This window comes from Pseudochaenichthys georgianus, chromosome 8, assembly GCF_902827115.2.
Source record: "Pseudochaenichthys georgianus chromosome 8, fPseGeo1.2, whole genome shotgun sequence".
Lineage (NCBI taxonomy): Eukaryota > Metazoa > Chordata > Actinopteri > Perciformes > Channichthyidae > Pseudochaenichthys > Pseudochaenichthys georgianus.
Window position 1 is genome coordinate 12913912 of NC_047510.2, and position 57804 is coordinate 12971715.

The 57804-nt window shown below is 41.1% G+C and overlaps 5 protein-coding genes and 12 non-coding genes across 19 annotated transcripts; 1 reads left to right on the top strand and 16 right to left on the bottom strand.

Annotated features, from left to right (window-relative positions):
• Window positions 1-11249: 11249 nt before the first annotated feature.
• LOC117450785 (uncharacterized) lies at window positions 11250-20096 on the bottom strand. The gene is made up of 7 exons (XM_071203884.1): window positions 20073-20096; window positions 19914-19989; window positions 15968-16074; window positions 15366-15505; window positions 15092-15165; window positions 11883-12012; window positions 11250-11443 (listed from the first exon to the last, which is right to left on the bottom strand). Exons 1-7 carry the CDS (start codon window positions 20094-20096, stop codon window positions 11320-11322), a joined length of 675 nt encoding a protein of 224 aa, XP_071059985.1. The 3' UTR covers window positions 11250-11319.
• LOC117451787 (small nucleolar RNA SNORD35) lies at window positions 11554-11639 on the bottom strand. The gene has a single exon (XR_004552707.1). It is a non-coding gene; the product is annotated as a small nucleolar RNA SNORD35 (small nucleolar RNA).
• LOC117451783 (small nucleolar RNA SNORD35) lies at window positions 13721-13803 on the bottom strand. The gene has a single exon (XR_004552703.1). It is a non-coding gene; the product is annotated as a small nucleolar RNA SNORD35 (small nucleolar RNA).
• LOC117451809 (small nucleolar RNA SNORD35) lies at window positions 15244-15328 on the bottom strand. The gene has a single exon (XR_004552728.1). It is a non-coding gene; the product is annotated as a small nucleolar RNA SNORD35 (small nucleolar RNA).
• On the bottom strand, window positions 15616-15701 carry LOC117451789 (small nucleolar RNA SNORD35). The gene has a single exon (XR_004552708.1). It is a non-coding gene; the product is annotated as a small nucleolar RNA SNORD35 (small nucleolar RNA).
• On the bottom strand, window positions 16168-16250 carry LOC117451784 (small nucleolar RNA SNORD35). The gene has a single exon (XR_004552704.1). It is a non-coding gene; the product is annotated as a small nucleolar RNA SNORD35 (small nucleolar RNA).
• Window positions 19912-21769, bottom strand: LOC139434239 (small ribosomal subunit protein uS17-like). The gene is made up of 5 exons (XM_071203980.1): window positions 21752-21769; window positions 21458-21531; window positions 20770-20899; window positions 20206-20329; window positions 19912-19989 (listed from the first exon to the last, which is right to left on the bottom strand). The coding sequence occupies exons 2-4, from the start codon at window positions 21483-21485 to the stop codon at window positions 20206-20208; spliced, it is 282 nt and encodes a 93-aa protein (XP_071060081.1). The 5' UTR covers window positions 21486-21531; window positions 21752-21769; the 3' UTR covers window positions 19912-19989.
• LOC117451781 (small nucleolar RNA SNORD35) lies at window positions 20068-20152 on the bottom strand. Its single transcript, XR_004552701.1, has one exon. It is a non-coding gene; the product is annotated as a small nucleolar RNA SNORD35 (small nucleolar RNA).
• LOC117451790 (small nucleolar RNA SNORD35) lies at window positions 20440-20525 on the bottom strand. The gene has a single exon (XR_004552709.1). It is a non-coding gene; the product is annotated as a small nucleolar RNA SNORD35 (small nucleolar RNA).
• Window positions 20993-21075, bottom strand: LOC117451785 (small nucleolar RNA SNORD35). The gene has a single exon (XR_004552705.1). It is a non-coding gene; the product is annotated as a small nucleolar RNA SNORD35 (small nucleolar RNA).
• LOC117451808 (small nucleolar RNA SNORD35) lies at window positions 21609-21693 on the bottom strand. The gene has a single exon (XR_004552727.1). It is a non-coding gene; the product is annotated as a small nucleolar RNA SNORD35 (small nucleolar RNA).
• Window positions 21770-26619: 4850 nt separating the features above from the next.
• LOC117450784 (small ribosomal subunit protein uS17) lies at window positions 26620-28922 on the bottom strand. The gene is made up of 5 exons (XM_034088752.1): window positions 28843-28922; window positions 28225-28365; window positions 27927-28002; window positions 27238-27367; window positions 26620-26816 (listed from the first exon to the last, which is right to left on the bottom strand). The coding sequence occupies exons 1-5, from the start codon at window positions 28855-28857 to the stop codon at window positions 26693-26695; spliced, it is 486 nt and encodes a 161-aa protein (XP_033944643.1). The 5' UTR covers window positions 28858-28922; the 3' UTR covers window positions 26620-26692.
• On the bottom strand, window positions 26927-27012 carry LOC117451791 (small nucleolar RNA SNORD35). The gene has a single exon (XR_004552710.1). It is a non-coding gene; the product is annotated as a small nucleolar RNA SNORD35 (small nucleolar RNA).
• LOC117451786 (small nucleolar RNA SNORD35) lies at window positions 27459-27541 on the bottom strand. Its single transcript, XR_004552706.1, has one exon. It is a non-coding gene; the product is annotated as a small nucleolar RNA SNORD35 (small nucleolar RNA).
• On the bottom strand, window positions 28081-28164 carry LOC117451782 (small nucleolar RNA SNORD35). Its single transcript, XR_004552702.1, has one exon. It is a non-coding gene; the product is annotated as a small nucleolar RNA SNORD35 (small nucleolar RNA).
• Window positions 28923-29579: 657 nt separating the features above from the next.
• Window positions 29580-35991, top strand: LOC117451402 (apoptosis regulator BAX-like). The gene is made up of 6 exons (XM_034089684.2): window positions 29580-29660; window positions 30393-30441; window positions 30538-30693; window positions 34287-34422; window positions 34537-34641; window positions 34769-35991. Exons 1-6 carry the CDS (start codon window positions 29630-29632, stop codon window positions 34865-34867), a joined length of 576 nt encoding a protein of 191 aa, XP_033945575.1. The 5' UTR covers window positions 29580-29629; the 3' UTR covers window positions 34868-35991.
• A 1951-nt stretch (window positions 35992-37942) lies between these two features.
• On the bottom strand, window positions 37943-54849 carry map3k14a (mitogen-activated protein kinase kinase kinase 14a). 3 transcript variants are annotated; one of them, XM_034089290.1, is made up of 16 exons: window positions 54794-54849; window positions 48780-49049; window positions 48621-48702; window positions 48286-48499; window positions 46534-46893; window positions 46239-46373; window positions 45874-46003; window positions 45325-45453; window positions 41209-41313; window positions 40964-41121; window positions 40707-40857; window positions 39797-40075; window positions 39602-39711; window positions 38729-38867; window positions 38533-38633; window positions 37943-38435 (listed from the first exon to the last, which is right to left on the bottom strand). In XM_034089290.1, exons 2-16 carry the CDS (start codon window positions 49033-49035, stop codon window positions 38274-38276), a joined length of 2511 nt encoding a protein of 836 aa, XP_033945181.1. In that variant the 5' UTR covers window positions 49036-49049; window positions 54794-54849; the 3' UTR covers window positions 37943-38273. The 3 variants fall into 3 exon arrangements, with proteins under 3 accessions (XP_033945181.1, XP_033945182.1, XP_033945180.1); XM_034089291.2 differs by lacking the exon at window positions 54794-54849 and adding an exon at window positions 50927-51068; XM_034089289.2 differs by lacking the exon at window positions 54794-54849 and adding an exon at window positions 50753-51068.
• Between the last annotated feature and the right edge of the window lie 2955 nt (window positions 54850-57804).

Consider the following 57804-nt stretch of genomic DNA (forward strand, 5'->3'; position numbering starts at 1 on the left):
TATACATTACAGTAAAGAATCAAAATGTGTGGGGTTTCCGAAGGGTTATCTGTATGTATTATTGTCAGTGAAAAAGCTTTTGCGTAGAATATGACAAAATAAATGCTATGTTACAATCCTGGTTACATTTATGCTGAACATTTAATAAAAGTTTGACAGCAATAAATGCACTATTGTTATAAAGATTTCTTTAGCTTCATTGCCCATTTTAAAACATTTGTAGAAGAGTGATACAAAGGTAATCAGACGTTATAAGTAACATAACTTAGATTATGTAATTAATATATTTACATTCCTACATTTTGAACAGGATAACTAGTTACTTAAGGGGTAAAGACCACCTAATTATTTATTTTTTAAACCCAGCTACTCATGCACCTCTAAGAATAGCTGCCCTGAAATCAAAGCAATCTGTTCCTCAAACATAAACACCACAGTAGCAGTGTGCAGTTCAACAAGAATGGAGAAATTAGATCCAGCGGAGGATGCGAGGAGGAGAGATCGATTACTCAGAGGTTTCCCATGATCCTGCCTCTCTCCAGGGAGAGCCAGCCTCTGCTGCTGCGCTGCGTTGGTCTCATACTGTCATTATCACCGATGGGAGCCACAATAGGTCAGGGAGATGAGATAACATTGTGAGCGGCAGAGCAGCAGGTGAGAGGCTCAACAGGACGCGATTAGGTATCCGGGTCCCAGGGTGTAGCATTGCCCGGGGCCTCAGGGGCCTCGGCCCTGCCATCTGCCAGGGTGAATTCCTCCTGCAGCACAGGAACTGCTCGATATCAACACAAACTGTTGCTGTGGGGCGTAGCTTTGAGTTTCTCCTGTTACCTTTAAAGTGTTACACTTTACAGTACCTTTGCTAGAGTCTCAAAGACAGGCTCAAAGAATGCCTGCAAATAAAGGACTGAAACTTCTGGTATTCATTCTGGTCTTTAACATTTAAAGTTCTGCTTTTTAAAGCTGTGTGTGTGTGTGTGTGTGTGTGTGTGTGTGTGTGTGTGTGTAAGTGTGTGTGTGTGTGTGAGTGTGTGTATGTGTGTCTGCGTGTGTGTGTGTGTTTGGGTGTGTGTGTGTGTGTGTGTGTGTGTGTGTGTGTGTGTGTGTGTGTGTGTGTGTGTGTGTGTGTGTGTGTGTGTGTGTGTGTGTGTGTGTGTGTGTGTGTGTGTGTGTGTGTGTGTGTGTGTGTGTGTGTGTGTGCACAGATGAGGACAGTAACAGTACATTTACCCAAGTACTGACATTTAGGTATTGGGGTACTTTACTGTCCTTTATTTCTACTTCATTACACTTTGGGGGCCAATATTGTATGTTTACTACATTTATTTGGTAGCTTTAGTCATTTGGAATACTCAAATTAATAAAACAAAAAAATCAACAAAAGATCTATCCAATATTAATACAGGTAAAGATCACCAGTATTGATTACTTGGTGAAATTGACAAGCTATTCTTGGCAGTCATAAGAAAAATAAATCTTCTAGTGATTCCATCCATCCATCTTCTCCCGCTTATCCGTGGTCGGGTCGCGGGGTAGCAGTTCCAGCAGAGAGCCCCAAACTTTCTTTTCCCTGGCGACATCAACCAGCTCTGACTGGGGGATCCCAAGGCGCTCCCAGGCCAGCGAAGAGATATAATCCCTCCACCTGGTCCTAGGTCTACCCCTTGGTCTCTTCCCAGCTGGACGTGCCTGGAACACCTCCCTAGGGAGGCGCCCAGGTGGCATCCTAACTAGGTGCCCGAACCACCTCAACTGGCTTCTTTCGACGCGAAGGAGGAGCGGCTCAACTCCGAGTCCCTCCCTGATGACCGAACTTCTCACCTTATCTCTAAGGGAGACACCAGCCACCCGGCGGAGGAAACCCATCTCGGCCGCTTGTATCCGCAATCTCGTTCTTTCGGTCATGACCCATCCTTCATGACCATAGGTGAGGGTAGGAACGAAAATGGCCCCGTAGACAGAGAGCTTTGCCTTCCGGCTCAGCTCCCTTTTCGTCACAACGGTGCGGTAAAGCGACTGCAATACCGCTCCCGCTGCTCCGATTCTCCGGCCCATCTCACGCTCCATTGATCCCTCACTCGAGAACAAGACCCCGAGATACTTGAACTCCTTCACTTGGGGTAAGGACTCATTCCCTACTTGGAGTGGACAGTCCATCGGTTTCCTGCTGAGAACCATGGCCTCAGATTTGGAGGTGCTGATCCTCATCCCAGCCGCTTCACACTCGGTTGCGAACCGATCCAGTGAGTGCTGAAGGTCGCAGACCGATGAAGCCATCAGAACCACATCATCTGCAAAAAGCAGTGGTGCAATCCTTAGTCCACCGAACTGCAGACCCCCCCCCCCACGACTACGCCTCGAAATCCGATCCATGTATATTACAAACAGGATTGGTGACAAAGCGCAGCCCTGGCGGAGGCCAACCCTCACCGGAAATGGGTCCGACTTACTGCCGAGGACCCGGACACAGCTCTCGCTTTGGGAGTACAGAGATTGGATGGCCCTGAGTAGAGACCCCCTCACCCCATACTCCCGCAGCACCTCCCACAGTAACTCCCTGGGAACCCGGTCATACGCCTTCTCCAAGTCTACAAAACACATGTAGACCGGATAAGCGTACTCCCAGGCCCCCTCCAGGATCCTTGCGAGAGTAAAAAGCTGATCCGTCGTTCCACGACCAGGACGGAATCCGCATTGTTCCTCCTCAATCTGAGGTTCGACAATCGGCCTGACCCTCCTTTCGAGTACCTTGGAGTAAACTTTCCCGGGGAGGCTGAGTAGTGTGATGCCTCTGTAATTGGCACACACCCTCTGATCCCCCTTTTTGAAAAGGGGGACCACCACCCCGGTCTGCCACTCCTTCGGTACCGTTTCCGACTTCCACGCAACGTTGATGAGACGTGTCAACCATGACAGTCCCTCAACACCCAGAGCCTTCAGCATTTCTGGGCGGATCTCATCCACCCCCGGGGCTTTGCCACTGTGGAGTTGTTTGACGACCTCAGTGACCTCCCCCCGGGAGATTGGTGTTGATCCCCCGTCATACTCCAGCTCTGCCTCTAACATAGAGGGCGGAGTTGTCGGGTTCAGGAGTTCCTCAAAGTGTTCCTTCCAACGTCCCAACACTCCATCAGTTGAGGTCAACAACGTCCCATCCTTACTGTACACAGCTTGGATGGTCCCCTGCTTCCCCCTCCTGAGGTGTCGGACAGTTTTCCAGAACAACTTTGGTGCCGCCCGAAAGTCCTTCTCCATGTCTTCTCCGAACTTCTCCCACACCCGCTGCTTTGCCTCGGCCACGGATGAGGCTGCTGCCCTTCGGGCCTGTCGGTACCTTGCAACTGCTTCGGGAGTCCCCCGGGATAACAAATCCCTGAAGGCCTCCTTCTTCAGTCGGACGGCTTCCCTGACCACCGGTGACCACAGCTCCCCACCGCGGCTTCGGCAATAGAGGCTTTGAACACCGACCACTCTGGTTCAATGTCCCCAACCTCCACAGGAATGCCCGAAAAGCTCCGCCGGAGGTGTGAGTTGAAGGCCTCCTGAACTTGGGCCTCCTCCAGACGTTCCCAGTTCACCCGAACTACACGTTTGGGCTTACCAGGTCTATCCAGAGGCTTCCCCCGCCACTCGACCCAACTCACCACCAGATGGTGATCAGTTGACAACTCCGCCCCTCTCTTTACCCGAGTGTCCAAAACATACGGCCTCAGGTCCGATGATACGATAACGAAATCGATCATGGACCTTCTGCCTAGGGTGCTCTGGTACCACGTACACTTATGAGCATCCTTATGTTCGAACATGGTGTTTGTTATGGCCAATCCATGACTAGCACAGAAGTCCAGTAACAAACCACCACTCCGGTTCAGATCAGGGGGGCCGTTCCTCCCAATCACGCCCCTCCAAGTGTCTCCATCATTGCCCACATGTGCGTTGAAGTCTCCCAGCAAGACTAAGGAGTCCCCTTCAGGAGCCCCATACAGGACTCTTTCCAGGGTCTCCAAGAAGGCCGAATACTCTGAACTGCTGTTGGGTGCATAAGCACACACAACAGTCAGAGTTTTCTCCCCCATAACCCGCAGGCGTAGGGAGGCGACCCTCTCGTCCACTGGGGTAAACTCCAACAACGAAGCACCTAACCGGGGACTTGTGAGTATCCCCACACCCGCCCGGCGCCTCACACCTTGAGCAACTCCGGAGAAGAATAGAGTCCAACCCCTATCCAGAAGTAAGGTTCCAGAGCCGACGCTGTGCGTAGAGGTGAGCCCAACCAGATCCAACTGGTACCGCTCCACCTCCCGCACAAGCTCCGGCTCCTTCCCCCCCAGAGAGGTGACGTTCCACGTCCCCAAAGCCAGCTTCTGCCGCCCGGGTCTGGTCCGTCGAGACCCTCCGCTTTCACTGCCACCCGTCTGGCAGCGCACCCGACCCCATCGATGTTTCCCGTAGGTGGTGGGCCCGCGGGACAATCTTCTAGTGATTGACATATGATAATGAAAAATGCATCATTAATTATAATCCATCAGACGATAGATTCCCTCAAATGTTTAGGTTTTGGTCATTTAAGTATATTTTAAGGATAATACCTTTGTACTTTTTCTTCAGTAAAATGTAAACTGCAAGATGGTTTACTTGTAACAAAATATTCAATACAATGTGCCATAACTACTCAAGTGAAAGATTACTTTGAGTACTTTGTCCACCTCTGGTTATAAATGTCTTCCATCTGCAGACCAGAGTCACCTGGCATCATGCATGAAGCACTGAAACAGCACTTGTTAGATATGCAGTCCAGATCCAGCCTGGTTTCTGGATATGGAACGGCTCCGTGGCTCCAGTGTGAGGCCATCACTCAGCGAGAGCACACCCTGGGGATGCCCTGATCCGTCCTGTGACCCGCCAGCGCCAGCCCCCCCTTTGATCTGACAACATGGTGTAAAACTGGAGATGCCCAGCACACTCACACATGCCAGACACGCAGTCTGTCTGACGGACAGGCGAGAACACGGCTGAACATGAGAATATTGAATTAGGAGCCGTCGTGCAAATCTGGGATGTGTTGCAGGGCTCTCCGCTTACCTCCTCGTCAGGCCAGGTGAGCGCCAATCAATCAAGAAACTGTAATCAATAGTTTGGGGTATCTGGAATCAAACAGCCGCTTCAGAACTTTACACTTCTGATTTTCCGCCATGTGTGTGAATCACAACATCATAACCAATGTTTTCATAGCAGACACAACTCGCAACTGATGTGTGAGCGAAGAGTGGGAGCCACATCTGTTGAATCACTTCAAATCAGTTAAGAGGCTAAGGGTGCTGCTGCGGATATCAGACACTGATAACTGTGACCGCGACCTCTAACCTGAGAGTAATAGATCTTGACATGCTCATTAACCTCCAGATCTACTTTCACTGACTTTGAGAAATCCCGACACCAAACCCGGGCAGTAAGCCATACCAAACCCCAACTAATATGTGTACGTACAGTTTGCAGCACATACACACATGACCATTTGTTTGTGACTGAATGCAATGGAAGATGTTTTTTAATATGATGTTTTCAGACACCAGTCCATCTCCAGTGCAGGAACATTGGCCGTCTTTGTGCAGATCGTGAGGGCTGATGACATGTCCAGATGTGGAGAGTGACCCTGCACTGACCCTCATGCAGCCCACAGTCTTCCTGTTGTGCATCCCTAGCAGTGAAGATGCTGGACAGTGATGAGTCATGGTTACGTATTCAAATCAAACTGGAAAGATAGAAAGAAGTCTGTGGCCACAACAGCATAAAAGTCACATGTTAGCGTTATCCACGTCTTCCAACATTTTATTTATTGTGTCACTTAGAAAATGTCAATTAGTAATACAAAAGATAATAAAACCATTTATAAATATGTATTATTATACTTAAAGCTGACCAGTGATACATACAGTTTTAAAACTAGCCCAACCTTTAAGTGAAGATGATCCCCTATCCTTGAACAATGGATAGATATAGTAAATCTAATCTTTGGAGATTACAAGAAGCACAGATGGAGGAAAAGTGGGAGAATTGACCCAGGAAAACAACATGGTTTATTTGTTTTGTGATATGTTGAAATGATCTGAGAAAGGAACTCAAACTTAAGCCCTACCTTTACCAGCTACATGAACATGATAAATATAATCCAATAAAGTAGTATATTATATCATTCTGAAGTGGGCCATTCTACATAATGAGAACTAGTTTTGCTACTACATTTGTATTTTGATGCCAATAGCTATACTTTTACTAAAGTTAAATTCTTACTGCATTTATTTTATTTTTTTATTTACTACACTTGTTTACTTAAATGTCAAAATTATGCAAAACCTACCTCCATATTTATCCCAGCCTAGGATGAGGCCTGTTGTGCAGACAGGGCTTTATCTGTTACAGCCCAGGCGTCTCTGCACATAACAGGTCTCCATCTGTTGAGCCCATCAGGTCTGCTGCTGCTGTGTCTCTGCTGCTCGCTGCAGACAGCCTCCACACAACCCAGAACGAGGGTCCAGGGACTATACGACCCCCCGCCGCCCACACCTCCTGCTGGGACACCAGAAGGCCTCTGTTTTGATAGTGGCTATTACCCTCATAAGGCTGACCCTCTGAGCTAACATCCCTGCCATTAGATACACAAGTAAGCACGGCGGCAAGTACGCTGTGTGACACTGGGTAAACATGTTGGCAAACTGCAGGAATGTAAAGGGAGACAGTTCAGAAGAGTGTGTGTCTGCCACAGACAGAGGAGAGACGTCCATCCAGAGTTATGAAACATGACATATGAGTGTTAAAAAACATGGTTTGTCCATATTTTACTCCTTGACGGGATAGATGTATTGTGTATATACAGAGGGCCATCTCTGAGCTCTCTGGCCTGTTGGGGTTGTTGGACTGTGACGAATGGAGCACTAAATCTAAATCTACACCGTTCACCCTCACCTTTTGGCGAAGACTCCAGATGGAAAATTGGGAGAATCAAGCAGAGCCATGAAGAGGCGGAGAGAGGCTGGCTTCTCCATCACTAAAAACCAACATCCCCACCTGGAGAAGAGCATTGGCTCGTCTTTCAATGTGATGAAGGAGGACGTGCTGACTGAATAGTGTAAATTATAATCTTAAATAACAGGCAATTAAATCAAAAATCATTCCGGCCATAAAGAAGAGTAGGACCAACGGTGCTGTAAAATGAATTAATATCCTACAATAACAAGGAAACTAAACTAGACCATGCGAGCAGCACTATGAGTCTGCGCATATGGTAAATGGTAAAATAATGATAGCATGGGGAACTTATCTATGTTCCAGGGTCCTATATCCCCAGCTTCATATGTCGTAATATAATACATTTACAAGCCATTCAAAGGGTTTTATCCAGGTCAAAGTTTCTCCAGGTCAAATGTGGAACATTCCCACCTACACACTACTGATGTTACATTCCTTGAAACCTACGAACCTTAATTTGCAGGCTAGACATTTTTTTCTTTTTACCTTTGACATTGATATCTCAATGGGGCTGAACAGATTTTCAGATTTCAAACTGCATTTCCCTCAAGCACATAATACCCTGGGGAAATTGCAAAAGCATGCTAAAATGCCCCCTGCTTCAGATGTTGACATTGTTTATCATGCTAGTGTGGCAGTAGCCGCAGAGGGGAGGATAGGTGAATGTATTTGTTAAAGTTGGCTTGATTACACCATTCACAATTCCGACAACGCCACCTTGGGAGTTTCACCCAAGGAAATATTAACACTTCTTTCAGTTATAGAGAGGACACATAGGTTCGAATACTAATGGAGCAGGAGACGCGGTTTCAAGTTATCAAAAATATACAGTTTTATTTGGCACAAGTCACTAGTTAAAATGCAGTTAAATACAGTCACACAGGACTGTAGCACAAAGGGGGGAAATGAATTAGGGGCTGAGGCTTACCAGTGGGGGGATAGGGTCGACGAATGAGTGGAACGATCCCCAAACAAACCAAACTTAAATCACCCCAGTCATACGTGCAGGAAATCAAATCCCGGGGGAGCACATCACACACAAAAGAGAGGAAAACCACCACCTTGGACACCAGCACCACCACCTTCAGCTCTCAGTAACTAAGTAGGGAAACAAGAGGGGAACACAGTAAATGGGGGCTAAATGGTGTAATCAAACCAACTTTAACAAATACATTCACCTATCCTCCCCTCTGCGGCTACTGCCACACTAGCATGACTAAAAAGTATATAACCTAGCTTTCAAATGTCACGATATATGAAGACAACACAGTGATAAATCTAGGATACATATACAGAATCAAAGAAACACACAGAACATTATAAGTAACTTTTGTATACAACTAAACAAAAATGTGTCTTGCCAAAAAGAAGGCAAATAATCCAGTAACCATACATTGGTTGCTTTAACATGCATATGAATTACATGATGAACATTTTTGTAGCCATTATGCTTTTTGGTGAGAACAAGGGACTATACGATACAATACGATAATACTTTATTGTCCGATGGAGTCTGTTCTTGAATCACAGCAGCTCCATTTGCAACATCAACAAGGACAATATTTAGAAACAAGGAAACATATATTTAACATAACATCACGATCACTAAAGAGAAACATGCTCAAGACCCTCTAACGTACATTTGATCTGTATTTAATTTGAGGATTGACAAAAGAGTGCTTCAGTATAACCTTATTAAATCACGGGACCCTGTATCTACGATTTGATCGATATGCCTCAATATGTTATTTCCGAAGGTTGACTCATAGAGTATCTCAAAAGGTTGAACTTGTTGTGGGAAGGCTTTCTGCAGCCGGAGAGAAAGACCTCCAGGAAAATAATCAATGATGGGTTGTCAAATGTCCCAAAGGAAAATCATTAAATGTGACTGAGAGAGGTCTCTCCTTGATTCACTAGGACAGAATGCATCGCCTCGCTAGAAGCATTAGCTTCTCCATAAAGTCAGCTACTGACAGGCTTCCCTATCAGCACAAATGATCACAGTTGAACACTGTCAGCTTGAGTTTATTATAGTTGCTCAGACTTTTTGAGGGATCAGACCTCTGCCCTCTAACAAACACTCTGTGGGAGTAGTATGTGCTCATGTGGGCTGGGTGGCCTGCTGGGCTGTCCTGCTCCCTGGGGTGTCTGCTGTAGAGAAGGCCTGTTATTCAGAGAATATCCTGGGGCCCTCCCACCCTCCCGTAGTGTCTGCGCCTATGGAGAGAAGGAGCTGGGAAAGCCCCAGTACAAAAGAGGACAATTTGTGGTTAGAAGACTGCTGTTTAGGTAAATATTGTAGCATGGGCGGGGAGCTGGGATCTTTGTTAGTACAACAAAAACACAAGTGAAAACTGTAATTGAGGGAAAATGCTTGTTTTTCGCAAAGCAAGGTTTTATGTGGTGTCTGCTTACCCTCATTATCTTTAAATGATGGGACTGCTTACACGGTTGAGCTCACATTAACCACTTTCTCCTCCTCACATCATCATCAACATATGGGCCCCATTCACTGGAGCATTAGGGGGAAACATGTACAGCATCATTATGGTAATGGATTCCTCTGCCATGGCACTCAACAGACAGAAGGACATGGATTAAAGGAGGATGGATCATAGGGATGGATGAGAGGAGGGGGGGGCTTACCGATTCCCATACAGTAAAGATGTCATCTTCTCAGGCTGAAATAAGGACACATGCAAATGACTCAGCTGATGCAGACAGGCTGTGTGTATTTGCATGTGTTTATTTGGATATCAGACACTACTGAGCATCATCATGGCTACAATGGTACAAAGGAAGGAGGTCATATATTTTTGTAGATACATCGTCATATATGCTGAGGTCATTGATCCTGTCTTGTTCTGGTAGTAATCCCTCGTATTGTTCACTTAACTGTCTGAAAATGCCTAGTGTCAATTAAAATGTATTTAAAGGTGCTGTAACTAAGTGATTGGATGTAACAAAGTATATGTATTTAAGTATTGCACTTTTTTGACATACTTGACTAACTTGAGTACGCCTATTTCCTGCTAATCTCTATTCCACTACATCTCAGAGGATATATTGTACTTTTTATTAGTCTTTATTTATTTGTAAAGCTTCAGAGACTATCTACTTTGCAGATTGAAATCATCAATACATACAACATATAATCAAATAATGAATTAGGTAGGCCTTTTATAATATATAAAACTACTCAGCAGTTCAAATGAGCTCAACCTTTAGCAACTTAAATTTCGAAGCAACTAACACAAATCTTGCATAAATGATTGTGCTTATTATTCAGACCTCTACTGCTGTATCACGTAGCCCTACAGTATGTATTGGATTCGAGTTATGGTTCCTTAACATAAAGTAGTTATATGTCGCCATCTGCTGGATATTTCATTCAGGGGAAAACGTGTGGTGACATAATGAAACACTAGGGGCGTCGTGGGTCCGGAGCACGCTACTAACATAGATTCTCATTGTTGTATAATAAGAACGTTGTAACGGTTGTAATACGTTATGAAATTGCATCTCGCATCTTTGCTCCCAATTTAGCAAATGATGTCACATGGTGAAACTAATGATTTCATTATGCAATCACTTTAGTGTTATTCTGCAATGATCTTACTTTATTTTAACATCCCAGTTGTCAGATTTCCTTAAGAGTTCACTTAAAAACTGAAGTTTATAAGGGTGTAAGGTGAATGGGAAAATGTCAGTTCCTTGCAAATTCTGCATTTCATATTGGTTTTGTAACTTTAATACTTCATTCTGTGAAACGGTGTTTGGGAGCTTGATACAGTTTAATAAGCCATACAAATTGTTTAACAGAGTTTACCAAATGTTAGGAAATATTGCACCACTACAAAGGGGAAAAAAGTAGCTTTTTTGTTTTCCATAAGATCAATGTAAAGATTTTGATATCCTTAATTCTGATTTAGTGTCCACAATTATATTTCACCTTAAATTATATTCCCAGTTTATCAATTAAACTTCTAATGATCCAAGCCTTCAAACATTCCCAATTCCCTCCCATTTTTTTAACAATTATTTTTGAATTATTCAATGTTACCCCTCATCACACACCAACTTATAAGTGTACCACAACACTAGTTTATTAATTAAAACCAGAAACCTAATGAGGGGAAAAAAACAGTAGATGTGAACATATGATTGTGTCACGTAACCTTAGCTTAGTAGATTCAAAACCAAAGAAAATGATGAGACAAATCGAAAAGGCAATTTTTTTTAATTTGACAGTGAAACAGGTAACAACAGCTGCCGTCCTGTTCACAGCCACACCTAAAACATCTGGAACTGCTTCTTGGCGCCTGCAGCCTTCATCACTTTGAGGACGTTGAACCTCACGGTCTTGCTGAGTGGTCGGCACTCTCCAACGGTGACGTTGTCTCCAACTGAGACGTCTCTGTAGAAAAGCACCAACATAAAGATATTAACAGGTGGTTGGGTTACCTTTTTCCACGAACAAGTCAATAAAGATGTATACATTTTTAAATAGGATGTTCCAATTAAAGTCAGACTGCATCAGTGTTTGCCATAAGGCATTATCGTCACAGCTTCTTGAGCTAGGAAGACCATCGTGAGAAAAATCATCATTTGCAGCAGTTTGTGTTCCACTTTTGGCTGTTGCAGGGACTGACCATTTAACAGACGTTGAATAGGACAAGTATATTGTGGGTAAAAAACACTTATAACTTGAGCCCAATAAGGAAACAATTACTGCACTATTTTCCAGACATTTAAAAATGTGTTTTTTTTTATAATTGTTTACATTTCTGGGTGCTCCATGTTTTCTACAACTGTAGAAACTGTTCATTATAAGCATAATATGGGCAGTGTTGTACCTGAAGCAAGGTGACAGATGGACAGAGATGTTCTTGTGCCTCTTCTCAAAACGGTTGTACTTGCGGATGTAATGCAGGTAGTCACGTCTGATAACAATGGTCCTCTGCATCTTCATTTTGGTCACCACACCTGTTTGAGCACAAAAGGAAATATGGTTAGGATCGAATTTTATGTATAATGCAATTAAGAATCCAATCAATGCCCATTTAATAGGATTGTCACTATTACAGGGGTACTCAAATACAAATCTTAAAAAGGTCCAACATTTTTTTTTCAATAAGACAAAGGTCCGTTTATTACGGTCATTCAAACTTTTAAACAATTGCAACAAGATTCTTAACACGAGGTTGCAAAAACAAAAATAATCTGTATGCAGCCGTTTTCATTGTTATTGTGTCTGTGCTTGACCCCTCAGAGTCGCAGTGTAAGAGCTGCACAGTTATGAATAAAGGCAGCTGCACCCTCTTTCATTCAGCATTCCCATTATTGCTTTATAAATGTCTTGCCCCTTGTGTGTCCACTGAGGTTCGTCAGGCCCAACACATCTTCAACAAACTCCCCCTTTGCCTCATCATAAAAACTCACAAACACCAGCAACTGAGCATTGTCAGCGGTGTCAGTGGACTCACCCACAGCTAAGGAAATGCACTGTGCATGTTTTATTCCATCACAAAGCTGATTAATCAAATCACCAGCCAGTATTTATGTTCTTCTGGTTGCTGTGGAATCTGAGAGGGGGATTTGCTTGATCTGACCTGTTATTTCCTCTTTTTGCTTGCCTTCAACATGGTCTCCATCACTTCAGTCATGCATTCTTTTATACTTTGTTATCCAGTGGAGAGTCCTTACCTACTGGCCTAGTTCAATCAAAGTGGTTACTTTCTGTTGGCTGGGCAGTGTAGTTTTACACACCGTCTTATTTGACTTTCTCAGGACTTAAAACTGTTTTTTGGGGGCAGACCCCGCTCAAAGAAAAAAATATATTTACACACGTGAGGTCATCATCTTAACAGTTTTGTATGCTCATCCGTGAGCAGAGCATCAAGTTGACATGTCTGCTGAATGTGGCAATTACCATTTTGTTCAGCAAAACTCCTCACAAACGTAGTAAGATCAACAGCTTTAGTGCGTTTTGATTCAATGCTGAGTACAGCCAAACTTGACAGTCATTGTAGACCACAAATACCTCATTCCTTCAGTACTTGGGTCCGAATGCTTCTCGTTTTGCGCCGTTCAAATGAAAGCGCCACCAATCATATTTCCACGCTCGCGCCAGGGGAGGGGTTACAAGACGTGCGCCTTATGCTGCATTCACTTGCACTCGGACATTAGAGACTTTCTCTCATAAATGTCCGATGAGCCACAACTTTTCTTTCACAACAAAGCTGCCAACTGGGGTGGCAGCTGGGGTGGCAAGGCCTATTTTTAGGATGGCAGTTGCCACCCCGGTAGGTGAAACTAGGCTACTAGCTACAGTACAGATGCAACTAGATGAGCTGTTAACTCTCGCTCTGACTTATTTTTTTTTAACACACGCATTCCGCGAAGACCCGCCCTACTGTGCCTCTGATTCGCAGACTGTTGGTAGGGGGAAAAAACGCTGACGGGATGCTGAATGTGATTGGACTAAAGCGTTGACAGACACACACAGACAGTGGAACAGTCGTACATGCAGAGCGCTGTTTGCAGTGGACATAGCGGAGAATTTTGACTCGTTGCATTGTGGAGATGTCTCTCAGATAACACAGATAATACATATGAAAAGTATAATTTGCTCAGAGTCCAGAGACAGTTGTGGTTCGGTCCGGACCGGAGTCCGGACTTTGAGAATGCCTGCTCTACTACATCAGTGTTGCCATAAGGCATTATCGTCAGCGCCTAGAAGGCTTGGAAGACCATCGTGAGAAAACATCATTTGTAGTAGTGACAGGAAAATTCAATATACGGTTTGTGGCAAGTTGCCCTGTATAGACTGGTTCTTGCTTGGGTTGCTTCACCTGTATAAGGGCATGTTGATTTGCAGTCAGTGTAATACGCACTAGGGCTGTCCCGAATACCATTTTTCGGGCTCCGGATATTCGGTAGTAATCAGCAGCGAATTTTCGGCCCGCGCGTAGTAATCAGCAGCGAACTGCTTCAGCACGTGTATTTCGGTGTATTCACGGCATTCATTTTGTTATTCTACAGCAGGGGTGCCCAACCAGTCCATCGGGAGATGTGTCTAAAAATAGAACAATATTCAGTTTTATCGTTAATGTCCTATAACATAATCTCCCTGTGCCAGAATAATGCACTTGAACGCATCAAAGCTTTGTGATTGGCCAGCGTGACCCCATGTGTCGGGGCGTGGCTGGTGGGCAGTGGGCACTATTTCGCTGACGTTGTCCGTGTCAACAGGAGTGACAGTCCGTTCACACACAAGACAGCAATTATGGCAGAAGCAAAAAAGCCCAAAATATATAATTTTCACTCCGAGTGGGAGGATGATTATTTTTGTATCTATTCCAATTCAAAGTCCATCTGTCTCATCTGCAATGCGAGCGTGGCTTTATCGAAGAAGGGTAATTTAGGAGTGGCATTTCAAAACAGTGCACAAACGCTACGAGACGGAATTCCCTCCCAATTCTGCCCTACGCTCCCAAAAGGGGAGGGGCCTGAAAGGACAGCTAAATGCACAGCAGTCCATTTTTGTTGTTGCTTTGGAAACAACGTGACGGAGATTAACGGAGCAAAGTAATATCTACATATAAAGACAGAGAAAGTAAACAATAACGTTTATGGTTAAGTGTTAGCACCCCCCGAAGAGGCACAAGCTCTTACGTTGATATTGGAGATTTCAATAAATTCAATTTGGAAGAAAAAAACGGGGAAAAAACAAACAAAACGAATAACGAAATTGAAACCCGAATAGTACTCCAAAGAACGAATATAGCCCTAATACACACAGTATCAGGCTGAACATTGTAACCTGTGTATCACTGGATTTAAACTACATTCGCTAACATTAAATGTGCAATGTGTTCCTGGTTGTACATCACATCTCCAGATTGAGTGCATGACACTGTAAAATACATTTTCTAGGACTCTGTATGTTCAGTTGTATATTGTATTGGGCGGTGATGTTTAATTGACAGCAAGTGATATGTTGCAGCACCCAAAGCCATTGCCAATTGACTTGTGCAAGTAGAGTGTCAAATGTTAAATTTACCAGAGGATGCGGCCACGGATGGACACATTTCCAGTGAAGGGGCATTTCTTGTCAATGAAGGTACCGTCAATAGCCTGATGGGGAAACAAGGGAACAGTCAATACCATGTATCACTATACATATTCCTTGGCTCAATTAAATCATTTTATCTTGAGACTGCATCAGCATTGCCATAAGGCATTATCGTCAGAACCCCAAAGGGCTAGGAAGACCATCGTGAGAAAATCATCATTTGCAGCTACCTAAGAAGTTACGTTTAAAACTAGTTTTACACCTGTTCACAGTCACACCTAAAACTTCTGGAACTGCTTCTTGGCGCCTGCAGCCTTCATCACTTTGAGGACGTTGAACCTCACGGTCTTGCTGAGTGGTCGGCACTCTCCAACGGTGACGTTGTCTCCAACTGAGACGTCTCTGTGGAAAAGCACCAACATAAAGATATTAACAGGTGGTTGGGTTACCTTTTTCCATGAACAAGTCAATTAAGATGTATACATTTTTAAATAGGATGTTCCAATTAAAGTCAGACTGCATCAGTGTTTGCCATAAGGCATTATCGTCACAGCTTCTTGAGCTAGGAAGACCATCGTGAGAAAAATCATCATTTGCAGCAGTTTGTGTTCTACTTTTGGCTGTTGCAGGGACTGACCATTGAACAGACGTTGAATAGGACAAGTATATTGTGGGTAAAAAACACTTATAACTTGAGCCCAATAAGGAAACAATTACGGCACTATTTTCCAGACATTTGAAAATGTGTTTTTTTAAATAATTGTTTACATTTCTGGGTGCTCCATGTTTTCTATAACTGTAGAAACTGTTCATTATAAGCATAATATGGGCAGTGTTGTACCTGAAGCAAGGTGACAGATGGACAGAGATGTTCTTGTGCCTCTTCTCAAAACGGTTGTACTTGCGGATGTAATGCAGGTAGTCACGTCTGATAACAATGGTCCTCTGCATCTTCATTTTGGTCACCACACCTGTTTGAGCACAAAAGGAAATATGGTTAGGATTGAATTTTATGTATAATGCAATTAAGAATCCAATCAATGCCCATTTAATAGGATTGTCACTCTACTACATCAGTGTTGCCATAAGGCATTATCGTCAGCGCCTAGAAGGCTTGGAAGACCATCGTGAGAAAACATCATTTGTAGTAGTGACAGCAAAATTCAATATACGGTTTGTGGCAAGTTGCCCTGTATAGACTGGTTCTTGCTTGGGTTGCTTCACCTGTACAAGGGCATGTTGATTTGCAGTCAGTGTAATACGCACTAGGGCTGTCCCGAATACCATTTTTCGGACTCCGGATATTCGGTAGTAATCAGCAGCGAATTTTCGGCCCGCGCGTAGTAATCAGCAGCGAACTGCTTCAACACGTGTATTTCGGTGTATTCACGGCATTCATTTTGTTATTCTACAGCAGGGGTGCCCAACCAGTCCATCGGGAGATGTGTCTAAAAATAGAACAACAATATTCAGTTTTATCGTTAATGTCCTAGAACATAATCTTCCTGTGCCAGAATAATGCACTTGAACGTATCAAAGCTTTGTGATTGGCCAGCGTGACCCCATGTGTCGGGGCGTGGCTGGTGGGCAGTGGGCACTATTTCGCTGACGTTGTCCGTGTCAACAGGAGTGACAGTCCGCTCACACACAAGACTGCAATTATGGCAGAAGCAAAAAAGCCCAAAATATATAATTTTCACTCCGAGTGGGAGGATGATTATTTTTGTATCTATTCCAATTCAAAGTCCATCTGTCTCATCTGCAATGCGAGCGTGGCTTTATTGAAGAAGGGTAATTTAGGAGCGGCATTTCAAAACAGTGCACAAACGCTACGAGACGGAATTCGCTCCTAATTCTGCCCTACGCTCCCAAAAGGGGAGGGGCCTGAAAGGACAGCTAAATGCACAGCAGTCCATTTCCACCAGGCCCAACAACAAGAGCAAGGCTGCTACCATAGCATCTTATCGTGTCAGTCACGTTCTTGCGAAACACATGAAGTCTTTCAAAGACGGCGAAGTTGTGAAAGAAGCATTCCTGGAGGCTGCAGACGCGCTTTTTGGGGACAGTAAAAATAACAGTAGCATTTCAACAGGTTTTTGATATAATAAAAACTCAAGTTAGATACCGTTATTAATCAGCTGTAAGTTTTAGTTTGTTTGAACTTATTCATTATAATTATTGTACAAAATGGTATAATAATGCAAACTTAAATTGATTATAGTCTATTATCAATTCAGGTTAAGAAACTAGTGTTGCTTGCATCCTATTTTAAAAAAGGCATCTATTTTTATACTCTAATAAAATGCAACAAAAAAAGGGTTTGATTCTATTAATGTTGTCTTTTTTATTGTACTTTGGCTGCAGATTCCTGTGTAGCTTCAGATCTGAGTTGTCTTATTAGTAAGCCTAATTTTAATGGCAAAGAAAGGGTTCAGAGTCTTTTCTTTTGTTCCTGTGTCATATGTGGCAGCACTGTTCAATGTTTCTTGAAAACATTACCCACTGTAGTGACGTGTGAATAAACTCCAACTCTGTATCAACAACTGTTGTGTAACTTCAGTTAAATACTTGTATGTGTGTAGATTAGAAAGAGGTAAGATAAAGGATCTGCAGTATTTTATGAAGTATTAATCGTACAAAGGTCAGTTTTATAGAAGTAGAAGTGTGTATTTTCCTGGTAGTAGGCTGTCAGTAATGGCTACGCCTCTCTATTTGGACTGGTAGATCTCAGAAGACTGGCAACTTTAAAAGTAGCTCTCGGTTCAAAAAAGGTTGGGCACCCCTGTGCTACAGTATTGTTGTTTTATAGTTATTTGTTAATGTAACCCAATTTGTGTTCTTTGATGTTGAAAAGGATATCGCATTGTGTTTGATACTTTCGTTGCAGTTGTATATGTCTTTTAACTGTAATTTGGCTTGGCTTCCTATTTATGGACATGCTTTTATTTTGAAGGAGAGGTAGCGCTGTTGACAGAAAGTTGTTGTTGCTTTGGAAACAACGTGATGGAGATTAAAGGAGCAAAGTAATATCTACATATAAAGACAGAGAAAGTAAACGATAACGTTTATGGTTAAGTGTTAGCACCCCCCGAAGAGGCACAAGCTCTTACGTTGATATTGGAGATTTCAATAAATTCAATTTGGAAGAAAAAAACGGGGAAAAAACAAACAAAACGAATAACGAAATTGAAACCCGAATAGTACTCCAAAGAACGAATATAGCCCTAATACACACAGTATCAAGCTGGACATTGTAACCTGTGTATCACTGGATTTAAACTACATTCGCTAACATTAAATGTGCAATGTGTTCCTGGTTGTACATAGGGCTGTGCAATTTAATCGATCTTGCGATATATATCGATATTTAGTTTTCCGAGAAAGTATCGATATTTCAGCCGCGGGTATCGATACATTAAGTCTGATAACTGTGTTCGTTATACTCGCGTCCAGGAGAGAAGCTTTAAAAAAGGAGACTAATTGAGTCTCTGAGAATGTTCAAATGTATACTTTAATTAATAAAAAGCGCGGTAATGTTACAAGAAGAAGATGATTTAGTCAGAAAAACAGCTGTGTTCTGGCTCTCGTGAGCGAAGGGAAGAGAGCGAGCTCCACCTTTCCAGCTGTTAAATATCCTCTGCTGAATCCTCCCTGTGGGCCGGTTGGCGCTGCTGGGGCCGGCCCTCCACGTCTCCAATGTTCGTTGTTGCGCATTACAGAGGATTCAGACATTGCACATTAAATATATAACTAAACACGCCTTTTCTCCTCCTTATCTCTTTCATGACTTTTCATTTAATACATTTTAAACGCTGTAATCAATACTCCAAAATACCTCACGGCTGGTATCATTTCCGGTAGTTCCGAATGTTGTCTCATGCTACCCACGTCTGTAAACAAACGTATTCAAATAAACTGAACCTTCATTTAATATTCAGCAATAATAATATCTCTACGTCTATAGTTGTAGTGTTGAAATCAGTAGGTTTCGGTGTGCAACACTCCGTGTCATATCGCTACTAAATTCACCTCTATAGGAAATTGTATATTAGCCACATGCTAAATGCTAACCGGAGATGAAGGATTTTCAGAATAAAAGCTCAACAACTGGTTGTGCAACTTCTGGTTTTTCAGTATAAAACAGCATTTAAACTGACAGTATGTTTATGGTACTTTATGCCATCAAAACATTGATTTTAATTTCTAACAAGTCCCATTCAAATCCCCCGTGTTCCGCCACCTGCTGCACCTTTTCATTCTTCATTGTGATACTGCACTTTACAGCTACAATTTGCACTGTTTCAATAAATGAAACTAATTTTCTCACCACATCTTTTGATTCATTTTGTCCAGCATTTGCAAGCTGGAGACTCTCTGTCAGAGCCATATATTGTATAATTGATGTTTTCAGTTGAATTAATTCAATCCAAGTCATTGGAACACTCACAAGATGTCACCAAAATCCCACTGTCCCTTTAAAATCTTTCAGAAAATGATATAAGTGTATCGAATTATATCGAATCGTATCGAATCGTATCGTTGGCTGAATATCGTGATATATATCGTATCGTTGGCTGAATATCGTGTATCGTATCGTATCGTGAGATTAGTGTATCGCCACAGCCCTAGTTGTACATCACATCTCCAGATTGAGTGCATGACACTGTAAAATACATTTTCTAGGACTCTGTATGTTCAGTTGTATATTGTATTGGGCTGCTGTGTTTAATTGACAGCAAGTGATATGTTGCAGCACCCAAAGCCATTGCCAATTGACTTGTGCAAGTAGAGTGTCAAATGTTAAATTTACCAGAGAGGATGCGGCCACGGATGGACACATTTCCAGTGAAGGGGCATTTCTTGTCAATGAAGGTACCGTCAATAGCCTGATGGAGAAACAAGGGAACAGTCAATACCATGTATCACTATACATATTCCTTGGCTCAATTAAATCATTTTATCTTGAGACTGCATCAGCATTGCCATAAGGCATTATCGTCAGAACCCCAAAGGGCTAGGAAGACCATCGTGAGAAAATCATCATTTGCAGCTACCTAAGAAGCTAAGCTTAAAACTAGATTTACACCTGTTGACAGTCACACCTAAAACTTCTGGAACTGCTTCTTGGCGCCTGCAGCCTTCATCACTTTGAGGACGTTGAATCTCACGGTCTTGCTGAGTGGTCGGCACTCTCCAACGGTGACGTTGTCTCCAACTGAGACGTCTCTGTAGAAAAGCACCAACATAAAGATATTAACAGGTGGTTGGGTTACCTTTTTCCATGAACAAGTCAATAAAGATGTATACATTTTTAAATAGGATGTTCCAATTAAAGTCAGACTGCATCAGTGTTTGCCATAAGGCATTATCGTCACAGCTTCTTGAGCTAGGAAGACCATCGTGAGAAAAATCATCATTTGCAGCAGTTTGTGTTCTACTTTTGGCTGTTGCAGGGACTGACCATTGAACAGACGTTGAATAGGACAAGTATATTGTGGGTAAAAAACACTTATAACTTGAGCCCAATAAGGAAACAATTACGGCACTATTTTCCAGACATTTGAAAATGTGTTTTTTTTAAATAATTGTTTACATTTCTGGGTGCTCCATGTTTTCTATAACTGTAGAAACTGTTCATTATAAGCATAATATGGGCAGTGTTGTACCTGAAGCAAGGTGACAGATGGACAGAGATGTTCTTGTGCCTCTTCTCAAAACGGTTGTACTTGCGGATGTAATGCAGGTAGTCACGTCTGATAACAATGGTCCTCTGCATCTTCATTTTGGTCACCACACCTGTTTGAGCACAAAAGGAAATATGGTTAGGATTGAATTTTATGTATAATGCAATTAAGAATCCAATCAATGCCCATTTAATAGGATTGTCACTCTACTACATCAGTGTTGCCATAAGGCATTATCGTCAGCGCCTAGAAGGCTTGGAAGACCATCGTGAGAAAACATCATTTGTAGTAGTGACAGGAAAATTCAATATACGGTTTGTGGCAAGTTACCCTGTATAGACTGGTTCTTGCTTGGGTTTCTTCACCTGTACAAGGGCATGTTGATTTGCAGTCAGTGTAATACGCACAGTATCAGGCTGGACATTGTAACCTGTGTATCACTGGATCTAAACTACATTCGCTAGCATTACATGTGCAATGTGTTCCTGGTTGTACATCACATCTCCAGATTGAGTGCATGACACTGTAAAATACATTTTCTAGGACTCTGTATGTTCAGTTGTATATTGTATTGGGCGGTGATGTTTAATTGACAGCAAGTGATATATTGCAGCACGCAAAGCCATTGCCAATTGACGTGTGCAAGTAGAGTGTCAAATGTTAAATTTACCAGAGGATGCGGCCACGGATGGACACATTTCCAGTGAAAGGGCATTTCTTGTCAATGTAAGTGCCGTCGATAGCCTGATGGAAAAAAATGGAAGAGTCAATACCATTTATCACTATACATATTCCTTGGCTCAATTAAATAATGTTATCTTGAGACTGCATCAGCATTGCCATAAGGCATTATCGTCAGAACCCCAAAGGGCTAGGAAGACCATCGTGAGAAAAACATCATTTGCAGCTACGAGAAGTTAAGTTTAAAACTAGTTTTCATATTTTTCTGGACAATTCAATTTACCTCTCTTGGTGTTTTGAAGCCCAGCCCCACACTTTTGCGGTAGCGGGGGAGCTTCTCCTTGGCCTCCTTGTCACCCTCAGCGACCAGAACACGCTTCTTGTTCTTGAAGATAGTGAGCTGTTTCTGATAAGCCCTCTCAGTCTGTGGAACAAGGAGAACAACAAGTTAAAAACTGCAATAAGCAAGAACAGGGAAGCATTGAGACGATACATTCAGACGCCACCACCCGGCCTCGCTAAGTAGCCGACACAAGTTCAAGATGTACTTCCTCCTAAGGAATAAAAGTCCCGTAACCTTAAATACATATTATTAACGTAATGAGTAAAAACGGTTCCATATGGCAGTTTACACTTTAAACAAAGCAATCCGTCGTTCATAAAGAATGTTAAGTTGTAGCAGGCTAAGCTAACCGAGTAGCATAGCGGCACACTTTTGCTGATATCTTTCACGAGAGATTTAAACGTGGCTCCTTCTTTTCACAGCGATGTTTCGATCTAACTGAGCACGTGCAGAGTGAGTGTCATCACTCTAGCTTCTTCTTCTTCTTCTTCAACAGCTTTTAGTTGCATACCGCCACCTACTGTACATGAGTGTGTATCATGTCATTCCATCACTCAACTCATGGACGTATATCTAGCTTGTTTGCGATTGGAGATATTGAAGGCGTTACAACAGTCCCGTGTTACAACTGTCCCTGGTCTACCTCCCCTATAATAAGAACGTTGTAACACGTTATGAAATTTCATCTTGTTTACTTTTGTTAGCTTTGTTCCCAATTTAGCAAATGATGTCACATGGTAAAACTAATGATTTCATTATGCATTCACTTTAGTGTTAGGCTGCAATGATCTTACTTTATCTTAATTAACATCCCAGTTGTCAGATTTCTTTAAAAACTGAATTTTATCAGGGTGTAAGGTGAGTGGGAACATTTCAGTTCCTTGCAAATTCTGCATTTCATATTGGTTTTGAAACTTCGATACTGCTTTATTCTGTAAAAAGGTTTTGTTGGAAGGTTATCAAAGACTAAAGATACTGAGACCAGTGGCGGTTCTAGACCAATTTGACTGGGGGGGGCATTTATTTTCTGAGGGGGGCACAATAAATGCAGGACGAAAAAGACAAAGACAGTATGAAGTAATTGCGCATAAGAAAACAATGCAATACAGTTATTGGTATTTGTTTCAGTACACATTTATTTCAGATACTTATAGTTACAGTGTGTACGCTCTAATGCAGGGGTCTCCAACCTTTTTTAGGATGAGAGCTACTTTCAAAAAATAAAACAAGTCGTGAGCTACTTTTACTCCTTTTTTTTGTTTTTTGCAGTGTATATATTTAGCATATTTTAACATTATATGCTGACCTTTAACCTTTGTGTGCTGTTTGGGTCTGTCATAGCCTCGGGAAGTAGGGGTGCTGCAGCACCCCCTGTTGTCGAGTGGTGTACATTTGAAAAACCACCTAAATAAAAATGATTAAACTACATAAAATAGTTATGATTTTACTTAAAATAAAATTAGCTGTATACAGTAATAGTCATAGTATATATTTGTATCAGTCAGGTGGCTTGAATTTATTTTCCAAATAAAATCCGAGTCATCTAGGTCGTAGGTCGTGGGAGAGTGACGTAATTTTGCGACACACACACTGCAGTGTGACATGAATGGCGCAAAAAAGGATTTTGGATTTTTTTATCCAACAAACAACCCAATAAAAAGAGTGGACCACCAGCTACTCCTCAGCCCACCACCTCTACAACTAGAGTAATATGACACAGAAGAGACTGACACATCTGATTTTGATGCATGTCCACAGTAACATTTTGGACAATGTAGATGTATCTGCTCTAATGAGGGTCTTCATTAGTGCCACCCCAGGCTACATTTGGAGTTTTGTGAAGCCCCTACACAAGGTAAAACGATATTTTTCCTTTAATGCTGCTGCCGCATGCAGTGTTTTGCCTTGTCAATCAGTTAAAATTGAATTCATAGTTTTATTAATATTTTCTGACTATTTGTAATGTTATGTAGGTTTGTAAGACCCATAGTTAGCATGTAGGCATGTGCAGCTGTTGCTAAGTGATGTAGGTCTATAATGGTTTATTAAGCCTAACAGTTAAGGCGGGACACCCCAGGTGAATAGGGTAATTTTTTTTTAACTTAAAGATATCAGCTATAAATGTCTCCAGTTAATTACCTACAATAAGGCAATTGTTTCTTGTATTACAAGTTTTCTGAATATGCAAATTATTCATTATTTCATTACATTTGCGCATATTTTAACAAATTTCAGGAACCGAAATCTGAACTTTGGATAAAGCCAGGTTCAAAATTCTCGTTTCATTTTGTAGTCATATTAGCATCTAAGGCTTTTGGATATCTCTCTTTATCACTCCATAAATCAGAAAATACTGTCAACAGCCCTAAAATATCAATTTTCGCCATGTTTCTAGGTAAAATATCTTATATAATTCAGGCTATGAATGACATACGAACAAACCCTTCTGTAAAAGCCTTCATAATATTGATAGGAATATAACTGGAAGGTGTGGTGTATCTACATGCTACTGAAGTTGAAATGTCGAACTCGGAGTAGGAGAAAAAACTCATTTTGAGAAAACGACCTTTAAAGATAGCTGTGAGGCGCTAGCTAAACCCTCCTGTTCTTTGGATGATAGCTTGCGCCTCGACGCACTCCGTGAAGGTATTTCATGTTCGGGTCATGGTTCGGGGTAATTTTTTTTTTGTATAATCTTGCTTCGTGCAAGTGACAATTGTGGTCGTCTTCTCTGTGAACGTTTTTATCGCCATTCTTTTGCCATTTTGAGATTTCAATTTCTAGCGGAAAGCTAACCAGGAAGTGTTTTAGCACACCACGTGACGCTTCTGAACGAATCACGTTGTCAGAAATTGACACCAGCCAATGAGATTTCGTTTATTGTTTCCAGCGATATCTCTGTTGACATGGTGCACACAGCGGTCGCGGTACTTTATGTTACGTTAGAATGCTAACTTTTGGTGAATTTAGGAGAAATATACAGACGCAAATAGACAAACTATAGTAAAATAAACACTTAAATGTGTATTTTGTACGTTTTCCTTCCAAAAGCCTGAAAGAAAACATGTTATGGAATCAAAATAGCACATCTCAAAATTGACCAGTGCATGAAAAACGATGTTTTTGCCTGCGGTGTGTCTCGCCTTTAACAAACAATTTATGCGGCTCGTATCGCTGACAGCCGGGCCCGGCCCAGCCTTTTTTTTGTTTTTAAGCGGCCTCCTCCCCACTTTTGGCAGCACCCCCCACTTCTCGCGGCTATGGGGTCTGTGGGACCCGTTTTCAGTGTTTACTAAAATAACATGTAGGCTATGCAATTTAATTATTTTAGCCTGCTTTATTTGGGGGTCGACCTCACCTCCTCTAGGGGGGTCCAGGGGCATGTTGAAGTTACATGCATCAATCTGGTGCACTTTGAGCACACAACGATTTATGGATACAGCTCTCAATACTCATATGAAAGAGAGCAGTATACTTTTCCCTGACTGGGACAATTCAAGAAATAACTTTGGTAAATTATTGTTGCCAAATCATGCTTGGTAGCTTGTTAAAAATCTAATAATCCATGAAAATATGGGGGTTATTCCCTATCTTTATTCAAGAGCGTGGTATTTAAATGTGAGGGCATACTTTATGTATTTATTTCCCTCAAACCCTGTCCTCGCACTCAAATAGTGCCTGCTTGCACTTAGATTTGCTACGCTTGCACTCAGATATATTGCTGTTTACAGCTTTTTTCTGCTCTCAGATTTATTCTGTGCGCGCTCGAAGTTTTTGTGCAACAATCCTGTCAAAATCCCTCAACCAATAGGAGGCCTGGTGTCCTTGCGGGTGCGTTGGCTTTACTTATTACAGCGTCCCGTAAGGGCGGTTACTCTTTGGTTTTTGTGGGGGGGGTAAGCACAGTTAGTATATGTTTATAAAACGGACAAGTCAAATCAACAACAATTTACTAGCGACAACGAGGGCCGGTCGAGATTCCCGGGCTGATTTGTAGTCCCAGTACGCCATGCACTGAACGTAGCTATTATGTAAGGTGCTGGTATATAAATACTAGCTGTGCTCCACCCCTCCCCCCCAAAAAGTTGTAAATCAAACAAGCGAAGTACATGCTGTTATATAGCCGTGGAGGGCGGGAGTTTATAAACCAAAGAGTAACCGCCCTTATGGGACGCTGTAATAATTAAAGCGAACGCACCCGCAAGGACACCTGGCCTCCTATTGGTTGAGGGATTTTTGCACAAAATAAATCTGAGCAGAAAAAAAAATCTGTTAAAAGCAATATATTTGAGTGCAAGCGTACAGTTTGAGAACAAGCAGAGCAAATCTAAGTGCAAGCAGGCACTATTTGAGTGCGAGGACAGGGTTTGAGGGAAATAAATACATAAAGTATGCCCTCACATTTAAATACCACACTCTTGAATAAAGCTGAAAAGGGTTTAATAAAGTTTACCACATTTTAGGAAATATTGCACAAGTGGGGAAAATGTAGTTTACTTCCATAAAAAAAATATCAATGTACAGACTTTGATATTCTTAATTGTGATTTAGTGTCCAAAATTATATTCCCAGTTTATCAATTCAACTTCTAATTATCCAAGCCTTCAAACCTTCCAAATTCCCTCCCATTTTTTTTAACAATTATTCATTGTTACCCCTCATCACACACCAACTTATAAGTGTACCAAAAAACTAGTTTATTAATTCAAACCAGAAAACTAATGAGGGGAAAAAAACAGTAGATGTGAACATATGATTGTAGCATCACCTTTAGTTTCAAACCCAAAGAAAATGACAAATCGAAAAGGCAATTTAAACAAGATTTTTTTTATTTGACAGTGAAACAGGCAGCACAAGCTGCCGTCCTGTTCACAGTCACACCTAAAACTTCTGGAACTGCTTCTTGGCGCCTGCAGCCTTCATCACTTTGAGGACGTTGAATCTCACGGTCTTGCTGAGTGGTCGGCACTCTCCAACGGTGACGTTGTCTCCAACTGAGACGTCTCTGTAGAAAAGCACCAACATAAAGATATTAACAGGTGGTTGGGTTACCTTTTTCCATGAACAAGTCAATTAAGATGTATACATTTTTAAATAGGATGTTCCAATTAAAGTCAGACTGCATCAGTGTTTGCCATAAGGCATTATCGTCACAGCTTCTTGAGCTAGGAAGACCATCGTGAGAAAAATCATCATTTGCAGCAGTTTGTGTTCCACTTTTGGCTGTTACAGGGACTGATCATTTAACAGACGTTGAATAGGAAAAAAACACTTATATATAACTTGAGCCGAAATAAGGAAAGAATTACTGCACTATTTTCCAGACATTTTTTTTTTTTAAATAATTGTTTACATTTCTGGGTGCTCCATGTTTTCTATAACTGTAGAAACTGTTTATTATAAGCATAATATGGGCAGTGTTGTACCTGAAGCAAGGTGACAGATGGACAGAGATGTTCTTGTGCCTCTTCTCAAAACGGTTGTACTTGCGGATGTAATGCAGGTAGTCACGTCTGATAACGATGGTCCTCTGCATCTTCATTTTGGTCACCACACCTGTTTGAGCACAAGGAAATATGGTTAGGGTTGAATTTTATGTATAATGCAATTAAGAATTCAATCAATGCCCATTTAATAGGATTGTCACTCTACTACATCAGTGTTGCCATAAGGCATTATCGTCAGCGCCTAGAAGGCTTGGAAGACCATCGTGAGAAAACATCATTTGTAGTAGTGACAGGAAAATTCAATATACGGTTTGTGGCAAGTTACCCTGTATAGACTGGTTCTTGCTTGGGTTTCTTCACCTGTACAAGGGCATGTTGATTTGCAGTCAGTGTAATACGCACAGTATCAGGCTGGACATTGTAACCTGTGTATCACTGGATTTAAACTACATTCGCTAGCATTAAATGTGCAATGTGTTCCTGGTTGTACATCACATCTCCAGATTGAGTGCATGACACTGTAAAATACATTTTCTAGGACTCTGTATGTTCAGTTGTATATTGTATTGGGCTGCTGTGTTTAATTGACAGCAAGTGATATATTGCAGCACCCAAAGCCATTGCCAATTCATGACTTGTGCAAGTAGAGTGTCAAATGTTAAATTTACCAGAGAGGATGCGGCCACGGATGGACACATTTCCAGTGAAGGGGCATTTCTTGTCAATGTAAGTGCCGTCAATAGCCTGATGGGGAAACAAGGGAACAGTCAATACCATGTATCACTATACATATTCCTTGGCTCAATTAAATCATTTTATCTTGAGACTGCATCAGCATTGCCATAAGGCATTATCGTCAGAACCCTAAAGGGCTAGGAAGACCATCGTGAGAAAACATCATTTGCAGCTACCTAAGAAGCTAAGCTTAAAAATAGATTTTATATATGTTTTGACAATTCAAGTTACCTCTCTTGGTGTTTTGAAGCCCAGACCCACACTTTTGTGGTAGCGGGGGAGCTTCTCCTTGACTTCCTTGGCACCCTCAGCTACCAGAACACGCTTCTTGTTCTGGAAGATAGTGGGCTGTTTCTGATAAGCCCTCTCGGTCTGCGGAACAAGGAGAAGAACAACTTAAAACTGGGATAAGCAGGAACAGGGAAGCAATGAGACAACACATTCAAACGCCACCACCCGGCCTTGCTAAGTAGCCGACACAAGTTCAAGATGTACTTCCTCCTAAGGGATAACAGTCCCTTAACATTTAATATATTATTAACGTTATGAGTAAAAACGGTTCCATATGGTCGTTTGCACTATATACAAAGCAATCCGTCGTTCATAAAGAATGTTAAGATGTAGCAGGCTAAGCTAACCGAGTAGCATCGCGGCTAGTCCAACGTTGCACGAGGGTATGAAGAACAGCAACAACAAATGGCATTTCTTAAAGTCTAATTGTGGTTTAAAACGGCTCAAAACGTGTTTAACGGACTTGTAAATGCACATACTTAATGTAAACCGGTAAATGTGTTTAGTAAAACGTAAAAATATCGTTTTAAAGTCACCACGCCGTTTTCCTGAACGTACTTGTGCATCCGCCATCTTTGCCTGCCGAGTCGTAAAGAGGCCTAAAGATGCGCGCGACGGCCTAAAGACCGCGACACACAGGAAGTGACGTTCGAAAAGGCGAGGCTAACATTTTTTTCGTATTGATCATACTTTAAAAATCACACTACAATCCATAGATAATTATATATTGCGTATGAACATATTGAAGAACTTAATTTCAACAAATTAGACCTACCATTTAAATGATAATATCATGAGTACAAACAAAAAAATACACTGTATGAGAGAGATTTAGGCTACGTTTAAACATACATTTTTCCTTTAAACGTTATTCATTTATTTTTAAGTATTCTTTAATTTATCGAGATGTCTTCTCAGACTTTTTGCTATTTAAGAAACCGAGTCAAATAGATAGTTAAGTAATCAAAGAACACAAACACTTAACCTGTCTTCGCTGTCAAGAGTGACAACTTCATCTGCCTGGACTGGTAAGATTCCCAGCTCTGCATATCACCCATAGATATCACCACATAAAGACTGCACTGATTCACAATGGAAACATATATTTATACCAAACGTTACACCTTAATAAAAAACACTAGTTCACAATAACATGTAATATTAATAATTATTTAGTTGGATCTATCTCCTTTGACATTTTTCCATTTAACTTGGGGATGAAGTGAATATTAAATATCTATTTCTTATTTTCGATCTCCAAAATACCCTGACAACCGCTGACAACATAACAATACGTCACATGATTGTACGTAAGCGCCAGCGGTTGAAGTAAACACACAACAAGATGGCATCGCACCGGGGAGGAGGCGATAAAGGTAGCAGCTGGAAACAGCGATATTTTGTAGAGAAACCTACTCTGACAGCGTCACCAACACCTTGGTAGACAAAGATAATCTCACATTTGAACAACTATCTATTAATTTGTTCTTGTAGTTTGTTTGCTTGTTATCAGAAACATTAGCTGAACTGAGGTTAGCAAGTCAGCTAACCTAACCGTTAGCAGTGCGTTAGCTTATGCTATCTACTATGCGTTGTATAGATACCGTTAGCTTGGTTAGCTGATAGCTGTTCTAGAGTGAGTTAGCAAATATGTTTAAACAAAACCGAAACAAAGCTTTCAGAAGACACCGACAAAGTCCACGTTTATTGGTTTCATCGGTTCGTAGACTTAGTAGACCTCCAGTATTTCTTAGCCATAACATTGACTAACTTATTGACTTAACGTTAGCCTAATCAACTTAGCTAACAACTAAAAGACTGTGGACATGTATTGCTGGCTTTGTTTACCGAACTCACAAGCTTAATAAAAGGCACAGGTGTATACATTACTAACAAATGATTAACACAAAATATATTTTCAAGTTTTGCTAATCTAAATAAACTCACAGTAAAGGGTGGCAGCAGATTCAGGTTCAATTGATTACAAAAGTACTGTTTTACTAGCAAATGTTCTTCAATTTCTAGAATTTCTTTATAATATATGAGAGAACTGGTTGTAAAACACTATCAGCATTTGGATGATTTAACATTGACCTTTGTCTTTTCAGGCAATACTGCAGACCAGATAGTGGAAGTAGGAACTGTTTTGTTACAAGAGTAAGTATATACTTTACAGTTGGGCGTCTCATTATTAAACAAGGCACATTATAATTTCATACTTTATTTCTATCCGCTCTGTCTCTCCCTGTGTAGTTTCATCTACGAGCGAGTTCAGCGGCATGGAAATGGAAACACTGCAGTGACCAGGGCACAGCTGGGTGGAGGAGAGCTCGACCCTAAACACAAGAAGCTTGCCAAGTGCCTGCAGCAGATTGGCGATGAGCTGGATGGAAATGTAGAGCTTCAAAGGTGAGCTATCTTGTTGTGCTATTTGGAACTGATGAACAGAAATCATCAGAAAAGCGTTTGTTAACTAAAATGAATAATGATCTGTCTGACTTAGAGTAAACACCATCAAAAGAACTTTGTCACTAACACATGCACAGAGGTCTGTCTGTGCCCAGTTGAGATGTTGTATCTTGCCTCTTGCTTCCACTACATTTCAGAGGAGAAAGTGAGAAAGTAGCAGATGTCCAAAAATAAAATACACTCTTTGCTATATTGTCCATTACACAATATTAGCTTTCCCTAAAAAAAGTCTGCAGAGTCTCTTCATTAGTTTCCTGTCTAATGCACTTGACTTCAGCACTTGTTTGCTCAGTGTGGATTAAATGCATACAAACAGCGTAGCAGGGTGCTTTATGTTTGATGTGTTAAAGGAACATTATGTGTCTTAAAAGTATCTCTGATGTCTTAAAATTGTAATGTTTAAGGCAGGGGTGTCAAACTCACTTTCATCGTGGGCCACATTAGCACTATGGTTGCACTCAAAGGGCCGGTTGTAACTTTAAGACTATATAAAAATATACATATATAATATATATAAAATAATGTTTTATTTTACATTATTGCCTCTGCCTTGGATTATTATCGGATAGGGTAATAACTTCATAATTAACTACGTCTGAAAGCAGAAGTCTGGGGCAAATAATTGCAAGTCTCTTCAGTGTGCATGTCACAAAACTAGATGCATTGTGGGACATGTAGTTTATGGACAATGTGCTCCTGTAAAGCGGCATGTAACCTTATAATAAACATATTTTATTCTTTCATAGCTCTTGTGGGCCACATAAAATGAAGTCGAGGGCCGGATTTGGCCCACGGGCCTTGAGTTTGACACCCCTGGTCTAAGGAGATGGACTGTGTTCGTATTTGCTTTGACAGAGTTTATTAGGGCCCGATCACGGAGCGCTAGGACCCAACGGCGTCCTAGCACGAAGTGCGAGGAACCTATTGTTATCCTAGGAATTCTTATTATTATACTGCTGGCGTTTCCTGTTTTTGAGGGCTTTAGGACGCTTCAAAAGTTGTACAATTTTGCACGGATTCCAGGATCGGTGAAAAATTCAACATTATGGAGTCAATATGTTCAAATTGTCCAGCATGCTCTCTAGCGCCACCTATGGCCATTTCCATTTTTGGAAAGATGTACAAAGTCGCACCGTAACTCTGAATGACCTGAAATTGTGCACACTTATTCGGGTAGACCTGCTCTACTATTATCTCCTTGAACCCCTAAGCCCCCCTTTTTTAATTAGCACAATGTTAAAAACAGTGAAATATTAACTTACATTTACAACACACACATACACTCTACAAAACACACCTACACATTGTACTACAAACACAAACGGCTCCTAAAGCATATAATAAAGATCAGGCTACAACCCTTGTATATTTTATTATGTGAAGCACTATATGGTTTCATGACAAATCTCTACTTGGATGTCTCCTAAAGCCTACAAATAAAGTGTGTAATGTAGGCCTGTTACATATATTATTGAGCGATATATATTATACACACTTTTCTGCACTAACCTCAGCAGCTGTTCTCACTGTAAACATCGCCTCACAATGAAAGGGCAGAAAGTCTGACATTTATTTGATCATCTTAAATAACTTATCACAACGGGAACAGTTTGCAGAGCTTTGCTTCGTTGACATAAGTCAAGCCATGCGTCACGCCTCTTTTAAACATGTTGGCTGAAATCGACTCCGGAGAATACATCCGTGTACCCAGTACTCAAGTTGTAAAAAAAAAATCAGGGGGGGATGGTGGATTTTATCATATGGGGACATAATGTGTGCTGATAACCTGCCGAGGGTGGGAGACCAACCAGCATAAAGATAATTATTATACTCCTAAAACAACATGCATGTTATGGATGTTCAGATACTCCTTTCATTGCTCTTGACCAAGGCACCTCTAGAATATTGAATTATAGTGTATTTTTTCAAAAAAGCAGTTACTGGTATATACGATCAAAACTGGTATCTAAAGGGTTACATTTGTATCGTAATTAATTAAATCATTATGTAAATTCTTTATGAAAAATTTGAGGAAAAATATTGATCCGTCATAATTTTATTGCAGTTCAAATACAAATATTTTATGTTAACATTCCCAATGTTACTTTTTTTAACAGAGCTTTAAGTGCAAATTGAAATTGTTTACAAAATATGAAAATATATTAAAAGATTATACAGATAATACAAAATAGGACCAATGTTGTCAATGGCTGCCTACTCCACTCTCCCCCATCTCATAGAAGTTTCCAAAGATTTCCATAATCATGCTTTTTGGTCTCAATTTTTCTGGCTCTTGCTTTCGGATTTTTAGCTAAGCAATGGCTTTGAAGCCAAGTCTTGCCATATACCTCTGGTCTGAACTTGTTCAGTGGAGGGCCAACACACTTGATGAAAAGCAAGGCTGACATGCTTTTTACCTCTTGGGAGCTTCTAGTTGTGGTTAAAATGTTCATCTGGACTAAACCCACGTTCACACTCAGCTGTGGAGATGACCAGATTGTTCACTCCATGAAGGAGGGGTTTCAGCTCTTCTGGTGCTGGTGGTATCATTTCATCAACAATTTTGAGTCTTACCAGCTAGCTAACACGAGAGAAAAACGTATAACTCCAAACTAAGTTGTTATTGCTGCTTATGTCCATAGATTCCACCTTTGGTGACTAAAGTAGTGAGTAATGACTAAGATTACTGACTCTTGACTTACCTGAAATGTAATTTTTAGTATTTTTAATTTTATGAAGTCCCTCAGATCGCGTTGTCCTCCTGGTTGCTTTGCCATTGTGATGACCGTTACCTGCGCTTCTGGCGTCGATCAATCATGGCGCTCTGGCGCCCTCTAGGGCACTCGCATAGTATAGCGTCAGTGCCTTGGTAAAAATGTCATTGCGTGTGTGCGTGCTCCCTTTGAGTATTTTACTCAAAATGCGCAAAATTAATGTTGAAATAGCACTAATACCAGTGCCACGTTCATTGATAAAATTACATAAGGGATGGAAAGGGGGAATGGCAGGTTTAGAAGGGGGATGATTTCGAGTACTGAGTGTACCCTCGGTTATAGCTCCTCCAGAGAGACTCCTCTCTCCTCTAAATCAGTGTATCCTCGGTTACGGCTACTCCAGACAGCCTCCTCGATAATCGATCCTCGACGAGCCTTTAGAGAAATTTGTTTTCCTTCGAGACGGCGTGCCGACATCCGTTTCCGGGTCGCTGCCGGAGGACCTGGGAGTCTGGGACGCGAAAATTATAGAAATGAGAAACGGCTCATTTCGGAGGACTCGCAAGCGTCTGCTTGACGCCGGGACGACCGGCCGCCCTCCCCGACAGGCACACGGACGCGAGGGCCCGCTCATCACTGCGCGCACTTCTGTGACTGCAGTTTTAATTAAATGTTTTCTTTCACTCTCAATTTATTATTTCCAGAGCGGACTGGGCACCTTTTGGTGTGGCCGTGATGTTTAGAAATATAAACAAGTTGTTTATCAGTAATAATTGTATAATAAGCCTCTTCATAATTGCTAAATGTTGTTCTCCACAGGATGATAGATGACTCCCAGCTCAGTCCCTCAAAAGATATTTTTATGAAAGTTGCCATTGAGATCTTTGCAGATGGAAAATTCAACTGGGGCAGGGTGGTTGCACTGTTCTACTTTGCCTGTCGACTCGTCATCAAAGTGAGTTAAGCAGCTCTTTTGTACCTCACTTCATAAAAACTAAAGTTAGACATCTATTTGATAGATTAACAACAACTCTAATATTAAAGTATTTAACATTCCCACCGTTCTCAGGCTCTGGTGACCAAACTTCCTGACATCATCAGAACAATAATCAGCTGGACTATGGACTACCTTCAGGAAAATGTGATCAACTGGATCAGGGAGCAAGGTGGCTGGGTAAGAAGCTAGCTAACAAATGCCACCCAAAAAAATAAACATTCATAATTTTGTTGTCTTTTTGTAATTGATCTCCTGATTGTTTGAACATGTGATAATATTTGTGTCTAATTTTCATGATTTTTAGGAGGGTATTCGGTCCCACTTTGGCACACCCACATGGCAGACATTGGGAGTTTTCTTGGCCGGTGTTCTCGCCACTGTTCTAGTGATTCGCAAATTGTGAGGGATATGTGAAGAGAAGAATGGAAAGAATCGCCCGTGAGGAATGGGGACGGGAACACGAAAGAACGTCTGAAAGCATACAGAAAGAAGTTATGGCAGTGAACAAGTCGAACAGGACGAGCTTGTATTTAGACACGAAGGGCATCTCTTTGTTTCTGCCCCCTTTCATTTCCAAGGATTTGGAGTAAGACAGTAAGAACTTTCTCACCCGTAATCCTAATGCCATTGAGGAAGTGAGCGGAGCATGATGCACACAATGGGGACGTGAAAATGTTGTCAGGACTTAAACAGGGAATGCATTTTATGTAATTTATTTTTTATTCGGTACAGACAAGAAATGTGACTGCTTCTGTTTTTTGCTGCCTTTAAAGATATATGGACTAAAAATGTTATTTTACGTTTTGCTAAATTTCCTTCGGTTTTATTTTTTGTTCCACTCGGATTGTTTATCTTTTTATTTTCCCACTCGCCATCCACCTCATCATGGTCTCTGTATGCTAGAGAATCAGTCTTCATATGCATTTGTGAGTGTTAACCGGTGCTAATCTGCTACGATCTGCTGGAAAGTTTTATATTCACATCGGGTAAAAAGATGGTTTTGCAAACAATTATTAGATAATATAAAGAAAAATTACACATCCAATAATATTTGGGCTAAACTTACCATGATTGTTCCCCTGAAATGTTGAGCGCAAAACTCCTATCTTCTGTAACATTCAATCATATGATGTGCTCCATTTGGGCCTTTCAGCATTGTGACCTAATGTGCCACATCTCGTGAACATTTCCTGAGGCCTATTAAATATGTTGCACTGCAGACACAGAAGGTGCTGGATGCTCACAGATGCTTACCTCATGTCACACATATTCAAAAGTACTGTACGTTTACTTGAGATATTCAGACAACAATCTTATCTACAGAGCAAAACGTTATTTTATACATACTTCTTGTTTGTCAGTGCCTTGGTGTTTGGCTTTTCTTTTTTTTTACTCTGAAATCACTTTGATATTCTCAATTTTTCACGTTTTTCTATTACATTTGTAAAGCTGAAATGAGTTTCCAGTCCTCCCTGCAAATCTTTTTGCTTGTCTGTTGTAATATGGAAAATAAATCTTTTAACTCTTGACTGTGTCTCTGGATATGTATACATAGTGTAGGGTTAAGGATTATAAATATGAAAAATAAACACCAGCTACTCCTGGGGCCTATACTGCGAACCTGGTTCAACCTAACCTGGATATGTTTGAGTTAGCCGGTTGGCCTAATCCAAAACATACGCGCTCTCGCTAAACTGTCCTACGACGCTGGTTATCAAGTGGATCGCTCAAGCCAGCCGTGTCCTATCTAGTTAGGTGCGCGTTCACATGAAAGGGGTGGTATCTGGAGCATTCGACCAATCACAAACATGGAGAAGCGTACTGACAGCGCAGCGTCATACTTCCTGAATGAAAAGTGAACTTTAATACTAGTCAAAAATGAAGAAGTTAAACTTTAAACATCCATGACTTAAACACTTTATCCAGGATAAAAGCCACATAGCTGCACCTGCAAGGTGAATACAGCTGGTAAAAGAAAAAGTGTTTGAATGCGTACATTAACAGGTTTATGATATCACTGCCCGTCTAAAACACGATCTGACTTTAATTACATTTGTTTTGAGTGTTTCGTCAACTTATGTGTTGCTTAAAATAATACTTCTGCATACAGTATGTGACACTGTGAGTGTTGCACGGCCAGATACGGCTCAGCTGACTCAGATAAGGAGATATGTGATACATTATGAAGTGATATGCCGCGGACTGTACTTAATGTACTCTGATCCGGTTACTTATGTTGTGGCCGATATTTAAGTAAGCTTTCTTAACGCTAATGTTATAATAGTCAGATTGCTCTGAAGATGGGAGGTGATATTCTATTAATGTTCACGTTCACACAGTCGGTGATTTTTGCCGGCCGTCTTTCCTGCGACGGCAGTTTTTCTGTATTTCCTTTCTCCTGTAATATGACTTGATCGCTTTAAACTCCGCACACTGAGCTCTGATTGGTCAGCAGGCGGTGCTTTCACTGAGTTGAGCTCTTAGCCTGCAACCTAACCTGGTCCCGACCAGGTTAGCTGCTTAGCATATATTACCATGGAGATCTAGCCTGCTAAAAAGAGAACCAGCTTCGGATGACCGGAAAGCCGGAGTTTTCCCTGAATTTTGCCGGCTAATTGAAAATCCTGCTTCGCAGAATACCCCCCGGGAGGGAGTGAACCAACATGTTAGCATTTAGCTCAAAACGCTGGTGTGCCTGAATGCAGAAAGGCATGATGGCATGTATACATATTTAGTTTTGTGATTAGCAAATTAAATGACAATTTGGCAGATAGCACATTTTATATTTAAGTGTGAGTACTTTGAGGCTGAAGTCCACAATATCCATACTTCTTTGGGCATAAATGTAATGTTATTGGTTTATAACATTTTGATATAGCATGTGCACAAGTGTAAAACCTTTGGGCTGGAGATCCCACCCGAGCAAAGGTCAGGGGTTCTCCAAAACCACAGAGTTTCAACCTCAACCGCTCGTAAATATCATCTGCAAAGGTCATGGAAGTCCAGGCATGGCAGTACTATCATTATTAACTTCAAATGAAAAGACAACTTTTAAATTGTGGTTCATGGTCGGGGATTTTTTTGATCTCACAGTGGCACTAGAGGAAAGGTCAGATGGTCATCAAATCCTTGCAAGTCCTTCTCTGGGGACTGATTTCCTCTGTCAAATCTAATCTGACCAAAAGTTGTCTTACTCTGAAGTCCAGCTAATTGAAATAAGTGTTAAACAGTATAACATGGAAATGCAAATGGACTTAACTCAATGTTATTGGTAGATAAACTAAATCCCAGATAGCGTAATTGAATAGCATTAGATAGCATTGATCACCCTGTCTATATCACACAAACAGAAGATTGACAATAAAGTTGACTGACTAAATACAGCAGAAATGGCCATAGTCAGTGTGGTATTGTGAACTAGTCAATACAAATGCATTACGGACTGAATAACTTCAATAATGTACCATCACACTCTGCATAGTTTCATATGCTGTTTAATGACTCATGTTAGCATAAACAAAGAAAGGGTGTAAACATCACAGTGGTTAAAAAAGCTCAGCACTGACTCATAAGGCTTTTCATGATTACTTTGAAGATAAAAAGAGCACCAGGCCCCCATTTTGACACTAAGAACACGAGACACAAGTGCTGAAGAGGCAGTCCTGGAAGATGTATTCAACCCCTCAGATAGCATGGTCCTCGCATATTGTTGCATATGGTCAAACATTGAAAAAGCGAAACAGAAGGCCATGAACATGTAACACGGTTTAGATGACACTGAGGTGGACGGATGGAGAGAGCAGTGGGCTCTATCTCGTCTCCAGCACTCCGTCTCTGATCCTCCACCTCCAGGCAGAGCTGAAGTCCGGAGCAGGAACACAGCTGAGCTCCAGACCGGACTCCTGCACCTCCTCATCGTGAGCAACCTGATGGCCCTGCTGGGTTTCCAGGGTGAAAACCCTCTCGGAGATCTAAACAACGAGCACACATAAGCATTTAAAGGTCTACTCAAACTCGAAAGCATGAAAAGCTGTCGTGACGTGAGTGTTCTCGGTGGCCGGCCCTCACCTGATCACTGATTCCCGTGGCGATGTGGCCCACCTTCACACGGCGCGTCTCTCTGATGCGGATGCTTCTCCCGCTGAATTCTCTGATGCAGACATCCACCCCTGAGCCAATCACAGAGCAGATAGATATATGTGTTACAGTTTGGTACAACATTAAACAGGTTTAAAAGAAGAGGGATTGTAATGTTGTTGCTCACCTTCAAAACAGCAGGGTGGTGGTAGCTGTGTGTGACCCAGCAAATCCAAACTGGAAACCTGCACGTCTGGCTGACTGCTGTAGGAGAACACACCGGAGCTGAGGTCGTCTGCTGGGCTCAGAGACCACCGGCCAGAGTCCTAGGATAAAGACAAACAAGGTGAGAGTTCAAATATTATAGCCAAAATGGGTGCCCACCATCCATGGATGAATGTCTTTGTTTAAATTGTCCTCAGTTTGGAATATCTTTTGATTATTTATGTCAAAATGTTTGATAGAGAACATTATTTTTCTGGGATTACATTTCTGGATGTCTGAGATAAACAATAAGTTAAAAAGGTATCAGTTATCAATCTAAACTGCCACCTAATGATTGCTTTGTGGATTTAAAGGCAAAATGAGAAGGGTTTGTAAAAACAACATAACGGTTTTGCCCCTTCTTTCCAGCTCAACGAGTCACGATGCCAGAGAGCAAAACCGAAGTTAACCTCAGATTCAGTCTTGTTTTGGAACTGAATGTGTCAGCTTTGCTTATGCTTCACCATATTTGCATCTTATTTGCATATATTCGCCATTTCATCGTCATTTCGTAGTTTCCTCTTGGATGCATGCTTATAATGGCATCTGGTCACTACTTGATTATAAAGCTTGACAACCGAAAACGCGCCAACACACATCTTGTGGGTTATAAAAGATGAAAAAGAGGAATTGTTTTTTTATGAGTCTGTACATTTTATTTTTTGGGGGGAAATCCTACTCACTGGGCCATTACATTACAACAGCAATGTATTGTTTCTCTTAACATATTCCACTACTTTGGATCAATGTGTGCTTTTATTGCGGAAGAAGAACATTGAATGTGATAGTTGGCTACCTTTTTGTCCCATGGTTCCCAGGTGGAGTACAGGTCACTGCTGAGACAAGACAACAGCTGCTCCTGCATCTCAACCGAGTGGAGCTGGGACAGACTGCTCAGGTAAAAGTCTGCAAAACAGGAAGGAACACAATGAGTGGGGTTCAGAAACATTTAACACAATCGAATGAAGCAGAACACTGAGAGAAACCTCACCTCGCTCCAGTTTACGGAGCTCAAGTTCAGGCACAGTGGAGATCTTGTTGCCCCTCTTGTATTTTGGCTCACAGATCAGTGTTTGTGGACAGTAATCTTCATCATCATCACTCCGGTCCTTTGTCCTCCTCCCTGTTGTGATCAGTTTCTCAACAGACTCTTGATCCTCATCCTCGTAGTTTACGCTGCTGTTGATCAGCTGCAGGGAGTCAGGAGGTTTGTCAGAGACACACAGGGGCTCTGTGTAGGGGCCCCTCACTGGGCTGGTGAGTCCTCCAACTGCAACCACACAAACACAAGACATCACACACTGCAGATGATGATGCATTCAAGGGCGTAAATCCTTTGAAAACTCCTGCTAATATTAGTTGTTTTGATACTGTTTGTAGAATTTGTTTCTTGTGGTGTCTCCAAACCAGTCCAAAAGTAAAAAAATATTGAAATATCACAGATGAATAATTGTTCTTATCTTATTAAAACTACAATTCATATTTGTTGGCGTTTCAAAACAAACTTTTAACTGCTTATATTTGTTGTACTCGTCCTTGTTTTTTAGGGTGATTACATCATATGACGACAGACATTCAGAGACTTCAACAAAAGCTTTTAATTCAAACATGACATTAGATAAAGCTCTATTATATATCAATGTACAGTTAATATTGTCCTAAAAATATACTGGATTTGAGAACCTATCAGAGAGACAGTAAAGCATAGATATGTTTTTGCCAAAAATGCAACACAACAGTAAATATGGGAATGTTTTCAGGTCTGTAAAAAGGAAAGGGGGGCTACATAATGTTAAAATGTTTGGCCATACTACTGTTATTATTGGAATGTATAATATCCAACTTTTTGTTATTTACTCTCTACAGTATGTGGTGTGTGTTTGGATGCCTCGCTTGGTTACCTTCTGTCAGAGCTCTGGCCGTTTTCTCTTTGAGCTCAGATGCTGATGCTCTCTTGGCTGGATCCTTCTGTAGCCCCGCCTTGATAACTTCAGCTGTGAGCGGGCTACAGTCGGGGGGGATCTCTCTCACGGGCGGGGGCTCGTTAGCGATCTGTAACCATCACAAAACAGCGGTTACAAAATCTGATGTGAAAAGTTTGAAGAGCTGACGGAACATCGACACTGAAACCATGTCTGTGTGTTGCTCTGAAGAATACCTTCAGGTAAAGTCTACAGGTGTAGTATCTGCTCCAAGGCTGGCACGCATTGAGCATGTGCAGTAACATACAGCAGCTGCTCCACACATCTGCTTTGGCTCCGCGGGGTTCACCTTTCACAATCTCAGGGGCCATGTGGGTCTCTGTGCCCTTCAGATCTGCATTAGGAAACGATGATTGAAGACGTGTTAGTTGAGAAATCCATTTTCTTGGATATTGAATCGCTAAAGTAACACTGTCTGTACCTTTGGACCCGCTGAGGCTCTGTCCCTGATTGTCCAGTCTCTCTGCGTGTCCAAAATCACACAGGAAGGTGTCTCTACCGTCCTCCGACAGCAACACATTGTCAGCTGTGGAAAACAATGACCCACTGCATTAGCTCTGATTTCCATTACTTCTTCAGTTCAGTTTGCGGATGACATAATGAGAAACAGGACAGCTGCACTTTCACAGAGCAGTCTAAAAGGCAACAGAGCAAACATAAGAGGGAGCTATGACGTCACTTTGGGACAACTGCTGTCCAACACTTTAATTAGGGAGGAATGAGGAGTCGAGAAACAAAACGGTTCATTACGGTCACCAGGTGGCGCCTGAGCTGCAACCGCACAATCGTCTTCCTGTTTGTTTCTGCACTTCCTCTAACTTCTAACTTCTCTTTTAGTTTCGTTTCATTCCTTCTTTTTTACAATCCGCTCTACTTTTTGCATCTTCTTCCTTGTTTCTGTATTTGTATGTAGTTCTGTCTCTCTCTGCTCTCGCTCACTTCTTCCTGCTTTTCGTCCCATCCCCCCCTCTCTGTTTCGTTCTCCCTTTCTTTCTTGCTCTCCTGCCTCTGTGCACATGCGCCGCCTCTAAAGAGCAGCGGTGAGTCATACTGTGGGAAATTCCCAGCCCGCCGGCTTCTCTGTGGCGGTCGGGTTCCACAACACAGGTGCTGGGGATCAGATCTACTGTACGGCACTTGTGTTCCACGCAACAACTACACAAAGACACAAAATTCCTCTAACTTTTCGGACTAATTAGAAGTCTGAATTATTCTCACTGTATGGTTTTGTTTTCCAGTATGTACCACAACAAGTAAAAGACAAGCTGACACATTTATTTTCCCTCCTATTACTATCGTGCTATTTTGATCTGTTCAATTGCTCCTGTTCCAACTTATATTGAAAGTGTTTTGATGTATTTCAGGATTGCAAATAATACTGACAATTTCTCAAAGCATTTAGATAACTGTCTTGACTAAACTAAACATGATTGTTTGTTTGAGGTAAAAACCTTCAGGACAAATTGTCTAAAACTTTGGAAAATTGTTAAAAGCAATTTCACTAATGACTAAGAAATGTCACTATTGGTGTTTTGATTTTTAAAATGTAAACACTAATTAAACTGTAAAGAATATAACTTTTTGAGGGGACGATTGGGACAAATATATTTTTGGACTTTTACATTCAATACCCACAAACTCCAAAACTAAACACCTATTTGGAATTCTGACTGTAGCTGCAAGTAGGGATGGGCATCGTTAAGGTTTTAACGGTACTACTACTTTTATCGATACCGCTTATCGACCCGGTCCTTTAACGGTACTTTTATCGGTTCTTTTAGAGAACTTTAGTAAACTAATTGTGAACAAAATTAACATTGCTTTTTATTTAAATTAAATAAATAATATTTCACATCAAAAGAAACAACAATGTTTTAACAAATCGTATTAAATAATGTGATGACAGAACTGTAAACAGAATAGTTGAAACAAAATAAATAACTCAGTTTCCTCTAATCATGAACCCATGTTTGTATAATGTAGTTAACTCTGTGTGTTGCTGCTAGCATACATAACAGCTGATGTGGAAACGTTACTCGTGGATGGGGCTACAGAGCTACTAGAAAGGCAGTCAAAAGCGGTGCATTTCTCCGTCTGAATGTGGAGCACTTTTGCTAAATGTTTAGACAAATTGCTTGTGTTACCACCCTGACATGCTAAACTCTTATTGCACTTTTGGTAACGAGCATTGACCACATCGAGACGGGTAAAGTTTAACCACACCTCGGAGCGCTTAGTTCTCTCCGCCGTGTGTGTGTGTGTGTGTGTGTGTGTGTGTGTGTGTGTGTGTGTGTGTGTGTGTGTGTGTGTGTGTGTGTGTGTGTGTGTGTGTGTGTGTGTGTGTGTGGTGTTGCTGCATCTAGCAGCTGCGTGTCTGTAAACCGCCCCGCCCCCGCGCACACAGAGAGATCTCTCGCCTGGATTGGAAAGATCGAAAATACTTAAAATAATCATAGACACAGTCTGCGTATTGGAACGCAGACTGTGTCACACAACTCCGTAGTTGGCGACACTAAAACTGCAATATAATGTTTGTGTAGCATAATACATATGGTATATTTTTAGATGTCTCCAGTACCGATAAAAAGGCCGATAACGTCGGAGCTTAAAGGTACCACGGTCTTTAATAATTCAGCCCCGGGGCCCGCTTAATACCAGGGCTCGGTACCCATAGCTGCAAGAAAAGCAAAAGCAAGAAAATGGCGCGAACCTAACATTCCAACGATTGACAACTGGTATGATACAATCCATGAAACATTCGTTAGGGAAATAATTACTTATTCTATGATGCTTCAGGACAATTCTTATTTATTTTAATGACTATTATTATTAGTATTCTTTTTTTTTTTAATTCTACTTATAGTTTGCTTTTTTTTGATAACATAATAGAATGATTTGTCAATTGAACAAGATGTAATATGAATATTATGGGAAGAATAAAAAAGAAAGAAATATAGTTTTGTTTAAAGGAATGGTCCACTCATTAGATAATTAATCAAAACTTCAGTATTTAGTGAAACATTATGTTTAAACCATACCCTGAAGAAATCAGCGATATTCCCCGGTAAATAATGATTTTATAGCTCTTTTTTATCAAGACCTGTATATTCCGTCTGGCCGCCGCCATGTTTAGTAGTCACGTGATGGTCGTGACGTCATCCATGCGTTCACTTTGTCAACACACGGAAACATGGCGGAATATTTGAGTTCGGACTCGTCAGCAGAGGAAGAAGTTTTGATGTTTTATCAGTATGACAATACGACACCCTCTGTCCTTAGACCCTCACATCTTACAAGGAAAAACTTCCGAAGAAAACCCCCAGTTTAAAGGGAACATCAATCAATCAATCAATCAATGTTTATTTATATAGCCCAATATCACAAATGTTACATTTGTCTCAGTGGTCTTCACAGTGTGTACAGAATATCAGTATGACAATACGACACCCTCTGTCCTTAGACCCTCACATCGTACAAGGAAAAACTTCCAAAGAAAACCCAGTGGGAGAAACCTCAGGGAGAGCAACAGAGGAGGGATCCCTCTCCCAGGACGGACAGACGTGCAATAGATGCCGTGTGCAAATGGAAGAGATAATACATTTGCAACATAGGTAGTCCAGATGTTTGGAAATGCATGTGTGTATAATAGGAAGATGATATAAGATACTATATGTATGCATGTAGTACCACCCTTGCTAGCGATTCCCTCTCTAGTTTAGCATACTCAGCTTCGTTGTCCCTGGCCATAGAATCACGATTTTATGGGGCCGGAAAAAATTGGGGGAAAATACACACTAGCCGGTACTACGCTATATGGAAAGGCCACCAAAAACTGTCCTGGCCTGGACGCTAAAGGACGTTAAAACGGGGCTAGCCGCTGCAATGGAAATGCGCTATAACATACCTTATTCTTACTCCGAGCACTACTTCTGCTCCTCCGTCGCTTCACACTTGCAGAGGGCGATTTCTCAACTGGCCGAACTGGTGTCCTGGTCGGTGATGACACCAGAAAGACCGATGGTACTGCATCTCCATTAAGTAATGGTTGTTCCATAAATCCCATGTTATGTTTTATCATACTCTCAGAGTAGTCGTCTGGAAATTTGAAATGTTCGCTGCATTCATGAGCCTGTGAATCTTTCGGTTCGGGCCGGCCACATTTCGCTAGCCACTGCCTCTGAATGTACTTCTTACGCTTACCTTTTGGCAACAGATGGAACTAAGCATTCCGTGGATTGTTCCTATCAGAATTGTGGCAATATTTTGCGATACAGTGAGGCATATTTGAAGAGAGAAACTACAGTAAATAACATGGAGATCAACGTGTCCTCGAAAACCAAACGCATGGATTACGTCACGTCCGGGAAATGGCGGCGCCCACAGTGTTGATGTTATTTCGGTATATAATCAGTTTAAAATCACTGATAATGTCATCGGATTAAAAAAAAAAAAGAAAGACTGGCAGAGACTGGTCTGTTTTATCGGATGATAATTATTTAAAAATGAGTGTCATGAGCATACCATTCCTTTAACATACCTTTGATATCTAGATGCGCTACTTTTTTCTTCCCCAAGTACTCCAGTGCTGTTAGGATTTGTGCATTGTAGTGGAGGCTCAGGTCCTCTGGCAGCCGGCCACGCTCCGATATCAGCTGGCCCAGCGAGCCTGGAATAACAAAATATGGTCAGACCAGGATAAAGACAGAGATATCTAGGTAACAATAACTGATACGCCGTGTCTGATTCAACAATTCCTTTTTATTATGGCCTGGGATTTGATGACAAAGGAAAAGAGGCATTGAGTGTAATAGTGTTTATCAAGCCGGCATCTCCCTTTACAGATGTTGAGTGTAATTTGGAGCAAAACACTTCAAGGAAGCTCAACACTCATTGCTGTCGTCCTACAACCACCCACTTCCACATCTCGACACTAATCGCATCCGTTTTTCCCTGTAATCTGCCTTCCTCTCATGTGTTTGCGCTTAGATGTGATGACTTAAATCATCACATATCACCCAACAATTTCCCCCCTAATCTCAACATCAGCAGTGAGCACTGGCAGAATGTGGTGTGAAGCTTTGTTTACCAGATTTCAGGTCCATGAAGAGCATGACGTTCGGCCCCTCTCTGACCACTCCAAAGAGTTCCACCACACGAGGAGATCTGAGGGTACTCCACGCACCCACCTCCTCACTGCTGAACCTCTTCAGGGCGATCTGTGAGGAAAGGTGGGAACAAAAGAGTGAGAGGGTTTTATTTTCTGGCCCTTTGTGAGTTCCCTTACACACCGAGGACACATATTTACGTATAAAATACATCAAAAAGTGCATTTTGCATGATAGGAGACCTTTAAAGACACTTTGGGTTTTTAGAAGAACGTGAATGAACACTTTTGACTAGTTTCTGACTCAAAGTCTGAAAAACAATGCAGATGCAGTCGCACTGGGTTACCTTTTTGACAGCAAATTTGAAGCCTGTGTTGACATCTTGTGCGCTGTGTACTTCACCATAGGAGCCTTCCTTGATGAACTGTGGGAGGACATACTCCCTCCCCTCCTTGTATTCAGAGTCCACAGGCTGGATGTTCTGACAGATAAGAGAGCAACAAATTAGTTTGGTTGAATCGCTTTAAATCTGCCTTTTCCTTTCACGTGCTGCAAGATTGGAAGGCAAACTTAACTTTGAATCTCTTGAAATGTTTAACAGTATTTTAAAAATAAACAAACTGCCGTGAAGCAGAACGTACTTCATTGTCAAAGATCATTCCCTCCGTGGTGACAGAATCATCTGCTGAGAGCTCATCCTCCTCCTCTCTTACGCCCCTCTCCACATCTTTGAAGAAGGGCCCTGCGTAGCACCGGTCCCCCTGACTGACGCAGCCTCTGAGGCCAGCGACAGCCAGGGAACAGTCTCCCAAACTGCTGAGGGAGTCTGAGTCGCTGTCCTGCCCGTAGGAGTGGACACTGGAGAGGGAGGCGCACACCGGCTCGCCCCAGGTCGGAGGAGAGCAGCTGGAGTGTGTGTTGTAGATCTGTCGGCTGTAGAGAGGGGGCCCTCTGTCCCGCTCTTCTGAGCTTTCAACGCTGCTGCAACAGGAAGACTCCTCCTTCAGGACACAAGGGAAAAAAACATGTTTACATTCTCAGGTGAGTATGCTCAGGGGCTAAACGTTCAAGGCTATGAGAGACAGCTTTGTCTGATTTCTGTGATTCACTCCCACAACACATGAAGGCTCGTGGGAACGTCTGGAGATCGCGCCTCCGACTGCCAAAGAATGTGGCATTTTATCCTGGAGGGTGATTCACCAGGAAAACACTGCAAGAGCTTTTCAGCTGCTTTAGAGGAACAAGAGTTTACAACGTACCAAAGTCTCCTTGGGGCATAACTGTCGTGTTGCAGTTTAGTCATTTATGGCGCGTTTCCACTGCAGCGGGTAGCTCGCTTTAAGCGTGCCGAGCCGCGCGGGGCCTGTTTTTGGTTGCGCTTCCACTTGGCCTAGTTTTGGCCCCGGGCTACTTTTTCACCTTTTTTCTGGCCCGACTAAATCGTGGTTCTCGGGCCAGGAACAACCAGGCTGAGTCGGGCTGAGTATGCTAAACTAGAGAGAGAATCGCTGGCAAGGGGGCTACAACTACAACAAGATGAACATATTTGACCGTGATTTAATTGTAATACACGTTTCAAAATGATGCCGAAGTAACAACATACTGATACCGGTTAGTAAAAACCATGAATTAATGCTTTGACAAGTCTGCAGACAGACGGCAGGCGAAAAACCCTTTTAAAATGCGTGTTTTCTAAATGTAGCTTGGCTAAGCTAACGTTATATATGCTCCGACCGTCCACACTCACAACAACGGCCTATACAGACATAAATAAACCAGCGACTGTATTCGCCATGACACAGGCAGTCTCTGTGGTTTGTGCTTGTTTAACTTTTGTCTAGTTTCTGAACAGAAGAGCTGTGAGCTCTGAGTGCTAAGAGCTAACGGCTGTGTTGTTTTTTGGGGCGCTCATTGAAGATGACGTCACGGCTCCGCCTACACTGCGTTACTATAGTAACTACCCCAGTTCCTAAACTGTAATGGAAGCGCAGCATTAAAGTGAGCCGGGCCTAATAAGGCCTAACCAAACCGAGCGGAAACGTGCAGTGGAAACGCGCCATTAGAGTTTTAAGAACCGGCCTAATATCCTCTGCCGGTTGATTCTTGGGGAAAAGATGCTGGGAAAGTTGAAAAAAAATGACATGAACAAAGGAACAGCTTAGATATAGTGTTGCTGTATTCTAATGGCTGCCTTTATTGTATTTATATCTGTTTGGTCTATTGTCTGCCTATCAGTGTTTTTGTTCGACTTTTTCCTTTTTCGGGCTTGATATTTGGTTTTAACATGAGAGAAATAGTTTGGAGCAAAATGCACCAACCTATTTCTTAATGTCAGTCTCAATCTCTTTTTCCCATGTTCGACTGAACTCTGTGATGATAACCAGAGCTCTTACCAGGATCCGGACCAGAGAACTTCCACTCTCCTGCTCAGGGACTCCAGAGGGCATTCGATGTCTGTGTCTCTGCCTCTCTTTCTTCCTCTCCAGTTTCTTCTTTCTCTTCTGTCTCTTCCTCGCCCTCTTTCCTGGCGCGAGCTGAGCGGACGAGCTGCTCGGCTCCTGGATGGAGGAGGCCGTGGTCGCCACATTGTTGTGCTCTGAGGTAACACTGAAGCACAACGATGGCATCGATGTTAATACCAGACATGGCGTTAGATAATTCAGTATAACCTGTGTAAATAAACACAAGATGTCAAGAGCAGAGGCAATGTAGAGAAGAAGTGTCAAACCTGCTGGTGAAGCAGTTCGGGGAGGGGACATAGGAGCGTTCATAGCAGGAGGGACTAAACTCTTGGGAATCCTGGGTTTCACCTGAGGAGAGCACAATGTTAACTCTAAGTCCACAGGTATTATATGTCTTATTAAATAAATCAGAAAGACATAATTACATTCAGCTTGGGCAATGAAGGTGGAGGTCTTCAGAGGCTTTTCGCCCACTTGCTCTGCGGTCCCATGTGTCAGGAGTTTCTTTATCAAAGGGTTCAAGCAGGCTGTGTAGCCCGTTTTGCTGTCCTTCCCCTCCTCTTCCTCCTCCTCTGCCTCCTGCTCGGCAGCGGAGCAGGACGGGTACGACCCCTTCAGCTCAGCCTGGGACGACCCGGAGAAAGGTGACGTCGAGTTAAAAATCCTTTGCCTCACCGCCATTTCATCTGCTGGATCTGAAAGAAATAAAACAAAAACAACTGATAAGTCAAGTGCTTCAATTGTACAATTGGTCATATTTGTAATAATAACTGATCATACTGTATATCCTAGAAATACTCAGCAGCTCATTTCTGAAACGTTTGAAAAACCCTCAATGGCATTGTGTCTCGGATCAAACTGTTTCGTAAAATGTATCTAATTATTCTCTCAATTAAAGAAAGTTTGTTAAATAAAAAAAACTACAGCCCTAGTGGATGTCTTTAAATGTCATGGTGTGTCCGAACCTACAGATATTGAGATGACTATTTTTGATGACAAAGAAAGGCGTACAATTCTTACTTTTGAGAACCTGCAAAAGTTTGATATTGTTTGCTTTTCAAAGTTTTTGAATAATGAATAAGTTATAGATACTTATCACTGCAGCTCAATCGTGGGAATGCAAACCAGTACATGTGTCTTCTTTAAAAACTGCACTTTCAATTGATTATTACATGACATTAGTTGATGTTACATAAGTAATCAAACACAATGTAATGCATCATGTGTCTAGAGTAAACCAAATGTTCCTGCCTGTCCTTGCTACTGACTGACCTTTATAAATGTCGTGGAGTTTCTGCCTCCTAAAAACCCCGTAACGCAACACAGGACTTTTTACTATCTGATAATATGAGAGTGATGGAGCCTACTGACAAAATGTATATGTCATTTCTTCAAGATAAAATGTCTAATAAGTTTAACTTGTGTTCTCTTTTAAAGGCCTAAAAAGTACTCTTTGTTGTTGGACAGATCACCAGTTGTAATGAAGAGAAGATGTTTACTCTTCCCTACAGAAATATGCACACACTCCAATCAAACAATGGCAGGCTTTGTACTGCGGTAAACTATATATAAACCTTCTTTAGAGCTTGTTTAACACATACTGTGTGACTGTGTCAAGTGCATCCAGGGTCACGACGTTCACTTAAAGCGAAACTTTCGAAAGTTTGCGGTTGGCACTAGAGACAGGAAACTAAACCCTGGCCTTCTTTTGACAGTTGCAACAGCGTCGTTAAAAGTGAGCACTCTGTTTCACTCGGAGGAAGTAAAATAAAGCGCATAAAGACGCCAAGTTGAACTTCCAATAAAGATTTGCACGATTGACTGCAGATGGCTTGGACGTTACGATCTTCAAAACGTAAAATCAACACACCCTCTCTCTCTCTAACACACACACACACACACACACACACACACACACACACACACACACACACACACACACACACACACACACACACACACACACACACACACACACACACACACACACACACACACACACACACACACACACACACACACACACACACACACACACACACACACACACACACATCTCAGCACTGGCTATTTGCAACAAAGTCAGTTTGAAGGGCACAAACTGGGACTACAGTTGCAGCATGTTGCATCAGCGTTCCCCCTTAACCACAGCTTTTCTTTGTCACTCAGCTTTTGAGTGTTTCTGCACATACATGCCAGTAAAAGATGTTCTTGATAGAGATCATACCAGGCTAAATCTAGATATCTTGACTCAAACAATAGAAGGGCTGTCAAAACATTCACCCACTTAGTCTTCACCTTTTGCTCATTACAAATAACTGCTAAAAGTCATAGTAAAGACAGACTGACATCAAACTATAGTCACATTTCAATGAAAGCTGTTGAGTTGAGTCATTACCTTGTGTGGCGACTTCATGCACTGTAAGACAATCTAGAAACAAAGCGATTCAACTGTCACTTCCTTCTTAAGACACACCCTGATGAGTTTAGATGGAAAGGAAGCAGAGAAAACCCGCTGCGAAAAACACAACCACAAAAACATCTCTGTGTGTGTGAGGTAGAGGTAGCCTACCGACAGATGCCAGGGGGAAGGGCTATCTCTCTCCTGTGTGTCCGCTCTGTATAACCTCATGTACTTTAGTAGAACTGTGCTGCTGTGTCTGCCTGCATGTTCGGATTCTCCGTAACACTCAGTGCTCACCGCTTTGCTCTCCTTCATGCTGGCTCTCAGCCAACACAGGAGAGGAGGGGCGGGGAGCTGGCTGACTTATGGGAAATGCATCTCCACTTCCCCATATTCACCCCCCCTTCCCTCTCTATCTCCCTCCCTCCTCTCCTGCCAACAGGGCTGGCTTACTTGCTCGTCTCGGACTAGATTAAAGGATAACGTGTTTGGTTACGTTTGTGATGATTAACTATGGATCGTTAAAACAGAAGAGCTCTTTGTGGCCTTGCTGTCAAAATATACTCAGGTCTTTAATGGAAGATATTATTAATATTATTATTAAAGGCAGTATATTTATTTTAAAACATTGTAAACATTTCAAAAGAGGGAAGAGATTCAAAGTGTTGCCTTGCAGTGAAAGTGAGGTACCAATTTAAAGTAATTTAACCAAACAAATGTGTTGCTCTCTTATTCTATCAGAAATGAAATCTTCATTAGGTCAAAAACACTACAGAAAGAAAACTTGAAAGATGTCTGTCAGTGTATTAATAAGGCTCTGAGGTGTGTACATGCTGGGCACATGGGAGACCATCCGTCATAATGGATGATGAAGAGTGCAAAGAAGATATGTGGCGACATACCAAATCAAATTCAGTATGCAATTATACTAAACTAACACACTTTGAGATTAGACAGAGAAGCATGTAGCTCCTTGACTACCACTAACGACATATTTTAGGCCCAGCTCTTTCACCCATATGCCTTAAATGCAAGACAGTACAAATAGTACTATAAAATCAATGTCTTGTAGTTGGCTGCAAGGGTTAAAGTGTGACTAATACAAAATGGCAAAAGTATTGGGACTTGAACTGGATATGGTCCCATTGCACATCCTTGTATATATATTCTACTTTTTAGTAATGTTTCTTTTCTATTTTTGAAATGTTTCTATTTTAAAATTGTTTATTTTTTGTCAGCTTTTAATTTCTGTGTGCAATGCATTGTTTTTTGTCTGCTGCTGTAACGATAACATTTGCCAATTTGGGATCAATAAAGTATATCTTATCTTATCCTCGGCCTTTGATACAGATAAGTAACACCAAAGAACAATGAAAGATTGTACTGCTTTGCTGCGAGGAAAAACGTTTTATGCCAACTGTCAAAGTGCTGTTTGATCTTGCGCCATTAGAATATCTGACATGTTTTATACATCTAATAAACCAGTTTTTTCTTTTTAATTCGGGTGCCCTTACTGAAACTATGGACAGCCTGGTTTATCCTTTATGCTGAAGGGGTTTTCTTGATTATAACCTGAGATAATCTCTCGTAGTTATTTTCCATCATTCTATAATGTATCCATCTTCTACTGCGAAAATGTGAAAATAAAAGAGTTTCATTTAGTATTGCACATACCCGCGACACTAAAATGTTAAATGATTTGTAACCTTTCATATGCTCTGATATCCGAATGAGCATTCGTGCTCTGCAGTCAGCTAACGCAGTCTGTCACATGTCATGTCACACCACCACTTAATGCCACCATCAGACAGCAGACTTCTGGTATCTGATATTTTGAGAATCTCATAATCAAAATTACGCTGTCACTTCAAATGTGATGTGTCTGAAATAATTTCACTTGCCTTTCTTTCCGGCAGCAAAACAACTTACTCATATAAAAACCGCCACAGAACACAGGAAATTCATAATACCGCTTGAGAGGCTCAACCTGAACCCGAGAACACAGAGCTAAATGCAAGTGTTACAGAAACGGTTTGCTGGCATGGCAACAATATCTTCGAAACACTGAGAAAATAAGGCTTCATCAGTTAGTTTAGTTTTGACTACTCTAGTATCTGATACAAAACTGGATAGAGTATTTTCCACATGAACAATGGAAGAAAAGGTCTTAAATTATTATATTAAAGTAATTTAATGTTCAATTTATCATTTAAGCCAATCTTTAAAGTAATTCAACTGCAACCATTCACTGATATAATCTTCTAAAATTATTTTTTAAGTAGTTCACTGAATGTAAATTGAACAAACTTGGACATTTAAAGACATCACCTTTGTGAGTTGTGATAGTGACGCGCATTTCTTTGCTATTTGCTGGCATTCTAAAGTCAAAACCAGGGTCTGATAATACGTTTTCTTTTACACCTGCCACATAAATGAACATTTCTACCACCCACTTTTGTAATCTTTGTAGAAAGCTTTACAAACCTTGAGTCAGTAGTACCAGACAGTATACTAGAGATATAGAATACATCAATAAAATGACTATTGTACAGAGTTTTATAAGCGGTCAATTTGGACAAAATGCAAGTGTACATGTACTTAATAAATGCAAGTACACAATAACCATAAATCTTAAATATGGATATGCTTAATTGTAACCTAGTTTTGCAGATAGATCCTGAGCTAAACTCCACATGCAGTTAGTGGCTATATTGAGTCGACTTCTGCTGTACACCCACGCAGATTAATGAAATTCCAAAGTCTTTAGTAAGGACAGGGAATAGGGACTCAACCTGAAGTGGGCCACAGAAAACGCACAGCCAAGCATTCCTTAAAGGAAACGCAGGCTACTTCTGAGGACATTGTCCCAGTCCTAGCCTACATATGTTTTAAAAACATCTGCCGGCTACAGTATGACTGTCACACTTCTCTCTTAACAACTTCCCTTTCCTGTTACTTCACTATTAACTGTCAATACAGGAAGTTCTCTTTTCCTAACGTTTGCTGCTTATTTTGAATCCACTGATAATGATCTGTATGTTAGATGTGAAAATGTTAACTTCAACTATGGGAAATTATGTAAATGCCAGGATATTATGCTGAATGGCATTTTATTTTACAAGGGGAAAGATTAGACACATATTGACTGAATTCAAAGACCATTACATTTCATGAAGCATAAACACTTTTAACAGTCTAGCATGAAACACTTTAAATGTGGCATTTCTTTTATACATTATATATGCTATATAAGAATGGTACAGCATGTTTTTGTGTAGAAAGGCTGCAAAACTTCGACTCAACATGGTCTGTCATCATGGGTGACTACTTTGAAGCACTTAAATCTGGTATATGAGCTAATAATGGCTTATTGCTATCAATCAGACAGATAGGAGCTAATGATTTAATTTTCCCATATCAATATTTTACATAATGACATGAGCATATTAGCTCTTATGGTGATACCTAATAATTAGTGAGGGCAAAATTATGATTTTCCTATGTATTACATTTGTATTATGGCTATGAATGTATTATTAATCTCCTCTTGTATGCTCTTTATATGTTATATATCACTGTAATAGTTTATTCTTAAAGTTATAGGTCATAAGACTTCCGTGACAAACACAAGCTGGAGTTGCTTTAATCACAGACATCTGGCTTCCCCTAGGCGTATGAGCGGCTCTGAAAAAGTTTGGTGAAACAACAGTCGAGCTTACAGTAACAGCAGCCGGCTATTTACTGGACCGACCTTGTGTTTAACTATTGTCAAAAACAAAATATAATCATAAGTTTCCCCCGTTAGGCGGATCGTTCTTCGACCATGTATCCCTCAGTGTATCGTTACTAACATAATAACTTCCTTCTTGCCACATTGACCGCCATTTCATGTCAAACTTAAGATTGTTTTGGCCGTCGCTTATCAGTCAAAACTTTTCAAATAAGAAATTCAATAAACAACAGATATGGTTAAGTTTATACAATCGCTTAGACTATTTGATTTATCAATAAATGTACATTAGATTGTGTTCTTACCGAGCTCCCAATTAGTAGGCGTCGGCCGATGGTGATCAGATCATAGCTAACCTAGAATAGGGTTTCCGGTTTTAATTTCAAATTAAGCACCATGTTCCCTTAATAATAATATGAAAGCATTAAAAATGACATTATACGGATTTGTCACAATTGGTATTATTATTTATTTATTGTTTTGATAATTTTTCAGTGCTACTTGGAACCGTGTTTTATGTTTGACATTGTGAGTAAGTGTCAGTTATGCTTTTATTTTGAAGCTGCAGTTTCTGTACTTCCTGTAAGCACCTGTATTGACCATGGTTTTGACACAGACAAATCACTTCCTGAAGAGGCACAATAAAACTATAAATGCAAATAATAATAAAAATGGAAACTACACAATGAGATTGAGAAATGTAGCATGGCATTAAAATGGGTTATTTGTGCAATTAATTTAACAATGGGGTTGTGTAAGTCACCAAGCATTTCCTCTTCTGCCTCTTCAAGGTTTCTATACATATTTATTTTCTATCAACATTGTTTTGTGAATTGAAGTAAGAGTACATTTATTTGGGATTTAAAGAACAGTGCTAGTTGTCTCATTAAAAAGCATAAATTGTGCCATAATAATCCGTGGTGTCCTCCTTTTTGACTTTAATTGTTCAAGTCTAGATAGCTGTCTGTTTCTTTCCTTGCTATAAAGAAATTAAGACCATTTAAAAAGTTTAACTGGGTTGTGTATCTATAAGTTTTTATATTTATCTTATTATAATCTAGACTGTACTGACACAGATTTACCTCAAGATGGAGTCATAAACTACTGACAGAATGCATCTTATTGTTATTAGTAAACATGTTGGTTGCCTGATGTGCAATCTTTAGTATTTAGACTGAGATAGGATTAAATTAGGAAAACTATATATTTCTTTCTGATTAATAATTTTAGCAACGTCACAATCGATTGTTGAGCTTAGCACAGATGTTTGCATCCTTTGATTTTAAGAAGGATATCATGACCAAAATGTTATGGTATAGGAAAGTAAAAAGCAACTGCAATTTCAATTCACACTCATTTAAGCTTTGATAAAGAGATGCTATATACATGTTTGATTTTGGGTGTAAACAAATTATACATTTTTAGGGAGTTATATAAGAAAATATGAAAAAAATGACATGTAGTCCCCTCCAAAACTATTGGAACAGCGAGGCAAATTGCTTTAATTTTGTTGTACACTGAAAGCAATTAGGTTTGACATCAAAAGATGAATATGAGACAAAAGGTCAGTATTTCAGCTTTTAAGGTATTTACATCTAGATCTGTTAAACAACTGAGAAGATAGCACCTTTTGTTTAAACCCACCCATTTTTCATGTGAGCAAAAGTATAGGAATTTAAAGACTTAAAAAGTGTGAAAAGTGAATAATACTTAGTTGCAAATCCTTTGCTTGCATTAACTGCATCAAGCCTGCAACCCATTGACATCACCAAACTTTTGCATTCTTCTTTTGTGATGCTTTCACCACATCCTTTTTCAGTTGTTTTTTGTTTTGAGGGGTTCCTCCCTTCAGTCTCCTCAGGTAAAATGCACACTCAATAGGGTTTAAGTCTGAAGATTGACTTGGCCAGTCTAAAACCTTCCACTTATTTTCCCTGATAAACTCCTTGGTTGTTTTGGCAGTGTGTTTTAGGTTGTTGTCTTGCTGCATGATGAAGGATCTCCCAATCTCAATCCCAATCCCAATCTCCCAATCAGTCTCTTTAAATTGGCAGATAAAATGTGTCTGTGGACTTCTGAGTTCATTTAGCTGCTGCCATCATGTGTTGCATCATCAATGCAGATGAATGAGCCGGTCCCAGAAGAAGTCATGCAAGAACAAGCCATGACATTACCTCAAGCATGTTTCACAGATGAGCTTGTGCATGTGTTTGGGATCATGATTAGATCCTTTCTTTCTCCACACGTTAGGCATTCCATCACTTTCGTAAAGATTCATCTTTGACTCATCAGTCCATACACATTTTTTTTTTTTAAAGCCTTGTCTCTGTACTTTTTGGAAAATTAAAATATGGCCATCCTATTCTTATTGTTAATGAGTGGTTTGCATCTTCTGGTGTAGCCTCTGTACTTTTGTTCCCAAAGTGTTCTGCTAACGGTGGATTGTGATACCTTCACTCCTGCCCTCTGGAGGTTGTTGGTGATGTTTCTTCTCACAATGTTTCTGTCATCAACTGCTGATGTTTTCCTCGGTCGACCAGTGAGTCTGATGCTCAGTACACTATAGTGCTTGCTTTTTCTCAATGACATTCTAAATGGTTGTCTGGCCAATGTTTGTGCAATGCCTCTTATTGATTTTCCATCTTCTCTCAGTTTCAAAATGGCTTGCTTTTCTCCCATAGGCAGCTCTCTAGTCATGTTGGTTACACAGTTATAACTATAAATGCAGTCTGCACAGGCAAAGCCCAAAGCTAAAACTGAGAGTAGACATGCAGTGCTATTTATTGTTTGAATAATCAATGTAGCAGGACACACCTGGGCAACACAAATCACCTGTCAGTAACATATTCCAATACTTTTGCTCACTTGAAAAATTGGTGGGTTTAAACAAAATGTGTTATCTTCTCAGTAAGATGTAAATACATTAAAAGCTGTAATACTGACCTTTTGTCTCATATTAATCTTTTGATGTCAAACCTAATTGTTTTCAGTGTACATCAAAAATAAAGCAATTGGCATCGCTGTGCCAATAGTTTTGGAGGGGACTGTACATATTAATCTTACATGAAACTCAACAAGCATATACAACTGCCTTTATTAGTCAATCAGCATTGACTAAACAGTGACACAAAATAAAATGGGCCAGTTTCTTCCTTAGATCCAGAAATGGGCTGCAAGTTCTGAGTGTGTGTCATGTGAGAAGAGAAGCCAAATAAAGTATTGCTGATCTGGTCATTTCCCCTTTTCAATACCAAGTAAAACCCCTGGCTTTCTTCCTGTCTTCACACTTGTGTGAACAAAAGCCAAGAGATTCTCA

Coding starts and splice junctions, on each gene's coding strand:
- LOC117450785 (XM_071203884.1), bottom strand. CDS start 20,096: ATGCCTTATGGCAATGCTGATGCA. Junction 12,013..15,091: donor ATCCGTGGCCGCATCCTCTG/GTAAATTTAACA, acceptor GTGCTCAAACAG/GTGTGGTGACCAAAATGAAG. Junction 11,444..11,882: donor CATCTGTCACCTTGCTTCAG/GTACAACACTGC, acceptor GCTTTTCTACAG/AGACGTCTCAGTTGGAGACA.
- LOC139434239 (XM_071203980.1), bottom strand. CDS start 21,485: ATGTGTCCATCCGTGGCCGCATCCTCTG. Junction 20,900..21,457: donor ATCCGTGGCCGCATCCTCTG/GTAAATTTAACA, acceptor GTGCTCAAACAG/GTGTGGTGACCAAAATGAAG. Junction 20,330..20,769: donor CATCTGTCACCTTGCTTCAG/GTACAACACTGC, acceptor GCTTTTCTACAG/AGACGTCTCAGTTGGAGACA.
- LOC117450784 (XM_034088752.1), bottom strand. Junction 28,003..28,224: donor GCTTCAAAACACCAAGAGAG/GTAACTTGAATT, acceptor TTTCCCCATCAG/GCTATTGACGGCACTTACAT. Junction 26,817..27,237: donor CATCTGTCACCTTGCTTCAG/GTACAACACTGC, acceptor GCTTTTCTACAG/AGACGTCTCAGTTGGAGACA.
- LOC117451402 (XM_034089684.2), top strand. CDS start 29,630: ATGGCATCGCACCGGGGAGGAGGCGATAAAG. Junction 29,661..30,392: donor CCGGGGAGGAGGCGATAAAG/GTAGCAGCTGGA, acceptor TTGTCTTTTCAG/GCAATACTGCAGACCAGATA. Junction 34,423..34,536: donor CCTGTCGACTCGTCATCAAA/GTGAGTTAAGCA, acceptor CACCGTTCTCAG/GCTCTGGTGACCAAACTTCC.
- map3k14a (XM_034089290.1), bottom strand. CDS start 49,035: ATGGCGGTGAGGCAAAGGATTTTTAACTCGACGTCACCTTTCTCCGGG. Junction 48,703..48,779: donor CTTCATTGCCCAAGCTGAAT/GTAATTATGTCT, acceptor TGCTCTCCTCAG/GTGAAACCCAGGATTCCCAA. Junction 45,454..45,873: donor CTTCATGGACCTGAAATCTG/GTAAACAAAGCT, acceptor TTGTTATTCCAG/GCTCGCTGGGCCAGCTGATA.